We start from the raw sequence: 71714 nt of genomic DNA on the forward strand, positions 1-71714 counted from the left end.
ACTTGGGAATCAATCCGCATTGTTGGTGATGAAACTTGTTGTGGATATATTTTTAAAAACTGCTGTCCTGATGTTTTGTCAATCCACATAAGGTCTTTTAATTTCAGTTTTTTTAAGCTATCAAATACCATCACTCCTTCGACCCATGCTTGTGACCTCTATCCGCCATTTTGAGACTCCTTATCTAATGAAATAGTTTTGGAGTTCAAGCAGGAGGCTTCAGTTTTGTTCATATTTGATAATATGTTAAGCTCATTATTTCATTTTTCCAGCTTTTGCAGGGGTATGCACCAATAATATAGGGAACAGTCTTGACTGATGGCGACATGCTATGAGCTTCTCTCTCCCTTGTATTGGTTTTTGCATTAATTGTTAGCTTTCTCAGCCCTGTGATGGACTGGTGGCCTGTCCAGGGTGTCTCCCCGCCTGCCGCCCAGTGACTGCTGGGATAGGCTCCAGCATCCCCGCGACCCTGAGCAGGATAAGCGGTGTGGATAATGGATGTTAGCTTTCTTGCACATACTACATCTACAACGATCATTTATGACCGTCAGACCTTACTGGACTTAAGACAAAATGTTCTAGACGTTTGTCTTTCATATGCAAATAGGCACGACCATTAATTAGAGTTACGATGGCCATGTGTACTATTCACAGAGGATTGGGGAATAGTTGACATCAAACTATTGTAAGATGGCGACAGATGTACTCCTAGGCCTCCCCTCAGTTCAGGAATAGTCGTTCCCTCTTCACATAGATGGTCTCACTTTGAAATCCCCCACCACAATCACTACAGCCTCGAATCGGTGCTACCGAAATACTTACAGCATATCAGCTATCCAACCAGGGGCGACAAGCTCTTGGATCACTGCTACTCCACTATCAAGGGAGCACACAGGTCTATTCCATGGTCTCATTTTGGGAAACTGGACCATTCATCCATGCTCTTGCTACCTGCCAACAAGCAGAAAGTTAAGAGCGAGAAACCCCCCCTTATGGACAGTACAGTGCTGGTCGGTGGAAAATGAGCTCAAACATTGGAGCTGTTTTGATTCATCAGACTGTTCAGTTTTTAGGAACCCTCTGAACACCAATACAGTTACAGACTATGTTAAATTCTGTGTGGACATCTGTATTCCCACTCATACCATCCACTCTTATCCAAATCAGAAACTTGGACTAATAGCGACATTCGGCTGAGACAATAAAAAAGGACTGCCGCTTTTAAAGTCGGGGATAAGGACAACTACAAGGAAGCCAAGTACATGCTGAGGAAAGCCATCAAGTCAGCCAGAAAAACAATACCAGGATAAACTAGAGTAACATTACAGCGGCGGGGCCTTCGGGTGCATGTGGCCGGGACTGCAAGGATAGGATAACGGACTACAAAACCAAGTCAAGCGGTTTTACCAACACCACTGCTTCACTCCTGGATGACCTGAACATCTTCTATGCCCGGTCTGAGTGTAACTCAGAACCACCAGACAACGCACAGAACCTTGTTGGGCACTCACTCAATGAGGTAACACATCAAGTGACAGAGGCTGACGAGAGTAAGGTTTTTAAATCTGTCAAAGCACGCAAAGCTGCCGGCCCAGACGGTATCCCATCTCGTGTCCTTAAGATCTGCTCTAGTCAGCTATCGAATGTTTTTACAAACATTTTTAACCAGTCATTGTTGCTATGTGTGGTTCCTACATGCTTTAAGAAAACCTTTATTGTGCCTGTACCTAAAAAATCAATCAAGTTGCATTTTATATAATGTCAGTCTGGCAGGATGTGGAAGCGGGGCAGGCTAAGCTAACTACTAGCCCATGCAGACTGGCTGTTCTGACAGTCATCCTGGGGTTTGTTCTCTTGGACAGTTAAATTTTTTTGGATATGTTGGATATATGTGTTTTCGTAGTTTTATTTTTGTAGCTTGGATATATGCGATCTTGTAGTTTGGATATGTTTTTTTTTTGTCTTTGTGTTGCACTGCTGTGGGCTGGGGGAAACGATATTTCATTTCATGTGTGCAGGTGCATGGAATGAAATGACAAATAAATGTTCCTGATTCCTGATAGTGACTACAGATCTGTTGCTTTGACCTCAGTAATAATGAAATGCTTTGAAAAATTCATGAAGACATTGATCAATCTTGAGAGTCCTGCCAACCTTGATCCGCTACAGTTTGCTAATCGGTCAAATCTGTGGAAGATGCTGTGTCATTGGCTCTGCATACTGTGTTAAAACACCTTGAAGGAACGAACGCCTATGTCCGAAAGTTGTTTATTGACTATAGCGCTGCATTTAATACCATTGTACCATCTAAACTGGTGTTGAAGCTTGGGGACCTTCGTCTTGTAATCGTATCTGTATTTGGTTATACTATGACTTTCTGACCTCAGACAGTGAGAGCAGGTACCAGCTACTCATCTGCCATAGTTCCCAACACAGGCGCAATGCAGGGTTGTTCCCTTAGTCCCTTACTCTACAGTCTGTTCACACATGATTTCGTTGCCAAATATCACAACAGCATAATGAAATTCGCAGATTAGACCACGGTAATTGGACTGATAAATGACAACAATGAAGATGCCTTTTGGAAGGAGGTGAGGGATCTATCCATATGGTGTTACAATAACAACCTCTCCCTAAATGTTGAGAAAACAAAGGAGATAATTGCTGATTTTATGAAGTCCAAAATGGTTCAGACACCACTTTACATCAATCGTGTCCTTATTGAAATTGTAAACTACTTCAGATTTTTAGGCATTCAGATCTCAGACTCCCCCTCCTGGTCTCTTAACACCAGCTGTGTCATTAAGAAGGCAATCAGAGACTATACTTTCTGAGAAGTCTTAAAAATGTTAGGATGTCTCCAAAAACCTGGGTCAACTTCTATCAGACTACCATAAAGAGCATCCTTACTGGAAGCACACTGGTGTGGTTTGGCAACCTGACTGAACAGGACCATAAACAACTGAAAGGATGGTAAAAACGGCATCAAAAATCATAGGAGCAGCACTGCCACAGCTTCAGGACATGTACACCACCCGTTGCAGAAGGAAGGCCCTAAGTATGATGGAGGACACCATCCACCCAGCACATGGTCTGTTTTCCTCCTTCCCTCGGGACAATGCTTACAGAGCATCAGAGCTCCAACCAGCCGCCTCAAAGACTGTTTTTACCCCCAGGCGGTCAGAATAATGAACAGTAGGTGCCTTACATAACTTCAGTGATTTATCATTTTGCAGCATTTCTGATTTCTTATTTATTGTTTTTGGTATTATTTATTATTTACTTACTTATATATCGTTTTAAGGGCTGAGAAGGTACATGGAAGGTACATGATAGTTTTTATATGTATATGACCATAAAGTAAAACTTGAAATTGGGCTGAAAAACCTCCCTGTGCAACTGGGTCCCTAACTTTCTGACTGGCAGACCCCGGGTGTTTAGGGCGGGTAGCTACACCTTCGCCTCTCTAACCCTCAACACAGGAGCCACTCCAGATTGTTCTGATGCTGCATTTTAACTGAACACAAAGCTAAAATTTCGCCTCGCCTTCGTCGTGCAGGTTTGATCGCTTGCCTGAAAAATAAACTTTCATGCCACGTCACAGCAAGCATTTTAGATTACACCAACGCTGCTAGCAAGTTTGCCAGACACAACAGAAGACGGCTAACGCTTATTGTTTTTCTCTTAACAAAACATTTACCAGGCTCTCCAACTGTCTCGCTGAGCTTCCGCCATGTCTCCTCCTTTTTCAGTTTGTGCCAGTAGGCTGTTACTGTGCTATCATAGAATTTGGGCAAAGAGCACACCGCCACGATCAGCTTGTCCTCCATCTTGACCGAGGAGAGTACTGTAAAGGGGGCGTGGCCTGAAATGTTCACTTGAGTTGAACATATTTTAACTCAAGTGAATACTCAATTTGCCTATTTAGCGTCGCTCGCAGTTTTACCATGATTAATTCTGTCCATTCTTCTCCTGCGGTGACTTAACTTGCATTCATGTCGCTCATATATTTTGCTTTGTGTTAATTTAAAACGCACCTTGAGTCTCCTGCTGTACTTTCTGTATACACATGACTGTGTGGACACGAACAGCTCCAACGCCACTGCATTGTTAAGTTTGCTGATGACACAGTAGTGGTGGGCCTGATCTCCAGCAATGATGAGACAGCCTACCTGGGAGAGGTGGAGGATCTGTCACTGTGGTGCCAGGCCAACAGCCTCTCCCTGAATGTCAGTAAAGCCAAGGCACTTGTTGTAGACTTTAGAAAGACACAGCGAAAGACCTACACCACTCTCTATCAATAGGTTCCCAGTAGAGAGGGCGAGCAGCTTCATGTACCTCGGTGTTCACATCACTTGAGGACCAACCATCGACACTGCAAATGGACAATTTAGGGAAAAAAGGTGAGGCAGCATCTTCATCACCTCAGCAACTGAAGAAGTTCAGTGTCTCCCCACAGATCCAGAAAACCTTTTACTCCGGTGCCGTTGAGAGCATCCTGGCAGGATGCATCACCACCTGGTATGGGAACTGTACTTCTCAACACCAAAGAGCCCTGGAGAGAGTGGTAAGGTCGGCTGAGAGTACTAAGAGGTGAGCTTCATGCAACAATTAAGTGTCATTAGCAGGTCCGACTTAAGCTGGGAACACACTGGACGATTTAAAGGCTGAATGTAACGCCGATTTGGTTGTTACGACTGATATTCAAGATCATGGAGAGTCTGCACCTATCTGTGCAAAATAACGAATGTCACCATGGACAGTTGGCACACATTATCTCATGCTGTATTGCGGATTAAGATTCAAAGCGCTCGCCTCTTGATCGAGCCTTCAACCAGTCGGAGCTGTCACGATGAAATCAGAGACAAATCTAAACATTTTCATGTAATGTGAGCTGTTCAATGACAAACAATACTAAACGTATGGACTTATAAGATTGGAAAGACTACCAGTCTGCACATTTCAACATTCAAGTGGTCGGTGCCTTATCTTTCCACAGTCTGATACAATTGTAAAAGTCTGTGTGGGCTTCTAAGTTAGCTTTAACTTTAAAACTTAGTCTCGTTCACTTTCATCCACTTAGTGGGTGTAAAGATTCCCCTCTCTTGTGGCGTGTTAGGCTGTAAACATAGAAGTAGAAATGAGGTTTTCAGTCATTAGCCAGGGCCCAAGATGCTGCATTGAGGACCGTGTGGAGACTTTGGGGGGAGGTCTCATCTGGGATGTAATTAATCTCCATTAAAATCACACCCATCTCTGTCCCCACCTGACCTACATGTTGCACAGAAGTTTGCCCTCCAGAGCAAAGACCAGTCAAAGCACCTTCTGAAGTGACAGCGGGGAGCAGCTGGAGGGAGGGTAGCGGGGAAGACGGAGTGATGGGCAGAAAGGAGGAAAAGAAAAATGGCCAGTGCAGGAGAAGGAGAAGGAGCCGAAGGAGGTTTACAGGTGGGGATAAAACTTGGAGCGGTCATACACGGCCGAATCAGACCGAGCGTCACTTTTGATGTGTACATAAGCATTTTAGAGGGGAAACAGTGGCTTAACCTTTCAATTTGACTGCAACAGTCTCTCTCTCTCTCTCTCTCTCTTCATATTCATTGTTTAGCATGTATTGCTGAATTGTTTTATCAATTAGAAGTACATTGAAGAGATTCTCAAGATTCAATTCTTTCTCTCTGCTTCTCTCTGCCGATAATATCCATCCCCCTCTTTGCTTTTTATACAACACAGTCACTCACCTTCTACAGTCTCTCTCTCTCTCCCTCTCCCTCTCTCCTGGACAGTCAAAGCCAGGCCTAAGCCTCTGTCTTCTGTGTCTGCCTCCCTCGCTCCTCGTCTCAGCCGACCTCTGTTCTCTTTGTGGGGTAGGAGAAATCCTCAGCATCCCTGGAAAGACCGTTTGGCTCGGCTGTGTTGACAGACAACAGATTTACAGAAGAAAACAAGTATATTTCAGGTGGGCATTGTAAAAAAGAAAAAAAAATGGAATGCATGAATTTGTCGATGGGAAAACAAAACAAAATACCCAGGCATCTTCTTTGTACTTTGACATTTTTCCTTGCACAAAATGCTATTGGGGGGGGGGGGGTTCCAACAAGTGTTTGTCACTGTGAGATATCTGATGCTAAAATACTACACATATCTGAAATGAAATCTCACCGCCCGGAACGATTTTCCTTAGATCTGAATTCCCTCTTCCTTCTCAGACATTGAGCCACCAACCATCCATCTGACATCATGTCCATGCAAATCTGTTAAATCTGCTGAGACAAAAATAGCAGCCGAGATTCAAGTCACACGTTGTGCGGATTATGCACAATATAAACCAATCAAATCACTGCCAATCCAATTATTATTTTCTTAATGTGGCACTTTCTATGACGGAAGCGACCTGCAGCTTTAAGGCGATAACACAAATCTGGAGGTTATTTAATCAGCCAGAATATGCACCATCAATTCCAATTGGATTAAAGGTGCACCCTATGAGACAAATTCATTTGTTTTCCCTCTTCACTGCCAGACGATAAAGGCGGCATGGGATCGATTTTTAACAGCAAGCGAATCAACTCATGACGTGACTAGCAAAGCAGGATTTCTCTATCTCTCTGTTGTTGTTTTTTTTTCATTTTTACCTTTGCCCCCTCCCTCCCCCAACCATTTATTCTTGAAATGGGTTCAGATCACTTCGGTCTCTCCCTCCCTCTCTCTTCCGCTCTCTCTCTCCCTGTCTGTGTCTGTCGCTCTCCTCCTCTGTGCGTCGCTCTCTCTGTGACTGTCTCCCTGTCTCTCTGTGTCTCTCTGTCTGTCTCTCTCGCTGCGTCCGTCTGTCTCTCTGTCCGTCTGTCTGTCTGTCTGTCTGTCTCTCTCGCTGCGTCCGTCTGTCTCTCTGTCCGTCTATCTGTCTGTCTCTCTCTGTGTGTCTGTGTGCCCCTCTCTGTGTCTCTTGGTCTCTCTCTCTCTCTCTGTCGCTCTCTCTCTCTCTCTCTCTGTGTCGCTCTCTCTCTCTCTCTCTCTCTCTCTCTCTCTCTCTCTCTCTCTCTCTCTCTCTGTCTCTCTCTGTCTCTCTCTCTCTGTGTCTCTGTGTGTGTCTCTCTCTTCTCTCTCTCTCTCTCTCTCTCTCTCTCTGCAGACTGATCACTCTGTCCCAAAAGCGGTCCTTCTATCTGTCACAGATAAATGCCGGCATACACCCAAAGTGACTGACAAAGTGAAGCTGGCGCGACGCCACGTTCATTTTTATGGAAAACAATAAGTGAATAAATGAAAATTCGCCCTCAAACGCCTGGGACATTAATAGCTGTCGTCATACCTGCTTGACTCGCGTGCGTGTGTGTTTGTTTGAGAGAGAGGAAGGAGAAGGCCAAAGATGTGAAAGGAAGAAAATGGATGGTATTTTGCACCGGTGGAGGTTTTTTGGCTGTAATCAAACACCACCAGGGTGTTTTTCTGAAACTGAGACAGGTGTAACATATTGTCAGCGGCAAGCGGTGGTGTCTTTACTTAAGAGAAGTGCAATAAAAGTCCACTTTCAAGGCCCCGACTGGATAGGTTGCCATAAAAATACAAGGTCAAACTTTATAGCTACTTCGGAGACTTGGACCCGAGTCCTAACGCTGCCAATTTACTTAATACGGGAGGGCTGCCCTTCCCCTGTGCTCAGGGAGATAATCGAAAATGAACTTAAGTGGCAGCCGGCCTGCATCATTGGGGGGGGGGGGGGATATGGCAGCTTATGGCTGATGGGAGATAATCGGTGGGCACAATAACTGCTGCCAAGAGTACAGATTGTGGGTTTTTTGCAGGTGTTATGACACTTTTGTTTGCACTGCAAGGTAAGACCCATAACCACACACACTTGTACATGTCTCATATATATATATAGAAATATATCTAGCTATCTATCTATCTATATATATATACTATATATATATATATAGAAATATATCTAGCTATCTATCTATATAAATACTATATATATATCACGTGAATGCATGCACACAAACTCATGAACCTTCACTTGTGCATGCAGCACCCACCCACCCCCACACACACACACCACCACTACCACCAATCTGTGCTCGGAGTGATATTGACTTCAACAAACCCTCTTGGAAAGAATCAACACTTACCCGGGTATGACAAATCAAATCACCCCAGCCGTCCCCTCTCCCACCTCGGGGGAGAGGGTGGGGGATGGGGGATGGGGGATGGGGGAGGATGTTGTTTCCATGGTGTCAGCTCAGATGAGGCTGCAGACCGCTCACGGACATTGGGAGTCATTCAGAAAAGAGTGAACGCTTCCACTTGGTTGTTGTTAGACTGCTTTATTTCCTTCCACTCTTCTTAAGACTTTTCAGACGCAGGGACTCTGCACAAACTTTCTTCGGCGGTGTGCTCAGTCTTGCTTCTTTGCACTGCTTCAGCGGGCTTGTGCATCACACCCGCAGGAGGCGACTTCAGAATGGCTGCTGATGCAAAAACAAACATTCATACAAATTAATCTCACAATTTGAGGAGCACTGGATATAAGTGGCTTCTATTCAGTTTGCACACAGTCTTTCAATCTGTTTGCAGCACGCACACACGCGTATGTGTGTGTGCGTGTGTGTTGTTTTGGTTAAGCTTGGTTGTCTGAGTATTAATGCAAAACAGGATGATATGCTTTTGTTGGTTCCTGGATTTGAGTCTTTGCTCTTGTTAGCGTTATGCTGGCTGACTAAACACAGGCAGAGACCACCGTCTGTCAGCCGTAACTGCTGATGCAAATAAGCACAGCACAGTAATTATATCCTGTCAACAGCAGAAACACACACACACACACACACACACACACACACACACACACACACACACACACACACACACACACACACACGTGTAGCCACTATGTGGTCCATCCTTGCAAAGTAAATTGGCGCTGCTGCTGCTGTTGTTGAAATGATCATTGTAATATAGAATAAATGGCTTACACAAGCTGCCTTGTCCCATAATCATAGAGTAATTAGACATCAACAAATGAAACTAAACTTGATACAGCTGCTTCGCCGTTAGACAAACACACCAATCGTTCGCCCAAGTATGTCTGAACTCATCCTGGGCAAACTTTATCAACATTAGAAGCCCTTTCAAGTACTAAACCTGCAAGTATTAAGAGAGAAAATAGAGCCCCGTGTACGTTTTTCTTCCTGATACAGGTACTCTGCTTAAAAACTTAATTGACCACATATCTTTAACCAAGAAAGTTGTAAATTAAGGGTTAGGGGGTTCAAAGTAATACTTCAGTTGCGACGTATTCAAGAGTAATCCAGACACATTGAGGGTGTAGCGATTAATCATTTAACACACTTCCACAACCACAAGTTAAGCAGTGACACTCACTAGGCAAGGTAAATTTATTTGTGTAGCACATCTCATATACAATGAAAATTCAAAGTGCTTTGCATAATTCAAAGTGCCTCACGGAGACATAAAAGATCAATTTAAAACGATAAAGAGATCAGCAGACAAGGATGGATTCAGGGTTAAAGGAGGATAAAATCGTAGTGGAGTGCATCACATGAGAAACCAAAAAAAAGGCAGAGGGAAAGAGGGTTTTTAATCTAGATTTAAAAGTGGCTGAGGTTGGGCTGCATTTGGGGATCATCTGGAAGTTGCGTGATGTTATCCATAAAGCGAAGCCCTAACATGAGCAACAACAATCAGCCATGGGGGATACAACCCAGAAGAAAAAAACGAGGTTACACAGGGAAAGGAAAGGGACAGATGCAAAAGCAAGGCCGGACACATTAGGTGTGTGTGTGTGTGGGGGGGGGGCTGATGGGGACATAAGATATGCCGTACAGAGTTTAAGCAATACAAAAAAAAAGACAATTATGAATTAAAACCGCTAAACCCTTCGCTGGTTCGAATCCCCGTGTTACCTCCGGCTTGGCCGGGCGTCCCTGCAGACACAATTGGCCGTGTCTGCAGGTGGGAAGCCGGGTATGTGTCCTGGTCGCTGCACTAGCGCCTCCTCTGGTGGGTTGGGGCGCCTACTCAGGAGGGAGGGGGAACTGGGGGGAATAGCGTGATCCTCCCACGCGCTACGTCCCCCTGGTGAAACTCCTCACTGTCAGGTGAAAAGAAGCGGCTGGTGACTCCACATGTATCGGAGGAGGCATGTGGTAGTCTGCAGCCCTCCCCGGATCGCCGGGGGGTGGGGTGGGGGGGGTGAAGCAGCGACCAGGATGGCTCGGGGGGGGGGGGGACCTCTAAACCCTGCACACATCAAAACTGGTCCTCGGTTGGCTAGTCGCTGCATGAAGACCGTCTTCCTGGAAGTTTTGTCATTAGAGCCATGCCGGCAAGAAACGGCGCACACACCGCTGCACTTTTAATCCAGCCCTTTCACGGCCAGCCGAGCGGGTGCAATGGTTGCACCGTAAGAGTCCCGACCAGTGGCGGATCTAAAGATTTTTTCCTGGGGTGGCAAGACTGTGTCCCAGAGGTGGCAGCTGCCACCCCTTTGCCACCCTGTAGATCCGGAGGGGGATTCGAAATCGGCGACTTCTGTTTGAGATGAGTTTGGTGCGGGTCTCATTGACCTTCACCATGCATGTACATAAAATATACTTTAAAAACACATTATCTGATTTATAAATGGGGTGGCAACAGGGGCGGATCTACAGGGTGGCAACAGAGTGTTCACCAGGCATGTACATAAAATATACTTTAAAAACACATTATCTGATTTATAAATGGGGTGGCAACAGGGGTGGCGAGACTGTGTCCCAGAGATGGCAGCTGCCACCCCTTGCCACCCTGTAGATCCGCCCCTGTTCACCATGCATGTACATAAAATATACTTTAAAAACATATTATCTGATTTATAAATGGGTTGGCAAGGGGTGGCAAGACTGTGTCCCAGAGGTGGCAGCTGCCACCCCTGTTGCCACCCTGTAGATCCGCCCCTGGACTCCCGACACCGCTGCGGGGACAACGTAGTCATAGAAAACGGTTGTGCAGGAAAGGCCGGCATAAACTCAGCTTGCATGTAGTTCAAGTGGGTAACACCGCTCTGTCAATCATAGCCTCATTTGCCGAAAAGCTATTCGCTAATCCCAATAATGGGTGTGCTCAAACAGCGCGTCTGATTTAGGATTTGCTCCACAACGGCGGGATGTGGAGAGGGCACATTAAAGTTATTGCGGGGTTGTGTTTTTCCCCGAGCTGTGAAACGCCTCACGGTCACGGGAAGGTCACCGGGTAAAAGGTAAAGCCGCAAAGGGACCGGCTGTCATGGAGACCATGTCTTTTGTTTTTTTTCCCCCTTTCCAATTTTCTCCCCAATTTGTATCCGGCCAATTACCCAGCTCCTCTTGAGCCATCCCGTTCGCTGCTCCACCTCCTCTCCGCCGATTCGGGGGCGCCCCGACCGACCAGAGGAGGCACTAGTGCAGCGACCAGGACACATACCCACATCCAACTTCCCACCCGCAGACACGGCCAACTGTGTCTGTAGGGACGCCCGACCGAGCCGGAGGCAACACGGGGATTCGAACCGGCGATCCCGCGTTGGTAGGCAACGGACTAGACCGCTACGCTACCCGGGCGCCTCATGGAGACCGTGTCAGCGAGCCCCACCGGGGGGCCACGTTACAAACCTCGTGTGAAAGCGGAGCCTCCGTATTTGTTATTTTATAGTTTCACACAGTATAGGCCAGTGTTTCTCAACCGGGGGTCCGCGGACCCCAAGTGGCCCGTGGTGTAATTGCAAGGGGTCCGTGAAAATAAAATATCTTAAAAGAAAAAGATCCTATGACATTTATAGAAATAGGATTATTTTACTCAAATGTGACTGAGACCTTTATCTACCTAAACTATAAAGGGTAACGGGACTTTTTTTCTCTAATTACATCTGTTTCACAAGTGTAATTTATTGTATTTTAATAAGAGATCTCGCTCCCGTTTGCGTTGTTAAAAGTTACTGCATAAAAATTCTGTTGTTACATATATCTGAAAGTTACTGAATACATATTCTGTTTTGTTACATGTATCTGAAAGTTACTGAATACATATTCTGTTTTGTTACATATATCTGAAAGTTACTGAATACATATTCTGTTTTGTTACATATATCTGAAAGTTATTGAATACATATTCTGTGTTGTTAACTATATCTAAGTTACAACTGAAAGCTCTTATTTTTGCCCCAAAGAGTGAATAAATGCTATAATGCAATTTAAAATGCAGTTTCTACTGTTTCCATCAAATTGCAACCCCCCTCCCCCAAGATCAGGTGGAGGGGTCCTCAGGGTAGATCCAAAATACGCAGGGGGTCCAGCAGCCCAAAAAAGGTTGAGAACCACTGGTGTAGGTGACATCTACAAACCCTCGGTTACAGTGGTGGCAGCGGTGGGATCCGGAAGTGTGCAGATCTCTCGCTTCCGGGAGAGGGTGACGACTGTAAACTACTAATAAAACCCGTTAGCTATGAGCCTTTAGCCGAGTGGTTAGTGACGTCGCCTTGTGGCGCGGCACACCCCGTATCGAATCCCGCACCAGGCAAGAAAATAACCGGTTACATTGTATTATTACTCCTGCGGAATCTTTTGTGGGCAGAAAAAAAAAGGTTTTTCGACAGAAGTTCGGCTCGCGGAGGTGAAAGGTGGCGCGACGAGCTCATTGGTTTCCCCTTGTGTTTCGGGGTCCGTAAATTAGCCTTAGCGTTCATTCGCAACCGCAACACAAAATAATGCCGCGTTCACCGCTACGAAGGCCGCACTTACAGAACCGGACACAGGACGGCCGTCTCCGTTCTGGGCCACGGGTTTTCCAAACTCACCGGGTCGTCCATCTTCCCCTCGCACGAAAAACCCCAAACCAATCAGTAACCAGCGGGGCCAGCCTCTCCCCCTCCCCCCGCTCCACCAACCACAGGCCCGCATACTGACCGACACACAACATGCCTCCCCCTGATTGGCAGAGACCCGGGAGACGAGAGAGTGGCTCCGCTAATCAGAAATCCCAACGGTGCAGGGTCGCTGCCATAAAAGCCACCGGTCGTTTTACTTTGCAAGATATTCTGCCGTGCTGCGTGTGGACAACTCGGGGCTTGCGGTCACAACCAAGGTCAGTTTCTTTTCTTTCTATAGAGGCGAACGGCAATGATGCCCAGGGACCCATTTGATGAAGCGTGATGCCGAATGAAGTCCAATAACCCCCAGAAACCCATTGCGTCAGACACAGGCGTGCAGGAAAGTCAACCATGACCCCGGGCCGGCTGCATTTTTACCCACGGTAGGATATTGCCTCGCGGATAAGTGTCTCCCAGGATTGGGTTCACTTTTAAGACAAGAGGGTTGACGGATGACGGCTCAGCGGGGGGGCATCAGATTCCTGCTTTATTTTATTGGAAAACAGCTGCTGAGAGAGAACATCTTCCAAAGCAGTGGTTCTCAACCTTTTTGGGGTCCTGGACCCCTTGCGTATTTTCGATCTACCCTGAGGACCCCTCCACCTGATTTTGGGGGAGGGGGGTTGCGATTTGATAGAAACAGTAGAAACTGCATTTTAAATGGCATCATAGCATTTATTCACTCTTTGGGGCAAAAATAAGAGCTTTCAGTTGTAACTTAGATATAGTTAACAAAACAGAATTCTTACGCAGTAACTTTCAGATATATGTAACAACACAGAATATGTATTCAGTAACTTTCAGATGTATGTAACAACAGAATATGTATTCAGTAACTTTCAGATATATGTGACAGCACAGAATATGTATTCAGTAACTTTCAGATATATGTAACAACACAGAATATGTATTCAGTAACTTTCAGCTATATGGAACAACAGAATTTTTATGCAGTAACTTTCAGATATATGTAACAAAACAGAATATGTATTCAGTAACTTTCAGATATATGTAACGAAACAGAATATGTGTTCAGTAACTTTCAGATATATGTAACAAAACAGAATATGTATTCAGTAACTTTCAGATATATGTAACAACAGAATTCTTATGCAGTAACTTTTAACAATGCAAACGGGAGCGAGATCTCTTATTAAAATACAATAAATTACATTTGTGAAACAGATGTAATTAGAGAAAAAAGTCCTGTTACCCTTTATAGTTTAGGTAGATAAAGGTCTCAGTCACATTTGAGTAAAATAATCCTATTTCTACAAATGTCATAGGATCTTTTTTTAAAGATATTTTATTTTCACGGACCCCTTGCAATTACACCACGGACCACTAGGGGTCCGCGGACCCCCGGTTGAGAAACACTGTTCCAAAGCACCAAGTCTGTACTCGGATACAAACCGTGGTTGGTAAACCAGGCCCGCACACCTGTGTCTTCTGAAATGTGTAGGTGACTAGAAGAACCCCGCTACAATGTAGCGGTTTGGTTCTCCACCCGTCTAAATCTCCCTCCTCTTCATCCTGCCAGCTAACCGCCTTCCCTCTGCCCCTAAACCCCCCCACTCCAACTCCCTCCCCCTAAATGCTCAGAATCATCTGAAATGCCGAGAAAAGTGGTTTTTAGCCATTTTTAGAAAATGCATATTTTGCATAATTATGCATAATTATTTTAATGTTCCGCTATTTTTCTGGTCCTCTCTGGAACAATACCTACCACCTCCAAAAAAAATGAGGATCATAAGTGCATTTTTGCAAAAATGCATATATTTTGCATAATGCCAAAACATTTCTAAGTCCCAGAAAATAAAATTTATATAGGTGGAAAAATCAAAGATGCTCAGAATCATCTGAAATGCCGAGAAAAGTGGTTTTTAGCCATTTTTTTTTAAAAATGCATATTTTTGCATAATTATGCATACTTATTTTAATTTTTTGAGATTTTTCCCATACTCTCTGGAACAATACCTACCACCTCCAAAAGGAATTAGGATCATAAGTGCTTTAGTTTTCGGTCCCGCTATCTACACTAACTAACTAAATTAACACACACACACACTAACACACACACATTACGAAAATATAAGAGAGATTACTGAGAACTTCATTTTAGGGAGAATTTTCATATCATGTAAGCTCTCATTTAGTTCATGATGGTATGGATACACCCTGGCCAAGACGGAGCAACAGCTGTCCTCCGTCTTATCGCGTTTCCTGAAAGGTCCTCCTCTCATCCGTGATTTACGTGAATCAGGAATGTGACATCGTCCCACAGGATGGTCCTGTGTGCGCAGTGCATCTCATTTATTTAGGCCTTCAGAGCAAATGAAAGAAACGCTTGTGAACATGACAGTAAAGTGTTCAGCGCCGCAGTCCTGGATTCAGTCCCAGCCTCGTTTTGTTTGGTACTGGCGTTGTTTTCATCTGGGTTCTCCGTTCATTTCCCCACACAGTCCAAAGTCATGCACGGTCGCTGAATTGGAGACGCCAAATTGCCCAAAAGGTGTGGATGGTCTGTGAGAGATAGTGTGTGGATCCTGTGATGGCTCACTTCTGCCAAATGTGTGCTGGGAAAAGCTCCAGGCCTTCCCAGTGACACGGAATTTAATTAAAGAGTGAACAAATGAATCAACGAATGCAGTGTAACGATGAGGACAAGCGCACAGTAAACCGGCAGTCACCACCCAGATGGCTCCAACCATGCCGCCGTCAACCAGAAACCACATCTTTACAACTTAAACAGTCTAATATGCAGAAATAGCCATACACAATGCTACCGTAACATAGCAGCTTTGCAACCACTCACCTGTGCTGTTGAGGACCACGTCCTGATTGTCTCAGTTAGTGGTAGCCACCCAGGCGCGGATCTACGGGGTGGCAAAGGGTGGCAGCTGCCACCTCTGGGACACAGTCTTGCCACCCCGTTTATAAATCAGATAATGTGTTTTTAAAGTGTATTTTATGTACATGCATGGTGAAGGCCAATGAGACCCGCACCAAACTCATCTCAAACAGAAGTCGCCGATTTCAAATCCCCCTCCCCCTCACAGGCGCGGCTCTACGGGGTGGGAGCTGCCACCTCTGGGACACAGTCTTGCCACCCCTGTTGCCACCCCAGGAAAAAATCTCTAGATCCACCACTGTAGCCGCCGCTGTGGCTGTCAGTCTGATGTAGCAAAGCACCGGTTTATAAAGGTCGAATCAATTCAAATTTGCATATGATCTGATTGATTTCTCTCTTTTTTTTTCAAATTCGTATGCACAGCAACACGATACAAGCAGCAGTGACCAGCCATGAAGTATTGCCACGTGCTTAAAAAAAAAAAGTACTAAAAAGAGCAGCTCATCACAAAAAAGAGAAATATAGAGTAAATAAAATAATATATAAAAATTAAAAAAATCTATAGAGAATGTTATAATATTAATGATAATATTAAATATTATATATATATTTATATATATTTATATATATATAAATATCTGTGATGGCCTGGCGGCCTGTCCAGGGTGTCTCTCGGATAGGCTCCAGCATCCCCGCGACCCTGAGTGCAGGATAAGCGGTTTGGATAATGGATGGATATGTAAAAAAAAAATATATATATATAAAGGCAGAAAGTAATAAAAACATTTCTGGTTACCTTGATTTTTTTGTTTTTTATATTTGGGATTTTTTTGGTTTTATTTTATTGATCCACGTAGGGAGACTGCTCTGCATTTCACCCATCCTATTGTGTAGGAGCAGTGGGCAGCTGCAGCACCTGGGGACCAACCCCTGTTCTTCTTTCCATTGCCTTGCTCGGGGGCACAGGCAGGAGTATTAACCCTAACATTCATGTCTTTTTGATAGTGGGAGGGAACCGGAGCGAACCCACGCAGACATGGGGAGAACATGCAGACTCCGCACAGAAAGGACCTGGGATGACCCCCCAAGGTTGGACAACGCCAGGGTTCGAACCCAGGACCTTCTCGCTGAGAGGCGACAGCGCTAACCACTGCGCCACCGTGCCGCCCTGACTAAATGTCTACTACATGTCCACCTTTACCTGTCTGATTACAAACGTGGAGCACATGTCATAGGTATGTATATGATATTTACCTGTGGTGCGGGGAACTGCAGCTTGTTTGTATGCAGTCGGTCCGTAATACATTTCTAGTACAAGGTTATGAGCGCATGCAGTAACGACTTTATATTTTATGAATAGGGAGGGGAAAAATGACAGATTGAATATCAAATTGAAACTGGGGTTGTAATTTAGTTAATGGGACCCTTGTGCTCTGTGCGTTTACATTTTACCACATCACATACTGGCTGCTTATTCAATACACACACACACAAACGCACACAATCCTGAGGACGGATTATTGCTTGGAGCTTGTCTTCTTTTTTCCCCCCTGTGTAAATCACCTCTCTGATCATTGAGATTCTGCTTGTGGTGGTGTAATAATCAGGATAACGAAGGCCCTGACGATAACCGTTATCATCGGTAATTCTGAAACGGCCTCTAAATATACTACGCCGCTGTTCATTTTCATGAACGTCTCCGGCTAAAGTTGCATTTTCAAGAATCAGTTGGTGTTGGCGGGAACCGTTATTTCTCCACGTGTGAATTCAGCTCAGATCACATGTGCACACCACCACTTTCTCGCGAGCCGATCAACCAAAAGCCCTTAAATGGGGGCAAAATACGGTTGATTTACAGGGAAATTGTGTCCCTGTTTAAGAGATGCAGGATGTTCTTTTGTGTGGTATATGTGGTTGACTGTCCTTACCTCATCTCATCTCTTCCCTTCTCTGGTCTCACTTTCCAACAGCTAACATTAAAATTCCCATTCAAGCCTCATCTAACCCCCTCCAGTTAACTGTGGACAGGATGAAATAGAAGGCTCTGTCCGTCTTATTTACTGCTCCTCTGTGGAAAGCCATTTGCCGGCCGTCTTCTCTCTGGACTATAATGCTCCTTGACTGTCAGCACTTTAAATCCTTTAGGGACCCACTGTCCAGCTCAGGACAGAGGCACAACAAACACACCACGCGTATGGGAAATTAATCATTGAAATGTGCGGCCGTATAAAAATGAGAGCTACCGGCGTTGTAATCCAAGAAAATTCACTCGTAGCAAACGCATTCAAGTGCAAAATGCGCTTTCCTCGTCGTGGTTTAATAAGTACTTCATCACTACGGCCTTATTTTTTTTTTTTTTCTTGAGCTGCATGTGTTGGTGGTGGATATAGCTGGTAAAAGGGTACAAAAAGGTGGCTTTCTCCTATGTCGTGTTATCAGGATCATGAAAAACACACCAAAAGCCTTGCACAGGTGAGCATATCTTTCACGACCCCTCTCTCATCCAGTGGCCGACATCATTCAAGTCTCCGGCGCCAGTTTTCATCAATCAATATCGCATTGGCACTACAAGGCACAAAGTCAAACAGTGTCCTCTTGCTGATTGAATCAGCAGAGAAGGCAAGGAGATTAGATCGCCTTCCTGGAATGCTAATTTGCCAGTAGTCTGGGTCCTGGGATGTTGTGATTAAAGACTCAATTTCCCAGAGGTCAGTGTGGTGTTATGGGGCTGCACGGTGGTCCAGTGGTTAGCATTGTTGCCTCACAGCAAGAAGGTCCTGGGTTGGAACCCCAGGTCCTTTCTGTGTGGAGTTTGCATATTCTCCCTGTGTCTGCGTGGGTTTCGTCCGGGTGCTCCGATTTCCTTCCACAACCAAAAGACATGCATGGTAGAGTTAATACTCCTGTCTGTGCCCCTGAGCAAGGCGATGACAGAACTGGAGTTGGTCCCCGGGTGCTCACGGTGGCTGCCCACTGCTCCTAGTGTGTGTATAGAGTTAAATGCAGAGGGGGCGTCCAGGTAGCGTAGCGGTCTATTCCGTTGCCTAACAACAGGGGGCTCGCTGGTTCGATTCCTCGTGTTGCCTCCGGCTCGGTCGGGCGTTCCTGCAGACACAATTGGCCGTGTCGGCGGATGGGAAGCCGGATGTGGGTATGTGTCCTGGTCACTGCACTAGCGCCTCCTCTGGTCGGTCGGGGCGCCTGTTCATGGAGGAGTGGGAACTGGGGGGAATAGCGTGATCCTCCCACGCGCTACGCCCCCCTGGTGAAACTCCTCACTGTCAGGTGAAAAGGAGCGGCTGGCGACTCCACATGTATCGGAGGAGGCACGTGGTAGTCTGCAGCCCTCCCCGGATCGGCAGAGGGGGCGGGCCGGGTGCAATTGGGGGGAGAAAAAGGGGGGGAGAGAGTTAAATGCAGGGGATGAATTTCAGAGCATTTATGCACAGTGACACTATAACGTCTTCATCATCTTCGTCATCCGCGCTGACATCTGACATCCGCACTCCTTTCGGCACGGCTGTCACAAATGGTGACATCAGCAGCCGTTACACAGAATGGCAAATCGGGCCGCTGTCTCAGATTAAACATTCTTGTCAGAGTCTTTCCATTCAGCAGGGAGGGGAGGGGTGGGGTGGGGGTCTTAAAGAGCTGTGTTCTGCTATCAAACTGCTTATTCATGGGTTAGTTTATGCGAGGATAAAGCGGAGGGAGAGGCCTACAGCGTCTCTGATATAAACGGCTAAGCCCTGAAATGCTGACACGCGGCATTATCTTCACATAACAGGAGATCTTTCCGCGCATTATCGTCTCCGTGGTAGACGTCGGCGCGCGGGGGGGGCTTTAATGCTATTGTGTCCCGCCTCGCCGGGGGTGGAAGGAGACAGTCACAAACAAGGTGTTCAGTCTGCTCTCACCATCGGGTTTATTAAAGCACACTGATGTTAAAGCATGTCAATGATCCAACTTAAGTAAAAGTAATAACGAGGAGAGAAAAAAAAAAACGTCATAGAAAGTCAATAGAAGATACACAACACAGAACTAGGATGGAGGACGTGTTTCTGGATGTCATATAAACTGACCGACATGACTTACAGACACTACGTCAGTATTACGGCACTAATATTCGATGCAGGCTTTGCTTATTTACCCTATTCAAATTATGCCTGAAACCATGGTAACGGCGGAACGACCACGGGTGTGCAGACTCGTCCGCTGTTAGGCCACGAATTGTGTGTTCGACGACCCTGAAATGTATCCAAAAAAGCGAACGGCGTCCAGTCCTCAAGTCGACGTCGACACTAGGGTAAATACAGACGTCGTTTTCGATTCGAGACATTGGATTTCAAAATGGTAGAAAGACGGCGTGCAACCACCGCGGGCAAAAAAGGGCGACAAAATAAATATATTCAGCAAGTGAACAAATGTGTTGCCGTGTGGCGAGATAAAATGGCGTCTCGCTTCCCGGTTCTCGCCTATAAAAGCAAAAGCAAATGGTGGACGTTACCGTCATGAGAGCCAGAATTACAGCGCATACCCAAGGGGGGGGGGGGGGGAGATGAAATATTGCAACGCTCATCTGGCTGACTTCCAGTGGCGGCGATAACACCGTGCTCCCCCCCCTCGCTCCTGTCTCGAGGCCACGAAGCCCCCTTTTGCTAATTAGTGGCCGCTCCCCCTCAGCAGTTAGCTGATGGGCGCTCCTGTGGTGACCAGTTTGTAATAGGCTCCCTTGAGGGCCATGAGCTCGTCGTGCGTCCCCTTCTCGATCACACAGCCTCTGGACATGACGGCGATGATGTTGGAGTTCTGAATGGTCGACAGCCGGTGGGCGATAACGATGCACGTTCGGCCTTCCCGGGCTTTGTCGAGGGCCTCTTGCACAGTCTGCAACAGGATAATAAATGCACACACAAAAAAAAAAAATACACTAAAAAAAAACTCATATTCAGTATAGCAATGTAAATGTAAACATGCAGAAACTTGCAAAGGTGCACATGCACAAAGAGGTGCACGTGTACCTGCACGGGAACACAGACACGGACACCAGGGAGGCTTAAAATGACAGTAATTTCACAATCATGCCGTGATTACTGTCATTACGTGTGCCAATGGGGAGCTGCACGCTGCGGAGGCCTCTTTTCTCCACGGTGTGCCACAGACATTTAGGTTGGAAAAGCCACAGCACCGGCTTATAGGCCATTTGGAGCCGAGCGGTCTCTGCAGCACGGTGGGTTTGCCACTGGTGTTGTTGGTGGTAATGACAGAGGAGACGAGCAACAGCGATGTTAATGATAGTAATGATTCACCGCCTGCACTCCATGACCCCCCCCCCCCATGCCTGCACAATACAGACAATACAAAGCATCTGTAAAGTGCCGCGTGTGTCCCTGGATGGTAGTGATGGTAACGTAATTGGGGATGGATGGTACCTTCTCGCTCTCCGTGTCCAGGGCGGAGGTCGCCTCGTCCAGGAGCAGGATTTTGGGGTCGCGTATGATGGCCCTGGCAATGGCAATGCGCTGTTTCTGACCACGGGACAGCTGAGAGCCCTGGGCGCCGACGTTGGTGTCGTATTTCTAGAGCAGCAGTACGAGATGTGAACTAAGGCTGGGCAACATGGAGAATTTTAAAGTGACAATCAGGGATTTTGACACAATACCAATATATGTTACGATATCTGCCCACATGTGAACTTGAGGTCTCTGGAGATTTACGTACACAAAATGGATTCTCACAGCATAGATGTTGAAACGCGGTGAAGTACCGCACTAGTCTTTCACTGGTGGGTGTCTAACTGGCCCATAACCTTCTCGTACCTCCGGAAGGGCCATGACGAAGTCGTGAAGCTGGGCTTTCTTGGCGGCGGAGATGACGTCGCTCATGCTGATTTCCCGCGTGTTGTCGCCGTATTTGATGTTGTCGGCAATGCTGCAGTCGAACAGGATGGGCTCCTGGGACACGATGCCGATCTTGGAGCGCAAGAAGGGGACGTTGACACGGGTGGAGTTGTGGCCGTCAATCAGCTGCAGGGAAACCATATTTACCGTTAGTCCAACTAATAGTCGCGCCCCCTGCTTCTTCTGTGGTCCTCACATTTATAAAGGTGATATCTGAGCACCGATTCCTAAGTATATACGGGTGAGACTCCTGCGTATACACAAGACATATCTAGATGTATAGAGGTGATATCCTTTTCATCTCACAGGGCATGACGTCAGGACTGTGCGAATCCAAGCAGCCTAAAACTCAGCTGGCAGTGACCCCTACACCGCCACATAGACGACCTACAACTTGGGTGAGATTCAGTGTAGTTTACAACAACGCTCAGATTTGGCACGATGCTGCCTGTGTGTTAAGAGAGTAGGAGACGGTTCGACTGCCAAGTGCAGTAAATGGACAGGACCTGTTAACACTGGTTCATATTTACACTGACATCTATCTATCTATCTATCTATCTGTCTATCTATCTATCTATCTGTCTGTCTCTCTATCTGTCTATATCTCCCTGTCTGTCTGTCTGTCTGTCTGTCTGTCTATATCTCCCTATCTATCTATCTGTCTGTCTCTCTGTCTGTCTGTCTGTATCTCTCTATCTATCTATCTATCTATCTGTCTATCTATCTGTCTATCTGTCTGTCTGTCTTAGGTATCTATCTATCTATCTATCTATCTGTCTATCTGTCTGTCTGTCTGTCTGTCTGTCTGTCTGTCTGTCTGTCTGTCCGTCTCTCTATCGATCAGTCTGTGTATCTGTCTGTCTCTGTCTGTCATAGGTATCTATCTATCTAGTATCTATCTGTCTGCCTGTCTGTCTGTCTGTCTATCTGTCTGTCTTGGGTATCTATCTATCTGTCTGCCTGTCTGTCTCTCAATCAATCTATCTATCTGTCTGTCCGTCTCTGTCTATCTCTCTGTCTATCTTATCTACCTGTCTGTCTGTCTGTCTGTCATAGATAGATATTATCAGTATCAATCCAGATGGTAATAACCCCGTTTTAAAAGGAAATCAGACTTCTCCTTGTATGAACATCTCTACAGGCATGATCTAATAAAGTAGTTTGGGACCCTGCAAGACCTTTTAAAGGTTCCTGTTATGTTTTTATTTTCTTCATATTGAGGAGTCATTAGCAGGTATCGCCTGAAGATGGTGTGTTTCATGCTTTTGCAGGCGGTTCATGTGTCTTTGTTTATGTCATGGTAGTGGTAGCGGTGGCTGTCTGGTTTTATCATCTCCGGTGTTTTCCACGCGCTTATCTACACGCCAGTAACCCGCACACGCAACCCGTAAAGTTTCACGAGAAGCAATTTTCTTTCATTTTACATCACCTCATGTCGTGTGTAGCAAGTGTGCATGCATGCATGCATGTATGTGTGTGTGTGTTGGGAAAGTAGTTCTCAATCAGGTCCTCAGGCACCACCAATACTGCTGGCTTGCTGACCGGGTGGTTCATTGTATTTGCCTGTTGTTCCAGGTGTAAAACCCGACTGATTGGATGGAGGCCGGAATAACTGGAACAACAGGTGAATGTAATGAACTACTTGGCAGAATAGAAAACCATTAGTATGGATAGCACCCAGGGACCTGACGGAAAAGCACTGTTAGAGTGTGTGTGTGTCTCTCTCTCTTTATTTTATTTTTATTTTTCTCCCCCCAATTGTATCCGGCCAATTACACCATCCCGGTCGCTGATCCGGGGAGGGCTGCAGACTACCACATGCCTCCTCCGATACATGTGGAATCGCCAGCCGCTTCTTTTCACCTGACGGTGAGGAATTTCCCCAGGGGGATGTAGCGCGTGGGAGGATCACGCTATTCTCCCCAGTCCCCCCACCCCCGAACAGGCCCCCCGACCGACCAGAGGAGGCGCTAGTGCAGCAACCAGGACACACAACCCACCCACATCCGGCTTCCCACCTGCAGACACAGCCAATTGTGTCTGTAGGGATGCCCGACCAAGCCGGAGGTAACACGGGGATTCGAACCGGCGAGCCCCATGTTGGTAGGAAACGGTATAGACCGCCACCTCACCTGGACGCCCCCCCGTGTGTGTGTGTGTGTGTGTGTGTGTGTTTCTTACCACTTTGCCACGGTCGGGATCATAGAACCTCTCCAGCAGCTGGACACTGGTACTTTTCCCACAGCCGCTGCTGCCCACGAAGGCCAGCGTCTGACCGGGCTTCACCGACACATTCAGTCCATTCAGGACCTGGATGTCCGGCCTGGTGGGGTAGGTGAACTTACAGTCGATGAACTCAATGTCCCCCCGGAAGCCAGCCTAAGGTCCAGATTTAGTAAAAGGAGATAAAGAGGGGAAGGGGTGATCCATAACAAGAGCACCGAGACTGGTGTTTTTCTGTGTGTAATGTGTATAATGGCTCCATCTGCTGTATGTAAAATGCTGGGCAATACTGTAACTCTAGTGCAGATATAATGAAGGGTTCTGTGGTTAAAAAAAAAAAACCACTACGCAAAACTAGTGATTCTATTCTATTCAAATAAGAGATTAATTCCGTTTATTTTTCAGATATGATAACTATTTTGGAGTTAGACATTAAAATGTGAACAGAACAGTATCTACCCTGAACACGTTGCCTGCCATTTAAAACACATTTCCACCAGTTGTGACCTCTCGTGTCATCGACAGATACACAAACCACTGTATTATCTATCTCCATCTCTCTGAGAGACTACACCAACAACAGAAAGACCACCTCCATACACCCGAGTACCTCAAGGGCAAAGCCCTTCTTTAAACCATTTCCGTCCACATCCACCCTTTAAGCCACCCAAGTCGGTTGTACAGGTGAAAGCAGAGGATGGTAGTTTTCTGCTGCAGTCACCTGTCTGATTCATAAAGGTCGTCAGCCCTCGTACTTCCCTTTTCCCATCATGCACATGGTGACACGGGGTCATACACGGCCAGCCTCGTACCCATTTGTCTCCCTCGTCGCTGTAGACTCTGATCTTTGGCACGCGGTCAAGGAGCTGGAAGAGACGGGCGGCGGAAATCTTTGCCTTGGCGTAGTCGGGGGTGTAGGAGGAGGCTCTGCCGAGGGCCGTTCCACTAGTCACAATGGCTGAGATGACCCTGTCCCATTCAGAGTATTAGAGCTATGAAATGTGAATCTTAAACACCCCACCACGCCCCACTCTACATTTCTAGTGATAAAAGACAAGATGTGTTGTAGGAGTTTAGTTCTAGTAATATGGTGATGTCACTTAAATGTTGTTATTTCCTGGTCTTAAAGGCTGCATTACAGGAAAGTGGTGCAACAGAGAGATAGACAGCACTGCTGACAGACAGAAAATGACAGAGACCGGGAGACTGTTTAAGGTATCGGTCCACATTTCTCCTCTCACCTGAACACCAGACTGAAGTGGAGCCCCTCCTGTCGTACCAGGTAACCTCCAAACCTGTAGGAGGCAGAATTGGCCAAGAAGACCACACACTGGGCGAAGCCGTAGCATACTCCGTACACGTTAGCCTTCTGCAAGGCTGCACGGTATGGAGCCTCCAGCTGGGCCTCGTACATCTCCACAAAACTCTGTTCTTTCCCCAACCCAGCGATGGTCCTGATGTTGTTCAAGGCCTCCCCTGATATCTGCGTGAGAAATACCGAAGTCATGCCGGGAGGGTTGTTGTGACATTTAGGTCCATCATGCTAAAATAATTTTTTCACTTTCCAGCCAAACTTGTGTCCAATGGTGGCCAAAACTAGTTCTTGGTGTTTGTTGAGACCTTGAATGAGCAAAATAGGATGCATTTAAGAAATCAAGATGTTTAAATTGAGGTCAGGTTTTTAGAAAAGTGGTACATACTGAATTGATTTTCCTTAACTTTCCTGTTAATGCCTAAGTCTCTAGCTCTTGTTGCATTGTACTCTTGAGCGTTATCGCCTGTTTATCGCCAAGAAAACCAAAAAAAAAACTTAAATAGTATTTGCAAATACTCTTTGTGATCTGAATCCAGCATTGAGCCTTTTTTGAAGAACTGCTCAAGAGTAGAGCTGAAACGTAAGAAATAAGGAAAAAAGCCCAATAGTTCCTATCTGGTATTAACACAACCTGGTCTTATTTTGATCTTGAAAAGTTTGCAGTGATGTTGTGAGAGGGCTTTGACCTCTCAGTCAGTGCCTGGATATTCCAGAGCTGGTGTTTACAAACCAAACTGGAAACTGATGATAAGTCGTCAAATACTGATAAAGAACATAGACAAACCATTCAAATGTACATACGTATTGCACTGTGTGCCTGTGTGCATGCATGGATGCTTTTGTATGTTGGGCACATGTAGGTGCCATCACCAGAGTAAAAGTAGTATTGCCAAACTTTCTCGCTAAGCACAATATGGTGTATGCATTAGATAAACGACTCATTAAGCAGCCAACTAATTTTCAACAGTGTGGTTATTGTATGTTTACATCCAAAATATTTGAACGATGTAACTATAGGTCATATCACTGAAATAAAACAGTTCCCCACAGATTTTTTTTTTTAGTATGGTTGGTGAACCCAAAACCCTATAGGGTGGTCAAGAAGCATGAAACCCGATTAAGAAATTATCACAATTACAATATCTAAAAGAGGGTGAATATAGGTAAAGTGGGACACTTTGTGATAATTTACATTTTGCATCATTTTAAATTATGACCCAATTCCAAATGTATTAAATGTCAGAGCTACGGACACTTACAATAAACTTAGAGATGAATTTTAGTAATGGAAGTATATACACATAAAGATAGATGATGGCTTAAGTGTCCTGCTTTACCAGTTGTCCCACTTTACCTGTATTTTGATAAATAATCATAAACTTTATTTATATAGCACTTTTCTTAACAATGTTACAAAATGCTTTACAAGAAATAAAACCAGACAAGTCAAATAAAATGAGAATAAGACCAAAGGACATAAGCACAGAGGAGGTATAGACAATAAATAAGATCAAATAAATAAGAATAAAAATATATATCAAACATTTCCAAAAGCTAAAAGAAGAGATTTAAAAGAAGCTAGAGACATAGTGTGTCTGAGTTAAGTAGGCAGAGAATTCCATGGTGTAGTGGCTCTAACAGCAGAAGCCCCATCACCATTTGTGACAAACTGTGACCTGGGCATAACCAGCAGGGCTCCATCTGCAGATCTTAATGGTTGAGAGGGTGCATGCCAGGTCAATAAATTAGAGATGCATTTAATAATAATAATAATTTAAACTTATATAGCGCTTTTCTAACACTCAAAGTTGCTTTACAATAAACGGGGTGAAACAAGACAACAGATAAACAACACAGACATACAGGGGTGGATGGGAAGGGGGGCTACGAGAGGGAGAAGCAGCAGCCATACACGACGCCAGCAGTACGCTCCAACTTAGACAGATACAAAAGGGGAAGAAAAACAAACATCATAAATCACATAAATCACAGATGAAAGCAAGTCTGAAGAGGTGATTTAGGAGCAAGACAATTTAAGGCCTTAAAAGTGAGCATACATTTTTAAAATCAATTCGAAATCTAACCAAGAACCAGTATAGGGAGGCAAGCACAGGGGTGATGTGATCATGGCTTTTTGTCCCGGTCATAAGTTGAGCAGCAGCGTTTTGTACCAGCTGCAGACGGTGGAGGGAGCAGATACCCAAGTAAAGTGCATTGCAATAATCAAGCCGAGAGTAGATAAAAGCATGTACAACTTTTTGTAGATCGGCTATTGATTAAAATGACCAAATTTTAGAGATTATCTTGAGCTGGAGAAAACATGACTGAACAACATTTTAACTTTATTATAAAAACAGAGGTTAGCATTGAATATTACCCCTAGATTTATAGCAGCCTGCTTAAGACTGCGTGACAGACCACCAAGGTTAGCACCTAAAGGGCTGATGGATTTGAGGGACTAAACAGAATGGCCTCAGACTTATCATCATTAAATTTAAGGAAGCTTTAGGATATCCAGAATTTAATATCAGAGAGGAAAGTTGTGAGATTTACTAGGCTGCTAGGATCTGTGGGTTTTAACAACATGTATAAATTGAGAGTCGTCACCATAGAAATGATAAAACACATCATGATTTTGAATAACCTAGCCAAGAGGCAGCATATATATAGAAAAGAGAAGGGGGCCAAAAACTGAGCCTTGAGGGACACCACAACTTAACTGAGCCATCGAGGAAGTAGAGTTACACAGTACAACAGAAAAAGTTCTGTTGGAGAGGTATGAGCGTAATAAATTAAGAGCCGAGTCCTTGATTCCTACCCAAGTCTCTAAGCAATGTAAGAGGATACTATGATCGACTGTGTCAAAGGCAGCACGTAAAGAACTAAAATCAAGCAGTCACGTCTGTCTGCAGTCAGCAGTAGGTCATTATTAGTAACCTTAACAAGAGCTGTTTCAGTACTATGAAGTGCCCTAAAACCAGACTGGAAACTGTTAAAAACACTATTATTATCCATAAAAGGTATCAGTTGAGATGCAATTATTTTCTCCAGAACCTTTGGTAAAAAAAGACAAACTGGAGATTGGACTGTAGTTACTGAAGGACAGGGGGTCAAAATTACGTTTTTTCAGCAATGGGTGAACAAACAAGGGCATGCTTAAAACTGTGTGGAAAAGAACCAGAGACCAATTTTGTTATTCTGCAAAATTGTTAAAATTTTGCAGAATAACAGCTAACAGTGGAAATGCCTCCTTGAGCAGCTCAATGGGGACGATGTCTAAGATGCAGGAGGAGGACGTCATGTGGGAGACTATACTCTCTAACTCTGAAATTGTAATGGGCTGAAACTGGGTAAAAGAGGCAGAATTAACACGGGGAATGGAAAGAATGCGAGGGTCAGGCCGGATTTGCGACCTGCTATTCTCTTACGAAATGAATGAGAAATTTTTTGGACAGCTCAACATCAGGTTCAGAAAAAGAATTGGATGGACCGTTAATGATGGAATCAATTACCCCTAAATAGAACTTTAGGATTGTGGTTATTTCTAGATATGAGTTCAGAGAAGTAAGCCAATCTCGCATCCTTAACTGCTTTCTGATAACTTAACGTTTGGTTTTTAAGAGTGTTATGTGCTATTTCAGACCTGGTGACCTTCCATTGTCATTCAGATTTTCTACAGTCTTTTAAGGGCTCGAGTGTGATCATTCAGCCGGGGAAGTTATTTGATTTTTGTTTCCTAGTTTTAAACGGTGCAGTTTGGTCGAGGATGAATGGGCACTGATCGTTGAATGAATTTAACATTGCATCTGGACTGACAGGGGATATAGAGGAATTAAAGGATGATGAATTAGAAGCATTACAGAATTTAACTGCATAACCAGTGTTGAGAATGTGAGCCTGTGTTGTAGGGTAGAGGCCAGGGGTAGAGAGATGTGATGGAATAAAAACAACAGCTTTGCGTTCAGTTACAAGCATATCCACCAGATTAAGACACTTGAGAGAGAAACCAGATGTAAGGCCCCTTTAACAGATTGAATAAGGTCAAAAGAGTCCTACAAGATCTAAAAAAAAAAAAAGAGAGATGAGGGAATGGGAGGACAAATTACATGAATACGTCACCAATAATAAACACCCTGTTCAAAGAAAATAAAATTGCCTAAAGTAACAGGATGGCACTTAAGCCCCAGCTTATAAAAAACAGCTAGACCACCCCCTCTTCCAGAGGGCCTGGGAATATGAAAATGTGCAAAATAAGGGGGCCTAGCCTCAATCAGGGGAACAGCGTCGCCATACTGTTTACATTATGAATTAAGTCTCAGCAGCAGCTGACAGCTACACAGCTGAGTCAAGTACTTGTCTGGACCACTTCATGATAGAAGCTGACCAGCGACCAACTGATGATGATGCCAATTTGCTGGTTTTTATGTACAATCTCAGCTGTGATTTGAAGTCTAGCTAGATGATTGATCCCCCCCCCATTTTTCTCCCCAATTGTACTTGGCCAATTACCCTATTTTCAGAGCCCTCCCAGTCACTGCTCCACCCTCTCTGCCGAGCCAGGGAGGGCTGCGGACTTCTGCATGCCTCCTCCGATACATGTGGAGTCTCCAGCCACTTCTTTTCACCTGACGGCGAGGAGTTTCGCCAGGGGGACGTAGCGCGTGGGAGGATCACGCTATTCCCCTTAGTTCCCCCTCCCTCCTGAACAGGCGCCCCGGCCGACCAGAGGAGGCGCTAGTGCAGCGACCAGGAGACACACCCACATCCGGCTTCCCGCCCGTAACCAATTGTGTCTGTAGGGACGCCTGACGAAGCCGGAGGTAGCATGGTGAATCGAACCAGCGGTCCCCATGTTGGAAGGCGATGGAGTAGACCGCTACGCTACCCGGACGCCCGGTTGCTATTTGACACGACTGGTTGAAATGTCTCTCCCGCTGAGCTGTTTCCCACTGTCTCTGATCCCGGCGGTCTTCCGGTGGCAAAGAGGAACGTTCTGTCTGCTACGACACAGTGCACGCACACCGCCGTGGTAGTCGTGCACAGGCACTCAAATGGTGTATCTAGCTCGCTGATACAGTCGAATGTTTTCACATGTGGCAGCAGATTGCAGAATCAGATTCTTCACTTCATAAAATTAGGTTTTCATCACAGGTTACTCGAGTCTTCCAAATCAAATGAACACCATATGGTCTGGCAACACTTGTTTGAGAAGTAGTAGTGCCATCTCAATACTGGCTCTGGGTTTGTGTGTGTGTGTGTGTGTGTGTGTGTGTGTGTGTGGGCTCAATTATGTATGTATCTATGTTTCTGCGTATGTATTATGTACGTACATATTTATATATGTATGTAGGCTATGTGGGTACATCCACATTTTTTCTGGTGTGTGTGTGTGTGTGTGTGTGTTGATGCCTATGAGCATGGATGTGTGTGCATTAATCTTTGAAGATGGACCTCTTCATGCCTTCCATGAACTAAACTTAGCACAGAAAGTAAGGAAATGTGTGTTTGGTAGATTATGTCTTTGTTGTAACAATGCTTCTTGGCAATAAATCTTATATCAGGCAGCTGATTGGCAGCACCTGGGGTACCAGAAGCTCAAAACAAGAGTCAATAGCAACAGCAAAATACGCTGTTTGGCATTGGCAGAGAAGATTTGGCAAATTTCTCATAGGCGCAACCCACATACTCAGCTCTGCTGCTCACCCCACAAATGCATGTTCCTTACAAATGTGGCCCCATTTAAAAGGGAAATAAACAGGCTTTCCAACGGAATAAGATCTATTGCCAAGAAGCATTGTTACAACAAAGAAATACTCTACCAAACACACATTTCCTTACTGTTTGTGCTAAGTATATATATGCTTTACATTAAGTGCAGTGTAACCAGTTCCTACCTGTCCTGCAGCCTCCATGGCCTGCTTGTCCTGCTTGGCGAAGCCTGTGAGCATCTTCGCCTGGAGGCCCCCTGACAGAGCTATGAAGGGCAGGAAACACATGATGACCAGCGTGAGCTTCCAGCTGAAGTAGAAGGAGATGATTACCGCCACGCCAATGTTGGTCAGGGAGTTGACGATCATGCCGATCTGGGAGCCCGTGGCCTGGGTGGAGGTCGACAGGGAGACGAAGAGGACGGTTTGATTCGGTTACGTCTGTGGCAAAGTAAGCTTTGATGAACTGCAATTGTAATGCATTGAAATTCTATTGGCGGGCTCGAAAAGATGTTCTCGCTTCCAAAAACCATCCTGTAATTCTTTGCACCCCCCCCAACTGTATCCGGCCAATCACCCCACTCTTCTGAGCTGTCCCGGTCACTGCTCCACCCCCTCCACCTATCCGGGGAGGGCTGCAGACTACCACATGCCTCCTCCAACACATGGAGTTGCCAGCCACTTCATTTCACCAGGGGGTGAGTTTCATTTCACCAAGGGGGACGTAGCATGTGGGAGGATCACGCTATTCCCCCCAGTCCCCCCACCCCAAACAGGCGCTCCGACCGAACAGAGGAGTGGCTAGTCCAGCGACCAGGACACATACCCACATCCAGATCCCCACCCGCAGACACGGACGCCCAACTATGCCGGAGGTAACGGGGATTCGAACCGGCAATCCCCGTGTTGGTAGGCAATGGAATCGACCACCATGCCATCCAGACGCCCCCTTTGCACCTTTGTTGTGTGCACCATCAACAAACAGCAAAGCGGAAAAAGCGGTAAGCAAATAAAATGTGTTCTTTGCCAATTTTATGCTAAAATGTGTTTGCAGCATAGCGCATGACACCATTAGTGATATGCGAAAACAGTTCCTCTAATCTGAAAGCGTTAAAGGTCTTCCTCTTGGGTTTAGAGGGTTGCACAGATGGGCGTCCTCCAAGTGTAACGAATGTAGTACGTGGCGCATACTACATAAAGTCTATGTACTGGATCGTACGCTGCAGTACATACTATGTGTGTAGTATATACTAACAATTTGGATTCCACTTATGTGAATTGTCTTGATGCAGTCAACTCCACCTCACTGGACTGGTGACATGGTGACAGAAACAGACGTTAACTCTCGTTTGTGCGAATGTCATTTGTCTTGGGTTCCGGCTAGTCGCGCGACTGAGTGACCCTGCAGGGTGCGAGGTTGCAACTCACCCCCTGGACCTGTGAGGCGTCTGTGGCCAGGCGCGTGGTGAGCGCTCCGGGGCTGTTCCTGTGATCGTCGAACCAGCCGATCTCCTGGCCCAGCATGGCGTGGAATCCCAGCCTCCGCAACCGGCGAGTCAGCAGCTCTCCCGACTTGGAAAAGGCATAGCCCTACGAAAGGCACACACACACACACACAAAGTAGTTATTTACGGTCGTTAACACAGGTCATCATCACAGTGTTCATCATTATATCCTACTAATGAGAGGTTTTATTGATCTCTATGGAGGAAATTTAAGCAGGTTAGATTGCCAGGTCAGCTACAAAGTTAGTAAGCTAAGCTTTACCTAAAAAGCCATTTTGAGAAGTTCAGAAGTGTTTTGCAAATGCAGCAGGGTGAAATACAAAGAGCCAGCAAAAATACTTGACAGTTCATCAAAAAGCAAGTATGCAAGAGAAAGTCAGTACATCAATGAAAGAGCAGTGTTCCTCAAGCTTGTGGGGATTCAACCTCGGGCTCAAGGGCACTTGGGCAGGATGGGTGTTTACTGACTGACACGGGGCACGAAGCTGAATCGAGGATGCTTGCTCACTACCCCGCCCTAGCGCCCTTTCAGCCTTGTGATGATGATGAAGACATTGTCTTCATCGTCTTCATTCTCATAATCATTGTCATCATCACCTCCTTATTTTAATTATCGTTATCTTCAAAATTATCATTGCAACCACGTTTCATTATCATCAGCCTCTTCATCATTTTGTCTCATCATCTCTGCCGATCTTTTTCATCAAAAGTTTGGCATCAATGTCCCCAAAACAAGGGAGAGCGCTTGACTTTTTCCCTCCTTCTTGGATGTGAAGAAGATGAGCATGCAGCCAGCAGTGTAGAGCTGCGGCAATCGGTCTTGGTAAACTAGACAGATACACTACCTGCAGCATCTGAGTGAAGAAAGAGGTCAGGCCAACGATGACAAAGAACAGACAGATGCCATCAATCTCCTTCCTCTGGGCCACAGGATCTGAAATGGTGAAAGTCTACCCACACACACACACACACACACACACACACACACACAGGGAGGATAAAGCAAATAGTGGTGGTGCTCCTTTCAGTTATCAGTTGTCTCAAATTAATGTCCAATAATCAAACATGTTCATTCTCCTCCAGAATTATGTGTGCCAAATTTAATTACAACCAGTCTCCAAACAAGCTGACTTTGTTACTCTACGATGGTGTATTAGTGCCATTGGGGGGGGGGGGGGGGGAAATTACGCAGCTGAGGAAGGAGGGTAATATTCTGAGAAAAAACTTGCAAATTTATGAGGAAAAAAACTTGCAAATTTATGAGGAAAAAAACTTGCAAATTTACAAGAAAAGAACTCACAAATTCACAAGAAAAACCTCACAAATTCACAAGAAAAAACTCTCAAATTCACAAGAAAAAACTTGTCTCTCGTATATTTGCGAGTCACTCGAAGAAATGCTTTGAGAATTTCCAACAATGGCCCTGATACGCTGTCGTAGTTATTCAGCGCAGCTTTATCCAGAGAGAACTAAACTCATCCATGCAATCAGCCGGTGTTGTGTCTCATGTAGAGGGAAAATGTGCATGCATATTATCGGCGCTCAGTGGTTTGTAATTGCGGACCACCGCTTTACTCATCCCAGAAATCCAGCAGTGTTCTCTGCTGTAAACCATCTAAGTTTGCACTGAAAATACAGGGCAGGCATTATTTGTCAAGCCTATGAGTCACATAATGAAGTGATTTATCACAAGGTCCTGGTCAGAGAGCCTTGAATTAGATGTCTTTTCTCTGTGAGGGTTAATAAAACGCCGACCCCCCAGTGTCACCTGCTGGAAATGGCTGGATTGATGATTATAATGACCAACAGCAAATAGAAAGTAAAGTAAATTGTGTGAATGGGGCAATTTTTTTCAGCTTCAACAAGGGGAATGAATGATAATTAAATTATCAAATGATTTGTTCCTTAAAGTGTAGTTAACTTGGAAGGGGTAATTATTTGAAAAGTGACCCCATCCTGATCCAATTCAGTATCTATGCAGTACCATAATAAAACTCTCAGACAAAGTCCATCTCTTTTTAAACGAGAGGTTTACTCAAATGAATGGGGGTATTAGACTGACTGTTCAAGGCACTTTAAAACAGCTGTCCGGACTGGTTTTAAAACTTCCAGTACTGGTTTGTGCGTTTAAGAAAACGTGTTTGAGCAATTACAATTACATTCAGCCACGTGGATCATGGCTGAATGTAATTGTAAATGCAGATAAATTTAATTGTTACTAAGTATCATGATAGAGTATCACACAGTAGCCATATCATAGTAGCGTTATATGAAGTAGTAGTGGTGGTACATTTGTTCCATAGTAATCCTATCACAGTAATATTATGTGAAGTAGTAGAGGTGGTACACTTGTTCCATAGTAATCATATCATAGTAGTAAGATGTGAAGTAGTAGATATGGTACATTTGCTGCATAGTACTCATATCACAGTAGTACTACATGAAGTAGTAGTGGTGTGTTTGCTCCATAGTAATCATATCACAGTAGTACAATATGAAGTAGTAGTGGTGGTACATTTGTTCCATAGTAATCGTATTACAGCACTACTATGTGAAGTAGTAGTGGTACATTTGCTCCATACTAATCATATCTTAGTACTATTATATGAAGTAGTAGTGGTACGTTTGCTCCCTAGTAATCCTATCACAGTAGTACTATATGAAGTAGTAGTGGTGCATTTGGGCCATAGTGATCATGTCATAGTAGTACTATATGAAGTAGTAATGGTGCACTTGCGCCATAGTAATCATATCATAGTAGTACTATATGAAGTAGTAGTGGTGCGTTTGCTCCATGGTAATAATATCACAGTAGTACTACATGAAGTAGTTGTACTGCATTTGTGCCATAGTAATCATATCACAGTAGCACTATATGAAGTAGTAGTGGTGCATTTGCTGTCATATAACAGTAGTACTACATGAAGTAGTAGTCCTGCATTTGCTTCATTGTAATCACATCACAATAGCACTATATGAAGTAGTAGTGGTGCATTTGCTCCATGGTAATAATATCACAGTAGTACTACATGAAGTTGTACTGGCACATTTGCTGCATAATAATCATCTCATAGTCGTACAAAATGAAGCTGTAGTAGTGGTAAATGTGCTACCCAGTAATCATATCATAGCAGTGCTATATGAAGTAGTAGTGCGTTTGCTACCTAGTAATCAAAGAGTGCATGTCTTCTCGAGTGCATGTCGAGATCATCAAGAGGCATTGAACCGGAGAATCCAAGTCCAGTAGATGTGCACGCAGAAGTCAGAAAAAAGGGACAGTTATTGGAGCTCCATTGGTGTTTTAACCTTACCGCCAGTATCTGACTGAATAGCAGAGAATAGACAGGATTAACCCCTCCATTAATTGCCGCTCCAATGGAGCCAAACAGCATGTAGGGCCACTCCGGCAGATTGTACTTGAGGATCCTGGCAACAGGAGCGGGCTCGACGGGCTCCTCCTCTTCCTCCGGAATGGCATCCTGGGAGTACATGCACGCATATATATGTGAATACAGATGTGGCAGTAAAAACAGCTGAGTCAAGGTACACACAGACACACTAGGGCTGCAACTATTACTTATTTTCATGATCAATTATTCTATTGATTATTTTCTTGATGAATCATTAAGTCTATAACGCGTCAAAAATACTGACAATTTCCCATCTTTTTTTTTTTTTTTTTGGCTTTTTCCCCCATTTTTCTTTGAATTGTACTTGGCCAATTACCCCCACTCTTCCGAGCCATCCCGGTCGCTGCCCCACCCCCTCTGCCGATCCGGGGAGGGCTGCAGACTACCACATGCCTCCTCCGATGCATGTGGAGTCGCCAGCCGCTTCTTTTCACCTGACAATGAGGAGTTTCACCAGGGGGACGTAACATGTGGGAGGATCACGCTATTCCCCCCCCTGAACAGGCGCCCCAACCGACCAGAGGAGGCGCTAGTGCAGCGATCAGGACACATACCCACATCCGGCTTCCCACCCGTAGACACGGCCAATTATGTCTGTAGGGACACCCGACCAAGCCGGAGGCAACACGGGGATTTGAACCGGCGATCCCCGTGTTAGTAGGCAATGGAATAGACCGCTGCGCCACCTGGACGCACCATGACAATTTCCCAGTGCCCAAAGCGATGTCTTAAAAGTGTTCACATCGCCTAAAACCTGAATCGGAGAAAGGCAAACAAGTCAGCATTTTTGATGCCGCAGCAATTCAAAGTTTGGCATTTTGATTGACAAATGACTTCTATGACGTAATTGTTTGGCGAAACTTTGATTGATTCATTCTCTGTCAGTTTATTGAGAAATTGTTTCGGCCGTAGCGCACACATGTGCATACATCCACACAAAGAGCAGGCACGGAGGCCGGTAGAGGCAGGATGGAGTTATGTAAATCTACGCAGCATGTTAATCCCTCACACTCATACATCCATGTGTCAAAAAGCAAACATGCGAGCATTACTCGGAAAAGGTTAAACACAACTCGACTCGCGCGCTTTACAAGCGATGCCCTTTCCACGAACCGTTGGGTTGTCGACCCGGTTGAACACACACAAGTCCCCACATACACAAACAGATGCACACAAACATGCACACGCAGACCTTGGTTTTGTCTCCTTGCGAAACAGAGTAGGCCCGAGGGCCGAGTTCTCCGGCAATGGGGACAGAGGACTCGGGGATCAGGTTCGACAGTTGGGAGCGGGACCGCTGGCGGATGGAGGCCCTGCAGCAGGAAATAGGAAGCCTTTACTCTGATGTCATCTGGACGGGACCCAGTAGACCTAGATACACCCCTGAGACCAGCACCCAAGAATTGACGTGAAACTGCTATTTTTTTAACGTAGGTCTTCCTTTTAAGATTTAAGTTTCCTTTATTGATCCTCTTGGGGAAATTCAGTTCCTGCAAATTAACCCATCCTCGCTGTGACCTGTGTAGCTAGGAGCAGTGGGCTGCTGCCGTCATGCTGCACCCGGGAATCAGCTCCAGCTCTTTTCCCATTGCCATGGTCAGGGGCACAGACAGGAGGATTAACCTTAACATGCATGTTTCTTTTGATGGTGGGGGAAACCGGAGCACCCGGCGAAAACCCACCGCATACACGGGGAGAACATGCAAACTCCACACAGAGGACAGCCTGGGATGACCCCCAAGGTTGGACAACCCCGGGGTTTGAACCCAGGTCCTTCTTGATGTGAGGTAATGGTGCTAGCCACCGTGCCGCCCTATTGTATTGTATTGGACACTGTACTTTCATATTATTAGGAGTCAAACCAAGCAATGGCTGGCAGAATCATCTAAACTGATTCCGTATTTCTCCCCAATTGCCCCACCCTTCCGAGCTGTCCCGGTCGCTGCCCCCCCCCCTGCCGATCCGGGGAGGGCTGCAGACTACCACATGCCTCCTCCGGTACATGTGGAGTCACCAGCCACTTCTTTTCACCTGACAGTGAGGAGTTTCACCAGGGGAATGTAGCACATAGGAGGATCCCACTATCCCTCCCAGCCCCCCCCCCCGAACAGGTGCCCCGACCGACCAGAGGAGGCACTAGTGCAGCGACCAGGACACACACCCACATCCGGCTTCCCACCCACAGACACGGCCAGTTATGTCTGTAGGGACACCTGACCAAGCCAGAGGTAACACGGGGATTCGAACCAGCGATCCCCGTGTTGGTAGGCAACGGAATAGACCGCCACACCACCCGGACGTCCAACTGATTCAGTATTAAGCAAACTAGCATCAGGCGACTGCCGCACCAAGCTGCGATGTAATCCTTCATCAAATTTTTCTGCACAAAGCAGGCTCAGGATGAGAGGAGTCTAAAGAACCTCCACCATTATAACAGTCATGGATTTACACAGATATCAATCCACTTCTAACGCAGAGCAGATATCTCGCTCCGTAATCCCACGAGGAGTGAGGTGTTGCAGGAAGATAACAGCGGAAGTGTCAATAAGTTTGAGGGAAGGGCAAAAAACGAAAAGAAATTTAAATAAAATCTTAAAAAAGAAAACAAGAAGAGGGACTGTCTTTTCAGAATGGAAGGTGTTTTCGGACACTTCGCATGACACCCTGAGTCTGTTACAATACGATATACTTGACACCTGTTAGTGCCAAAAACAGAGCTCTTAGCTGGTGTAATTTGGTGAAGGATTACGTTTGGTGACTATAGCTGGTTCAGTACAGCAACCAATTACTCAGTTTGACTTCCGCCTGACGAAAGAAGAGCTGGGCTTTGGTTAAAAAAACACAGGAGTTTTTCTTTAATACTGACAAATGTACCCAGGGGTATATCCAAGTTACTGCACTGCTCCTAATTACTCCTGCACTTTTTGTAAATTGACTAATGAGGGTGTCTGCTACTCGGTAATGGCCGACGCCGGTGTTTTAAATGTGGGGTCATGTAAGGAGCCAATTTCTCCAGTGACATGTCATAATTTCAGCCAACAAACTGACTAACCGTACCATGTCTGCAATTCATTCACGCCGGGGGTGATGGTGTAATTGAATTTTCATTGCATTTTAGATGCAAAGCGGCACCTGTGGCCGTGTGATGTGATGTTATACGAGCGTGCGGGCGGGACGGTGTCCCTGTCCGATGTAGACGGGGAATACCTGAAGCTGGCACGGTAGCTTCCCGCTCTGGACACACTTAACTTCTCTGGGGGCTCCTCTTGGTCAGCCACTGATACGAGAGAGGAAGACTCTTAACTTCCATATCTGATCATTACAGGTCATATCTTTACACGAAGAGGGTGAAACGGTGGAAAGATCTTAAGTGTACATTGAGTAATGGCTGTTGTGCCTTTACCACGTCTCAATCGCAGTATGGATTGAAATATCGATATATGATCAGTATATATGGATATTACTGTGACATTATTAGATTTGTATTTGTTACCATGCACCATGCCGCTGTAGTTACTGTACTCCTGTATAGTGTGTATTGTCCAGTGTTGATCCATGTGCGGCAAACTTGAGAAAAATTCCTCGTATGTGAAAGCAAAACTTGGCTGATTCTGATTCAGTGAGTGGAAAACAAAGTCGAACCTGAAGTTGAACCTACTTTTCTGAGCCATCTCGTTGAGGGCCTTGTCTCCCTGGCTCTGCAGGGTGACCAGGGTGAAGTATACCCCCTTCCTCTCCAGCAGCTCATCGTGTTTGCCCCTCTCGACGGCCCGGCCCCGCTCGAAGCCCACGATCACATCGGCGTTCTTTATGGTGGACAGCCGGTGGGCGATGGAGATGGTGGTGCGGCCCAGACGTACCTATGAGCCGACGGAGGTGCATCAGTATACCATACCCATACGCGCCTAGAACTGGGACAAGACCGGCTGACTTTGAAACACTGACTTTGTCCAGGGCCTCCTGAACCACGGCCTCGCTTTCGTTGTCCAGGGCGGAGGTGGCCATGTCCAGCAGGAGGATACGGGGGTTCCTGACCAGCGCCCGTGCGATGGCGATGCGCTGTTTCTGCCCGCCACTCATCTGACCTCCGCCCTCCCCGACCAGGGTGTCAAATTTCTGCATCAGGAATTCAGAAGTAAGGAAACTTGGCGACGGGGTTGGTATTGACGCCAGCTTAACCTTCATGTTCTGCTCACTAAATAGGACGTATTATAATACATCCGTGTCACATTGACCCAGACCCCCTTCGGGTTATATTGCAATACGATTGTAAAATGTATTTGCTGTTACCCAACATGTCTTGTTTTGTTTTTTTTTATTGTCCCTCCCTTTTTCTCCCCAATTGTGCTTGGCCAATCACCCCACTCTTCCGAGCCGTCCCGGTCACTCCTCCACCCCCTCTGCTGATCCGGGGAGGGCTGCAGACTACCACATGCCTCCTCCCATACATGTGGAGTCGCCAGCCACTTCTTTTCACCTGACAGTGAGGAGTTTCGCCAGGGGGACGTAGCGCGTGGGAGGATCACGCTATTCCCCCCCTGAACAGGCACCCCAACCGACTAGAGGAGGCGCTAGTGCAGCAAACAGGACACACACCCACATCCTGCTTCACTTATTAATAATATTAATATTTACGGTTAGCGGTCATTTGAAATGGATAATAATTTTGAACACAAGGGGTAAAAGTATGAGTCGACCAAAATAATAGTCACTATCATATGGTCATCTTTTATAAGTAATGATACTGATAATCTTATATACCACCTTTCGTCTATGCGGTGCAGCTCAAAGTGCTTTACATAAGAAAGAACCAGACAGATTAAAACAACCATAAGCAATCCATCATAACCAGACAATACCGCCTCTTCAGTATTACCCTGTTCTCAGTGATGAACGACGACGACACTCTACCTCGTTTTTCCGTTATTCAGTAAAATGCGTACGTGTCAGATCTGTGTGCTGCGCTCAGAGCGGCCCTCGGGCCTTCCTCACCTGTGGCAGGTCCATGATGAAGCTGTAGGCGTTGGCTTGCTTGGCGGCCGCGATGACGTCGTCCATGGTGACGCCGGGGCGACCGTAGCGGATGTTCTCGGCGATGGTGGTGGCGAAGAGCACGGGCTCCTGCTCCACGACGCCGATGAGCGAGCGCAGCCATTTGATGTTGAGGCCCCTGACGTCGTGACCGTCCAGCGTCACCTGAGACGGAGGGCACAGTCACCGGTGGGCTCCCAATTACACTGATGGATGGAGCTATTCAAAGACACTGCCGCTTTGGTATGATTCCAACGACAGTGTTGGTTTTAGGCGGACCTGTGAATAAGCCTGTACCGCAGGGCCAGAGGAGCCCATTCGCTCCAATATGAAGTGAAATGAAAAAGGTAGCGAGCGCTGGAAAGCTAGTAATTTCAGTGAAAGAGAGGAACGGGGCTATTAAGGTCCATTGGCTGAATAATGGAACAGCTTATCATGTACTTCAGTAACCCTGTGGGCACGGTTATTTTTGTCAAGCACAGAATAACGCTCATGAGGAAGGGAGGTATCGGCTACCGTGGGTCAAGGAAGTAGTCTAACTCCGCAGGTGACGAGCATTTCTGGAGGGCTTAACAGTTGCGAGCGCTGGTACAGTAATTTTCTGGCGCTTTGAAGTTGCTGCCGAGTCCATTTTAGGCCGTTTTGTGAAATTACGGTGCAGGTGTGTGGAGCGCGTATCTGAAACCCACCATGCCCTCTTTAGGGTCGTAGAATCGCTGGATGAGCTGAACGGCGGTGCTTTTTCCGGCTCCGCTCGGTCCCACGATGGCCGTCGTCTCCCCGGGCCTCACCACCATGCTGAGCTGGTCCAAAATCTGACATGACACCGCGCCGCACCACAAACGAGGTTACAAGCGATTCATTCCTTTATTTTTGCTTTTTTTCCCCCAACTGTACTTGGCCGATTACCCCACTCTTCCGAGCCGTCCCACTCACTCCTCCACCCCCTCTGCAGACTACCACATGCCTCCTCCGATACATGGGGAGTCGTCAGCCGCTTCTCTCCACCTGACGGTGAGGAGTTTCACCAGGGGGACGTAGCACGTGGGAAGTTCAAGCTATTCCCCCCTCCCCCTGAACAGGCGCCCAGAGGAGGCGCTGGTGCAGCGACCAGGACACATACCCACACTCGGCTTCCCACCCGCAGATACGGCCAATTTTGTCTGTAGGGACACCTGACCAAGCCGGAGGTAACACGGGGATTCGAACCAGCGATCCGCGTGTTGGTAGGCAACGGACTAGACCGCCGCGCCACCCAGATGCCCCATGCAAGCTATTTATTTTTGTACCTGACCCAATGTGATGCGATCTGAATTTCACCCCGATGAAAGATGAGGAACTGTGGTGTTAAATCACATCCCAGCACTAACAACTCTTAGATCCCGCGGTTTAGTTTTAATTTGTCTCTGGAAATAAGTTATGCTGACTGTTATATGAGGTCGTTTATCAGGTAAAATTGTAAAAATGCACAACCGGTACCTTTACTTCGGGCCTGGCGGGGTAATAAAAGGTCACGTTGTGGAACTCGATGTCCCCTTTCACCTTGTCAAGTTTATATCCCGCCTCTGAGAAACAGTCGATCTCTGGCTCCTGTCAGTAGCACATTTCCAAATTGGATGCATGTCAGTAGGTTACTTGCAGAGCGATAATGGATATTTTTTGACTTTCAGAGACAACTCACTGACTGCCTGTGAAAACAAAAAAAAGGCCTCGTCTCTATAATCCACATGTGCGTCTGGACTTTGCTGAAAACCTTCTCACCCTCTCTATGGTCTCAAAGATGGTGGTGGCGGCGCCCCTGCCTGAAGCAAACGCCTCCAGACACGGAGAGGCCTGGCCCAAATTCATTGCTGCGATCAAAACGCCAAAGAACACCTGCAACGACAAAACACAGGAGATCGTACTTGTTACCCCACCTCCTTTTTTTTTCTCCCCAATTATATCCGGCCAATTGGCCCACTCTTCTGAGCTGCCAATCCGGGGAGGGCTGCAGACTACCACATGCCTCCTCCGATACATGTGGAGTCCCCAGCCGCTTCTTTTCACCTGACAGTGAGGAGCTTCACCAGGGGGAGGTAGCGTGTGGGAGGATCACGCTATTCCCCCAAGTCCCCCCCGAACAGGCTTTCCGACTGACCAGTGGAGGCGCCAGTGCAGCAATCAGGACACACACCCACATCCGGCTTCCCACCCGCAGACACGGCCAATTGTGTCTGTAGGGATGCCTGACCAAGCCGGAGGTAACACGGGGATTCGAACCGGCGATCCCCATGTTGGTAGGCAACAGAGTAGACCGCTACGCTACCCGGATGCCCCTCTGGGATCATATTTATATACAGGTCATCAAGGAGACCTGTTTGGTGTGATGGGAGATGTGGCATATATAATCAAGATAGGGCTCCATGTCTTGTGGAAGGCCTCACTTTAATTCCTTAAACAGTTTGTTATTTTCTCTGATGGCCTATTGCAGATCATTTCAGATAATTGGCAGCATCAGACTTCCATTTTGGAGCAGTGCATTTCCTGGCCGTTGCTAACGGCGTCTTTATGAGCTTTGTAGCATGCATGCGCTAAGATTTAAAGTAGGGAAGTTGGCCAGGGAACAAATCTTGCTAGGTTGAAGCTTCAGTAAAACAGTTTTATGACTCTATCATAGCCTGTCTAAAAGCACAGTAATAGGCACTATACATTCAAATAGGCAAGTCATCTTTCATTGTGGAAAATGTGCAACTTTTAATGGAGAATATGAATTACGCTCGCAGTAGACACTCTTAACGGCCAGGTTTTGCCCGTGTGAGCGAGGCAAAGCCAGCGTAAGGGGTTTTGTGGCAACATCTCGGGCCCCAAAGGTAAGAAAAAAACTCAAAATGCCTACTAGTTCGGGAGGAGTAACCGACTTTATGGTGAGGAAACTGAGGATGGAGTGCAGAGATGAGCAGTGAAAATAAGGGCAGGCGAACTGAATGACTAAAGCTTTGCCCTCCCTTAACAGCTCCCATTCATTTATTTCAACAAGGCACTTAACCTCCAGCTGTTCCAGTGCAGCTGATCAGCCACTAACATTGGAAGACAATTGTGAGAAATTGGAAAAGACAGTCAGCAGGTTTTCATGTGAGGGCTGTTACTGTGTAGAACAGTGTTTCTCAACCCAGTCCTCAAGGACCCCCTATCCTGCATATTTTCTTTGCAACCCTGAATAGGTACCTGTTTGTAGTTATTCAACCAATCAGCAATGAATTTTGTCAGATGTTGCACACCTTGCATAATTAAGTGCTGTGAGATGATCGGTCGAGTAAGTACAAGCAGGGCCACCTATGCAGGGTTACAATGAAAATCTGCAGGATAGGGGGGTTCCTTGAGGACTGGGTTGAGAAACACTGGTGTAGAAAGTGGAGCATGGCATCATTTAGCAAAAGAGCGTGACGGGCACAACTTATTCGGGTGAATGAATGTTTAAAAAAAAAAGTCTTCATGACCATTGTGTTCTAGTTTATATAGACAAGGGACGTCCCCATGGTAAACAGGCAAAATTGCATTTTATCCCACAGAGGAAAAGAAAAGAAGACAAGGTGCTCGTATGTGTGTGTGTGTGTGTGTGTGTGTGTGGTCAGTTGTCGGTACGATGCAGGTGTTGTTTAATTCATGTTGTGATTCATTCTTCATGTTGATTGAGCCTGGTGTGCATCTTGCCTGCAGCAGAGTTCCCGGCGTGTACTCCTTGGTGTCTACCACCAGACCGGAGCCGTACCAGAAAGCGAGTGCGTAGCAGAGGAAGATGATGAACCACATGTATCCGGTGAAGAAACCCATAATTAGACCTTTCCTGATGCCCCAGCTCTGTGCTGAGATCAAGTTCTTATCATACCTGAAGAGGAGAGGAACATGGATGAGGAGGAGGCATCATCACGGGATGCTTCCAGTAGACTACTGGTCTATGGTCAGGTTTGGACAACTGAAATAACATGAACTGAGGCTCATGAAAACTAACTGAGGTATGTTGGAGTTTGTTTTTTGTTTTGTTTTTTACCTATCTACTTCTTTCTTCTCTCCACCAAAGGCAGCCACAGTCCTGATGGAAGAGAGGACCTCATCAGCCACGGCTCCGGCCTTAGCATACGCCTGTAGCTCCATTCCTGTTAGCTTCGCCACAAACTAAGAGACACAAGAAGAGCCAGAGAGATGCAAAGTCAGTGGCTTTGCCCCAATGAAGCTGGGACAAAGAGAAGAAAAGAGATCAGATTAGATTAGATTAGATTAGATTTGAGTAGAGTAGATTAAATAAGAGTAGATGAGAATAGATTGGATGTAAGTACATGAAAGTAGTTTAGATGAAAAGAGATTAGAAGATTAGATTAGAGGAGATTACAGAAAAAAGAATCAGAATAGAGGACATTAGATTAGAGTAGATTATATTAGATAACTATACTAGATCAGATTAGATTAGAAAAAAGTAGATTAGATTCAATTAGAGTAGATTAGATTAGATAAAAATAGATTAGAGTAGATGAGAGTAGATGAGAGTAGGTGTGGGTAGATTAGATCAAATAAAAATATATTAGAATAGATCAAATTAGAGTTGATCAGAGTTTGTCAGTCTCACCAGAGCCATCAGACCGGCTCCAACACCGATCAGCGGACTAGCTGCGATGATTATGAGGGTGAGCTTCCATCCTTTCACAAAGCCCATGCAAAAACCGCACACAAAGGTGGTGAAGCGCTGGATGAAGATGCTAACTTGGTCTGCGATGGCATCATTGACCTTGTTGATATCACTGCAACGACAGCAGCGTAATGTCATAAACGTCAAAATGTCAAATGCTCATAGACATTAAATCACATATTTTTAGTCTGCAAGTAATTTTCACTGAGAGCACTTTTTTCCAGTGTGACCACATAGAATATACTTTCAAGACTTTTTCCATTTTTCTATTATTTTCAATTTTATAATTTTACCTCTAACATGATTTTTTTCTAACCCACTTTGGGGTTTTTTGAAACTTCACCACCATTTTCAATGTGATTGTAGAGCACATCTGCACAGGCGTTTCATAAATTAGCTTGAAACGTGAAAGCTCAAATTTAAAAACTCGTTTCATCCGTAATCCCCTGTGTCTCTTCCGCCACTCACTCTGACATGCGGGTGTTGAGCTCCCCGACCGAGTTGCAGTCGAACCATCCGATCTCCATCCTCATCACCTTGCTGAAGTACAGTTTCCTGATGAGCTGGATCTGTCTGGCCGCCGATGTCACCCACAGAGAGATCTGTCAAAGAGAGAGAGACACTCTGCTTAGATCTGTAAGTTTTCCTTCCTTCCTCCTTCCTCATCTTGTCTGCTTCTTCTTCGTTGGTTGCAACACCGAAGATGTGAAATGCGTTGCTGTGTGAACTATCTCGCCCAACGTATTCAGGGATTAACGCTACCTACATTTGTTTGCATGTAAATCTCCCAGGACTGTAGCTTTTTTTTGGGGGGGTGGGGGGAGGATCCCCCCCCCCCCAGTTGTATACGGCCAATTACCCCACTCTTCCAAGCCATTCCGGTCACTGCTCCGCCCCCTCTGCCGATCCGGGGAGGGCTGCAGACTTCCACATTCCTCCTCCGATACATGCGGAGTCACCAGCCACTTCTCTTCACCTGACAGTGAGGAGTTTCACCAGGGGGACATAGCACGTGGGAGGATCACACTATTCCCCCCCAGTTCCCCCCTCCCCCCCGAATAGGCGCCCTGACCGACCGCTAACCACCGGGCCACCGTGGTTAGCGCTTTTCTAGTCTACCGACCACAACGGTCCCGTTAGGTTGGTGGATGGTAAACGTACAGACTAACCTGGAAGTATCCCAACACGAACACCGACAGCCCAATGCCGACATAGTAGTAGGCGAAGTTGGTCATCTCATACTCGATATCCAGAAGCCTGGGAACGAGCACACATACAGTACAGCTGTTTGTAAAGACCACCATACCCAGTATATCTACGGTAATACTATGCGGACACTTTAAGAACACTCGTTTATCCAGGTTGCGTCCCACTGAGATCATCTCTTTTGCAAGGCGGACCCGTGAGTTCTTTAAACAGGTGTGGGACTCGCACCTAAGTATGATGTGGAGAAGCTAAGCTTTCATGTGACATCATAGAGTACACATGACGTCCCGAAGGCAAACTCACAACGCGCAGTAACTCACCCGCATGGCCTGCCCTCCAAGGGTTTGAGCATCTCCCATCGCGAGTCGTTCACAAAGTCCCACCCCGACTGGTTGCCCGGTGTTAGCTGGTCAAACGGCGCGGTGTAGTTCCTCTTCCACTGGATGGTGTTGTTCACGCACTCCTTTCTGTCGTCCCTGAGCTCGTTTAGCTCGATGTCGTAGTCGATGAAGGTGTCGGTGAGGAGGCCGAACACCAGCAGCATGAGAGGCTGGGCCGAACCGTGCAGCGCCGCGCACACACTGCCCATGATCATCATCAGGACGTCCTTACAGCTGGCAAAGCGGAACTGAGCGAGTGGGAAGGTGAACACACACACCAACACACACACACACACACCAATACGCACACAGTATCACACAATCACACACGAACAAATTGTCAAAAACATTGTTGTGATGGCTAATTTTCATAATGGTTGAGTGGTTTGAATGACGACTAATGGTTTGAGTGGTTTGAATAATGAATGGTGGTTATAATGGTTTGAGTGGTTTGAATAATGAATAATGGTTTGAGTGCTAGTTTGAAACATTGCAGTCAGACAAAGTAAGCAATTCAAAGACCCATAGATGAAGTGACGTACCAGCTGAAAGAAGCCAACCCTGATTGCCGGCTGATCCTTCTTGCCCTTCGCTCTGTTTAAAAAGAAAAGTTTGATCAGTGTTATGGTGGTGAGCAGTATGTGATATATTCTTTCTTTCTATCTATCTATCTATCTATCTGTCTGTCTGTCTGTCTGTCTGTCTGTCTGTCTGTCTGTCTGTCTGTCTGTCTGTCTGTCTGTCTGTCTGTCTGTCTGTCTGTCTGTCTGTCATTCTAGCTATCTGTCCTTCCATCCATCTATCTATCTGACCATCCATCCATCCGTTCATTCTATCTATCTATCTATCTATCTATCTATCTATCTATCTATCTATCTATCTATCTATCTATCTATCTATCTATCTATCTATCTATCTATCTATCTATCTATCTATCTATCTCTGTCCTTCCATCCATCTATCTATCTGACCATCCATCCATCCGTTCGTTCTATCTATCTATCTATCTATCTATCTATCTATCTATCTATCTATCTATCTATCTATCTATCTATCTATCTATCTATCTATCTATCTATCTATCTATCTATCTATCTATCTATCTATCTGTCCTTCCATCCATCTATCTGACCATCCATCCATCCATCCATCCATCCGTTCATTCTATCTATCTATCTATCTATCTATCTATCTATCTATCTATCTATCTATCTATCTATCTATCTATCTATCTATCTATCTATCTATCTATCATTCTAGCTATCTGTCCTTCCATCCATCTATCTATCTGACATCCATCCATCCGTTCATTCTATCTATCTATCTATCTATCTATCTATCTATCTATCTATCTATCTATCTATCTATCTATCTATCTATCTATCTATCTATCTATCTATCTATCTATCCTTTCACTCACTTCTCATCCTGTTTAGAGACGGCCACTGTCCTGCAATTAAAACAAAAGGAAAAAAAAAATTAGCAGAGGACAGAGACAAAACTGAAAAGGACAAACTGTTTTCCCCTGCAGGGATGCTGTCAGTGGACACACGGTGTGAAGACGGGGTACTTACATATAGGAACCGGTCTGGTCTGTAACACAGAAGTAGAGTGGGCTTTACATTTTTACAGGTCCAAAGTTAACTTCACCTTCAGTATGTAACTTTATTCTAGGCTCACACCGCCCTACTTACTTCCCACAGCAGTGATCAGTGATCAGCTGATCAATACATATAAGCTTATACACAGTCAGGTAAGCAGTGAAATGGCCTGTGCAACAGTGACATGACTCCTCCGAACATAAGATGGCGTTTAATTAACTGATTAACAGCAAGGAGACGAAGCAACAAAACAAAACAGGGACAGGAAAGAGAATGTGTGTGTGTGTGTGTGTGTTAAAATGAGCATGCGCCACATGTGAGGCGTGTCAAGTGTCTGCAAAACTGAAAAGTCACAGAACAGAAAAGTACCTTCATCCGACGTGTCGTAGCCAGGGTTTTCTTGGCCCAGCTTTTTGATGCTGTTTAGTCTGACCGATCCTGTCGGCATCCTGAGTCACCTGGACTACACCCAAAAACCAGAAGTCACGTTCAATACCCCAGTCAATACTGCATGTGTGCACAGTTACACCGCTTTCAAAGTAAAATCACTTCAGACTCTCATCGGTATTTAAGCAAGATAGATAGATGACAGAGATATATTAGATACATAGATAGATAGAGATAATTGACATAGATAGATAGATAGATAGATAGATAGATAGATAGATAGATAGATAGATAGATAGATAGATAGATATCACCTGTCGTCATGACTCTGCCCAAATAGCAAACACTCACCTGCTCGTTTCTGTTCAGACGTAGTGTATCTCTGTCCACCTGTCCCGCAGGCCTCCTTGAATCCAACTCTATGGGCGACTGTATGGGCTGAAACCTTCACCTGCGCAGTAAACCGGTGGGAAGGCAGACGCTCAGATCCGCAGCTCATATGGGAACCGCTCTATGCTGGCCTTCGGGCTGTTCTGTCCATCGGCCCCCCCCGCAGTTACGGCAGCCAGTCACTTCAGCGTAGGAAGGTAGGTAGGGTGGTTTAAGGCTGGCTCGGCCCCTCCTTTACTCCGCTGGCACGTGTTATTATTGAACAGGTAAGGGCTTGGTTCGAACTTGTGGTCAGAGTGTTTTTTGTTGGTCTGGAGGTAAGTGCCCCATCGGTTTCTGCTGCCAAAGAGGCCAATGACCCCGCTGGGCAAATACATCCACTCCAGAGGCCCCCACGCTGCGTTTATATCCAAACCCAGACCAGGATGAACATAACTGATGTGTCCAGGCAAAATTTTAAAAAGCTGTATACATTTTTTTTTAATAAAAAATATAATCATGTAATCCCACACACAAAGGGGAGGTTTCACTTTCACGCCTCCTTGTTTTTTTGGTGAGATTCTTACAATACTAAATGGATGGCTGACGTCATTAGCAAATGCTGTCTAATGATTTCAAAATCTTCTGCTTTTTGAAACAAAAAGATCCAAAAATTTTGTCATTGCACGAGTATTATACATGCTGTGTCCACATACAATTTCGTCTCTGCAAATGAAAAGGGCTGTCAGCTGCTGATCCAGGACAGGAGCAGTTTTGCACACATTAGAAATGAGCAACGGTAAGGTGGCTCGTTACTAACGCAGGAAATTAAGTGTATTTTGCACACTGTGTAAAAATGTATGGTAAATGTACATTTGTTAAAATTTTAACATGGAAGTCTACGATGGTAGAGGTTTGCATATGACAAATAGAAAATGCACAATAAACCACAGAACACATGTGTTGCAGATGTTTGTGTGATTACACATCATAGCACACAGTCTGGTGGAACCATAATGGACTTTCTTAATTTCACGGGAAGTGTTTTACAATAACTTCTGAAGGAGACCTCTCTCGTCCTCAAAAGAAGACGGATATATGGATTTTTCAGCCTTGGCCGCAGGCTCGCGCACACACGTGAGCGAGACGTCCTGCAAAAGTGAAGGAGCAAAGCAACACTTTTACACTGAGAAGTAATAATTAGCTCAGCTGTTTCCAATTCTGCATCAGCCTCAGATTGATTCCCCGCAGCTATTGTTTTATTTAGTTAATGTTAAGAGTATGTTGGCAAGTTTGATTTCTCATCTGGCTTTACGAGCAAGTGTTATTCTGGAACTGAGGGGGGACAGATTTGATCTAATTTTGGCTTGTTTGCGGTTCTTATGTTCACTTAGTTGTTTGATTTTGCCTTTTGCACACACAGATTAAAACATCTCGTTGCGTATTGATGGAGGGGTGTGCATAAGACTGACATAACATTGTCATAACCACGACGTGACACCTGTCATGAACATTGTGTAGGCATGTTTGTTTTGCAAGCTACAGATGCATGAAATAGATCAAATCGAGTGGTCCCATTTAGGTTGCTGCAACAAAGACATCTCATACAGTGGTCAACATTGCATTGAAAATGACATAGAAACGAATCTTAATGACAACAGTCATAAACATTCATAAAGACTCCTTCATGTTCATGACAGGTGTCATGTGAGGATTATGTAGGTGTCATCTCAGTCTTGTGCACACCCCTTCTAATAAGGTGTGACTGACCTTTGTGCCGAGCCAGAGTCAGTAAAGTGACATTACTGCCATCTAGTGTTAGATTTTGGAATGGCATTTTGAAACCACCTGGCCCTTCAATCTGGTCTGTTACGTAGCATGTTTTTAAAAGGAAATCAAAAATCATCTGTTTTATAGGTATACCGAAACCCACCAGGCACCCTATCTATCTGTTGCATTGTGTTTCCATGAAATCATTGAAAAATTACTGATTTTTTTCATTGTAGTTGTCCTAAAAAAAAAATCAGCGCGACGTCACACTGGTATCCAACATACTTACAATGCATCCAGGCCACATATAATGAGATCAGATGAGATGTGGTGATACTTTATTGTGTATTCACGTTACATTTCTTTTGCATCATGTGGTCCAGTAAGAGTTAAACATAAATATAGTACATTATAGAGACTTGGCAGTATATAACAAGGTCACATAATGGTTCCTGGTATAGCAGTTGCCTATAGGTGGCAGTAATTGGGCGCACGTCGCATACCCTAATCACCCCCCCCCCCACAGCTAAGCTTTGGTCCTACAACAGCTAATCCCCAAAACTGTTATGGAATTGTTGCTCCAGCGCCTCTTGTCATACAACAGTCATTTTGATTGGCCTGACGTCATCGGAAGGGGGTGTGGTCTGTTTTTACAGGAAGTCTGCTCAGTGGAAGCATGCAGTAAGTTCAATGACAGTTTGCATTTCAAACGTCTCCGTAGAATTTAGATAACGTTACGACCCGTACTTAAAGATCACAATGAAAATGGCTGACAGGCACAGTAATTGTTTGTGTAAAAAAGGCTCTTGACATTTATAGGTGCCTGCCCCTTTAAGACTCTCCGGTTGTGAGGGACGCAGCCCCATGTTCCCCTTTAGTTTGAAGCGAGAGGCCTCGCCTAGTGCACGTTGGGCCCGTGTTCGTGTTATAAGTGCACGCTACGCGTAGTTTTCCCCTGCAGCACTCGTGTCTGGGTGTATAGGGAAGTTATCCTCGTTCGTCCTTTGTCGCGGTCCAGTTTGTTCTGAGTCACTGACGAAAAACGTGGCCGTAATTTATGCTGGATTTCAACACGGTTCAGACGAACGAGGTTCACGTCTCCTCTTCGTTCCTGTGTTCTGACCGACACGCCATCCTGTTTACTCTCTGCCTCAGACAAACTAGCCAATTATATAGTCCGCGGTGGCGTAGCGGTCTAAGCGTCGGCTTGGTGTCGATGCAGTTGCCCACTGGGGACTGGGGTTCGCGCCCCGGTCTCGTCAGATCCGACTATGGCCGGACTCGATGAAGCGGCAATCATTGGCAACGCTGTCTTCGGGAGGGGGGCGGAGTCGGCTTGTGTTCGTCACGTGAATGCGTCTGTGTGTGTGTCGGAAAAACAGAGGGTGGGTGTTTGAATTAAAATAGGGATCAATTGGCCACTAAATTGGGAGAAAAAAGGGAAAAATCAGAAATAAATTTAAGTAAAAAACTAGCCAATTATCACACTAACAGTTTGCAAAATACACTTAAAGTAAGTGTATTTTGGCGAGATTGCCTGAAAAGTACCGTAAAGGCCGGTACTTTTCAGGCAAAGTAGGACATTTTATGCTGTATTTATGCTGTAGATCTACAACCTTTATCATTTACATGTTACTGTCGTATTGTCAGGCGCACAATCATACATTCTTGTGGCTGGAGAGTGTGTGGTGGTTAGCATTGAACAAACTTCAAATCACTTTCTTGAATACATCTTGCGATGCACCTGGACCCATCCTCAGCGATGTAACCTGGGGTCCTAGGGTCTTTCGACAATTAGATAACCTCACCCAGGCGGCCAAGCCGGAGATGATCGATTTCCGGCTTGTGTCCAGGTAACACTACCTAACCCTCCTTTCAAAGCCGTCGACTGTGGTACCTCGTAGACCGAGAGGGGCCAGGGAATGCGTGGGAGGATGCCATGTTGGGATACCCAGGCTCTGAACTTGCCAGGAAGACCTGACTTGTCCACAGCAGCCAACCAGGCTTCTAGCCCTTCGTTGGTCGCTTGGATGGATGCTGCGTCCCTCAGGCTGCCGTCAAAACACCTTTCCCAGGCTCTTCACAGGCTTCTTGGCGACGGGTGGTATCCGTGTGCCGCCGAGGGCGAAGCAGAACTTCTCAACGGTCGTCCCTTTCTGCAGCCCCAGGGATCTGGACTGAAGCTCATCTAAGCCCAGCTGATCAGCTCCTCCAGACCCTTCAGGATCCGCCTGCTCCCTGGGACAAATGTTGTTGTCACAGTGAGGTCATCCAAGGAGGCCCTGATCGGTGGCTGATGGACACCAGACTTGGTGATGAATCCTCTGCACTTGACCTCAGCACACTGGACTAGCACGTTCATGGCAAGTAGGGCTATGCAAAACCAAAAAACCCAAAAAACCAGAACATCTGGATAAAACCCACCGCAGACATGGGGAGAACATGCAACCCCCCCCCCCAAGGGTTGTACAAACCTGGGGTTCGAACCCGGGACTTTCTTGCTGTGAGGCGACAGCGCCAACCACCGGGCCACCGTGCACCTTTTTTGGGGGGCACTGCTTTTTTTTCCTGTCAAAAATGTGTCAACATTACTTGCATCTGTTGTTGTTGTCGAGTTATTGCGTGCGCGCGCACGCACGCACGCGCGGGAAAAAAACTTGCAATATATTTGCTAAGTGGAAATTTATCGTCTAGTACAAGGATTGACTGCTTATAGGGCGTTATAGATGCCTATAGGGCGTTACAGATGCAAGCTTCACAGAAAATGTTTTCTTTGCATATATTTTTATATTCATCTGTGTCGCGTATTTTATATTGTATTTTAAGCTCGTGCAGCACTTTGTTCAACTGTGGTTGTTTTAAATGTGCGATATAAATAAACTTGCGCACCTACTTGTACATATTATCAGGTTGATAATGAACGCAAAGCAATTACCTGTCTTATTCCACAACACCGCATTCTGTGCACATATACCTCAGCTATAGTTACAAAATGAAATGGATTTTGGGGGGGGGACGCAAAAACAGCCCTATCCCCCCCCCCAACACACACACACACACACACACACACACACACACACACACATGTCCCTATAACATAGCTCCGCAGCCGTAAGAGGGTGCATTTCACGACACGGGTGCATATTATGGCGCGACACGGCGGGGCTCGGGAATTAATGAGCGCGGGAGGGGGGCGGGGCTAATGCTGCCCTTGGCAGGGTTCAGCGGCGCAGGGGGGCCGGACTTTGTTCTTCCTGAAGTCGCGCTGGTCCCGCTGTGCTTCGCCGCGGCTCTTCGGTCAGGACGGTCGCGCTCCCCGACAGGTAGGCTTGGACTCTTGTCGTGAAGAATCTTTGGCGATGAGCCAAACTAAATTGATAATGACGTTTCGTGTAAAAGAATGAAAGGAGGTTTTTCGGCTCAGGCGGTTGATTATTTGCTGCGGTAGTTTCCTACCGGTAAAATCTTGTCAATTTACGACACGCTGACCCCATGCTGACCCCATGCTGTGGATAAGTATTGCCAGTGGACTGTCCCATAGGCACGTATCCTACAGGGACAGGGGCCTGGCGGTAGACTTGATAAATGTATTCTGGACTGGACAACATCTGGTCTACAGCGGACTTGAGGTCACTTTTGAAATTCAGATCAATCGAGTCCCGTTTGCGTTTTCGTTATACTATCATCAGCATTTGGCCTGTCACTCTGTCCACGAGTTAGCGGTTAAGTAGATGGGTGGAATGAGGTCAGGGGCGTCACCAGAGTTTAAGCCCCGGGGTGGGTGGGGACTCAGGCCCTGCTTTGGGGGGGGGGCATTGTCCACTTTGAGCGTGGACTACAGATCTTCTACTCATGTTTTCGTAATGTGTGTGTGTGTGTGTGGTGTTTGTGTGTGTGTGTGTGTGTGTGTGTGTGTTAGTGTAGATAGTGGGACCGAAAACCAAAGAATTTATGATCCTAATTCTTTTTGGAGGTGGTAGGTATTGTCTCAGAGAGTAAAGGAAAAATCCCAGAAAACTAAAATTATGCATCATTATGCAAAATATGCATTTTTCTAAAAATGGCTAAAAAAACACTTTTCTCAGCATTTCAGATGATTCTGAGCATCTTTGATTTTCTCACCTGTATAAAAAAAAATTTCTGGGACTTGGAAATGTTTTGGCATTTTGCAAAATATGCATTTTTGCAAAAATGCACTAATGATCCAATTTTTTTTTGGAGGTGGTAAGTATTGTTCCAGAGAGGACCCGAAAAATAGCAGAAAATTAAAATGATTATGCATAATTATGCAAAATATGCATTTATCTAAAAATGGCTAAAAACAACCACTTTTCCCAGCATTTCAGAATATTCTGAGCATCTTTGATTTTTTTCACCTATATAAAAAAAATGTTCTGGGACTTAAAAATGTTTTGGCATTATACAAAATAAATGCATTTTTGCAAAAATGCACTTATGAGCCTTTTTTTTTTGGAGGTGGTAGGTATTGTTCCAGAGAGGACCAGAAAAATAGCAGAAAATTAAAAGGATTATGCATAATTATGCAAAATATGCATTTTCTAAAAATGGCTGAAAACCACTTTTCTCAGCATTTCAGAGGATTCTGAGCATCTTTGATTTTTTTTCACCTATATAAAAAAAATGTTCTGGGACTTAGAAATGTTTTGGCATTATACAAAATAAATGCATTTTCGCAAAAATGCACTTATGATCCTAATTTTTTTTTTGGAGGTGGTAGGTATTGTTCCAGAGAGGACCAGAAAAATAGCAGAAAATTAAAATGATTATGCATAATTATGCAAAATATGCATTTTCTAAAAATGGCTAAAAAACCACTTTTCTCGGCATTTCAGGTGATTCTGAGCATTTAGGGGGAGGGAGTTGGAGTTGGAGTGGGGGGGGTTAGGGGCAGGGGGAGGGGAAGGCGGTTAGCTGGCAGGATGGAGAGGAGGGAGATTTAGACGGGTGGAGAACCAAACCGCTACATTGTAGCGGGGTTCTTCTAGTGTGATTTATATTTTTCATTGGCACCGCTGGCATGACACTATTCTATAATTACCGTGTGGTGCTCCGTGATGCCAGTCGTTAACGTTTGAGTGCGTCTGCCGATTGCTGACTTTCTTGTGCGTCACTTTAGCTGATGCTAAATAAATAAGTGTGAACGTAGGTGTAAAAAAAACAAGGGATTTTAAACCAATTTACTAGATCATCTTGAGCAGACATTAGAATACTGCTCGATCAATACCCAGTATGCGAGTCTAACAGACACATGGGATTGATTGCATCGCTTCACTGTTGAACTTTTGGGGACCCAGAACACTGGTTTTGCACGTTTGCTCAGTGTCTTTGTGCATAAACAAGACCTATCTATGTTTTAAAGCTGTTAGTAAAGCAAATGTTCCACACGATAGGTCCTAACTACTCCCCATACATTTGGGTTTTTTTTTAACACAAATGGCAATTAATTATATTTAGTGTCAGGTGTTCCAGACAACTTGGGGCCATTTTAGACCTGAATGAATTAGAATGTAATTAACTACCTGGCACAATGTAAAACCAGCAGTAGTTTGGGGTCCCCAAGGACTGAATCGAAAACCCCGTGCTCTAATGTATACTGAGTAAAATTGGCTAAATGGTCATCTAGAGAATAAACTAGTCATTTCTCCCTCTGCTATATAGCCATGTACCTGTACTTTTTGGGCTTGGTGGCGCTCTACTACTTGTACCGCTGGGTCAAGGAGATGCCCAGGGTCTCTGACAAGGCCAACAAATATGTCTACATCACTGGCTGTGACTCCGGTTTTGGCAACCTCCTGGCCAGACACTTGGACAAGCAGGGCTTTAGTGTGATCGCCGCCTGTTTCACGGAGAAAGGGGAGGAGGACCTGAAGAAGTCCTGCTCCGGCAAGCTGACCACAACTCACCTGGATGTCAGGAAAAATGACAGCATCACCAAAGTGGCGGACATGATCAACGACAAAGTGGGAGAACGCGGTGAGTTGGTTGCTTTTGTTTTGCTAGTTGTCTTCTTTTTTTTTTTTTTTTACATGTGTGTGCTGTATGGGAAGAGACATAAATGTAATAATCAAGGCTAACCACTGACTGGTTTAGTGCATTGGAGCAGGACATGGGTTTACATGTCGGCTTGTTGTCTGAACTGGGCTTCTGTGTGAATCAGGGTTCCCATGTATTTCTGGAAACCTGGAAATGTATAGTCTAGTTTTTCAGTCGTGGAAAACACCTGGGAAAAAAATGATCAAATTGATCAAATATCCTGGAAATATTATTAAGGTCGTGGAAAACTATAAACACAAGTTATAAAATGGTATCCTACCCGCTGAGATAGCATATTTTTTATTTTATTTTTGTACATAACCTTTTTATTAGATAGTGCAGTGAAAAAATAGAGAGGTAATGGGGAGAGCGAGAGGGGGTAAGACTTACCTCTGGATTCGAACCAGCAACGTTGCGGCCGTGTGATACGTACTCTAACCAATTTGGCTAGAGACAACACATTTTCTAATGACTTTCAGCCGAGTTCACACATTTACAGCCACAATTTTAGCTGGTGAGATTGCAAATGAATGTTTGACGTTTGGGTGGTATATTCATTAACCATTTAAAAGTTACAGTCTATTTAGGGCGATCACATTAGGTACGCTTGCTTCGTACCATGCCTGATTACAATTGCCCCCCCACCCCAGCAGTCAGTTTCACATTAGTAATGTTGTTCCGCAGATTTCAGAGGAGACGGGCAGCGTTTAGAGATGCCCTTGTAGCATAGCAGTCCACCTCCCATGTTTTGGTCCGGTTGTTTTCACGCCTGAGGCAAATCGTACCCGAGTACACATGAACGCGAGACCATTTTTTCAAGTGGACACCGGAACCATACCCGGGTACGGTCCACAGTGTTCACGCTGCTCAAACAAACTGGACTTTTGGGGTCGGTTAACTCTGTCTAGGACACGTTGGCATGCAACGTCACCTATGTTGCATGCCAAGCCTGGGGGCAGCACAGGTTGAAAAAACAAAAAGTAGATCACTTTTCAACTTCAGTTGACAAGCGAACACTGAGTAATATGTCTTTGCGTTAGCAACAGCTGTAATGTATATCCTAGCAGAAGTCCTGGAAAATGATTTCTTAAAAAGAGTGGGAACCCTGGTGAATGTTTGCTCTGGATTACTGTATAGGGACTGTTACATCATATCCTGAGTATCTGCAAATGCATTTACACTATGGAAATACTACGTTGAATATAATCTGGGATAACTGTTTGGATGACCTCTGTCTGACCGTGCAGGCCTGTGGGCAGTCGTAAACAACGCCGGCGTTTCCGTTCCTTCCGCTCCCTGCGACTGGCTGACCATCGACGACTACAAGTCCATGCTGGATGTGAACCTGAACGGGGTCATCGCCGTGACCCTGAGCGTCCTGCCGCTGATAAAGAAGGCGAGGGGAAGGGTGGTCAACGTCGCCAGTGTGTTTGGAAGAATCAGCGCCACGGGGGGCCCGTATGTCGTCTCCAAGTATGGCGTGGAGGGCTTCAACGACAGCCTCAGGCGAGCAGAGTGTTTTATGCAGATTTGAATAGTTAGATTAAGTCAATCAGTGGATTGTTTTCAATTACTTTTTTTTTTTTTCTTGTAAATACCCCAGTTTGTACATGAACTTACAATGTTGTTTTGTCTTGTTTTTTTTCTTTAGAAGAGACATGATTCCTTTTTGCGTTAAGGTCCTTTGCATTGAACCAGGCTTTTTCAAGACGTCCGTGACTGATGCTGCCATCCTGGGCAAGAATATCAAAATGTTGTGGGACAAAATGTCCCAAGAAGTCAGAGACGACTATGGATCAGATTATCTCGCCAAAGGTAAGTTTGGGTTGTTTCATACGAAGTAGCGTTACTCCAGAAAGTGGATACAGCACACCTGAGACGTCAGCTTGTAAATGGAAAAAATGTGATGAAACATAAAAATGTCATGGTAAAAGAGTTGCTGGGAGATAGGTTGAAAACCAGCCAGAAATAAGGGTGAGAGTAATGGTTCTACCATGAATTGAGACAAATTTGAAAAATCGCATATCTCTCTGATTAAAAGTCGGATTGCTGGGGCATCCGGGTAGCATAGTGGTCTATTCTGTTGCCAATATTAAATGAACATGGAATGTATTAAATGAGATTATTAAAAAAGGAAGTGAGAATGCAGGATACCCTAACCATTTCCTGACTAAAAATAATTCAACTATGACATGGCCATGGTTACAAATGAGTTCAGTAAGTTTTTTTGTCAGTGTCGGTCCTGATTTGGCTGAGGAAATTGCAAAGACCGGTAGCGGGGATAATGTGGAAAGCAAGAAAATATCTGTTAAAGAATCCATATTTATAAGGGGAACAAATGAAAAAGAAATTATTAACACAGTTAAAATTTTCAAGAACAAGAAGTCCACTGACTGGAATGGAATAGACATGTTTATGGTTAAAAATATCATCGAATGCATTGCAAAACCTTTGTCTCACATCTGCAACCAATCCCTACAAACCGGTGTTTTTCCCAACAAAATAAAAACAGCCAAAGTCATACCAATCTATATGTCTGGTGATAAACGCATCCTTTCAAATTACAGACCTGTTTCCTTGCTTCCACAGTTCTCAAAAATACTAGAAAAAATATACTTTTCAAGAATACATGATTTCACCACAAAACATAATGTACTGTATGATCAGCAATATGGTTTCAGAGCAAACAGAACAACTGCATTTGCACTTATACAATTTATAGATGAAATAACAGTGGCAATAGAAAACAAAAAAATATGCAATAAGGATATTTCTGGATCTAAAAAAATTGACACCGTAGACCATGAATTATTACAGAAAAAAAACTACAGTCATGTGGAATTAGAGGAACAGCACTCTCCTGGTTAACCAGCTATCTAAAAGACAGATATCAATATGTTGAATTACAAAACTTCAAGTCTCACCTACTGCAAGTCACATGTGAGGTCCCCCAGGGCTCAGTGTTGGGACCATTACTGTTTATTCTTTATATAAACAATATTTGTGAAGTGTCTGAATCGCTGAAAGCCATTGTATTTGCTGATGACACTTTTATTTTGCTGGGGGGATAATCTGGATCAACTCCTGGATATAGTGGAAAAGGAACTGATGAAGTTAAAGACGTGGTTTGATGCAAACAAACTAATACTGAATCTAAGTTAAAAAAAAATTAGAATCTTTGGTAACCATAAAATTAACTCAAATAAGAAACTCATGATTAACAATGTAGAAATAGAAAGAGTGACTGAAATTAAATTTCTTTGGGTAATAGTGGACAAAAAATTATGTTGGAAACCACATATAAATTATACCAAGGCTAAAGTATCCAAATCAATCGCAATACTATTCAAAGTCAAAGATCTTCTAAAATCAAGCCCCACTTTACACCTTGTTCTGTTCCCTCACACTTCCATACATCACCTACCGTGTGGAAGTGTGGGGGAACGCATATGAAACCGACACCGATTCAATCTTCATTATTCAAAAAAAAGAGCCATAAGGATGGTAAACGAAGCCAATTACAGAGAACCAACAAACCAACTCTTTATCAAACTAAAAACACTAAAATTCAAAGATCTGGTGGACTTTAAAACTGCTGAAATCATGTACAAAGTATTAAATCATGAAGTACCCAACAGGATCCAGGGGATATGGGATGGAGCTTTGAGAGCTTGTTTGAGTTGTTCTTGAGTTGTTTAAATGTTGCTCTGCGCTTGCTTTGATTGCTTTGTTCTTGTTCTGTTGAATGAATTGTCTCTGTTTGATTTACTATACGTCATGGTCACTGGTGGTAGATGATTGGAGTTTTCATTTAAATCACACAGTTCAGTGTTGAAATATTAAAATAGAAAAAGGGGGTAGGACTAGAAAGGTTTTTAACTTCTGCCTATTCCTTTTCGAACTGCCGAGATTTGAAACGATGTTTTAACGTTCGAAATAAACCGAATAAACTAAACTAAACTACCAATACACGGAACCAACACGCCGGTTCGAATCCCCGTGTTACCTCTGGCTTGGTCAGGCGTCCCTGCAGACAAAATTGGCCGTATCTGCAGGTGGGAAGCCGAATGTGGGCGTGTGTCCTGGTCACTGCACCAGCGCCTCCTCTGGGCGCCTGTTCAGGGGGAGGGGGAACTGGGGGGGAATAGCGGGAACTTCCCACGCCCTACGTCCCCCCCTGGTGAAACTCCTCACTGTCAGGTGAAAAGAAGCGGCTGGCGACTCCGCATGTATCGGAGGAGGCATGTGGTGGTCTGCAGCCCTCCCTGGACCGGCAGAGGGGGGGTGGCGCAGTAACCAGGACGGCTCGGAAGAGCGGGGTGATTGGCCGGGTACAATTGGGGAGGGAAATGCAAAAAACAAGTTGGATTGCTCAACAAGCTTTGTGTGGTTCATTATTTTCCCTCTTAGTGGATGTGATGATGAAGACGAAGCTGGCCCAGTTGTCCGACGGGGATCTGATGAAGGTTGTCAGCTGTATGGAGCACGCTGTATCCGCAGTTCACCCCCGGACCCGCTACTCGCCGGGCTGGGACGCCAAGATCTTCTGGCTGCCGCTGTCTTATATGCCGACTTGTGTGGCCGATTACCTCCTGCGGAAAGAAGCCATTCCCCTGGCAAAGTCTGTCCAATAAGACTGCAAGTATTGTCACCGTGTGCCTTGTCGCTGCTGCAAGGGATGTACACATGTCCTCTTTAATCAATTTTTTTTACTCATATTTCATTCTCTTCCACATCCTGGGCCACAATACAGGCACACCGCTTGACCAAAGGTCCATTCATTCCTTTATTCACCATTTCAGCTGCTCTTGTAATGAAGCTGTACAATAATAAACTTGCATTCAGCGAAGGCCGGGATGAAATTTGGATGTTGTCATGTTGTGATATCCAGTTTTGTTATCTAAATTAATGTTAAGGGTCTATTACCTAAAAATTGGGTCTGAAACATTTGAGAGAAGTTGATTTGAAAACTAGTTGTGGTTTGATATTACTATATTTTACAATACCAAACCATTGAATATGATGGACCTCGGTTGGACTCTTAGACAGGGTATTTTTGCATATGTAAGCAGATATCATCACATATCAATACTGTATAACATCACCGATGAGGACTGTCCTGATAATATTTTCCATATTGCCCAGCACTACATCCAGTCTATCTTCCTCCCTTCTCAAAAGTAGAACCTAATCGGGGTTTGACATGAGTCAAGAACCGTGCAACTGGACATAGCTTTCTCATCAAGGGTAAAACAGAGAGGTAATTTCAAAGTCCCTCATATCTACAAGATAATGTTCACTCAAACCAATCTTCTTGACCTTGCCATGGAGATAGGGGTCTGTAAATGGTTAAGTATTAGTAATAAAGTGGTACCTCACTCACTCAGTGCATTTCAATGGCAGAAACAGCAGATCAAGGTTGGTTCTGTCCCGGAATTGCCATGTTAATTTCAAGACCACTTGATATAGTCAAAATTCAGTGTGAGAACAAGTGTACCACATTGTATTTAAAACCTAGTATACCAACCAGCATGCACATCTTAAATGCTTGTAATGGGACGGTTTGTTACTGCCTACCAACCTTTGTGCTCACATAAAAACTAACACGTACAATCTGTAAGCCACTGGTCATGAAATGACTTGAGGCTTACCCCAAAGCGTGACTTTTTGATCAGGGTTATTTTCCTCTGCCAGACTTTTTAATAATTGTGTCATTGACCGTTTGTCCAAACTTGCAATCAAGTCTGGAACTATTTGCTATGCAAGTTATGCAATTTGAGTTGTGAGGAAACGCTTTACTTAAAACAACTTTCCACAAAACTGATTAGTTTTACATGTTCTTTCAGGTAAGATGTGCCTTGACAATGAGCACTTCTGACAAGTGTTACGGTCTTGACATGCAAATCAGTTCTACATTTGTTAAATCTGTCACCCAAACAATAATAATAAAAAAACCGTGTTTTTAACAGCTGCTTTATTTGTCAACCAAGCTGCAGAACAGTACAGATAGCACAACATGGCTCTTGGATGCCCTCTTGTGGTCAGGGTGATTATGGACAGCCATCTCATGAAGTCACTCATTAGGAGCAAGCTATTGTTTTCACTACAACATATCGAAGCTTAGGAAATACAAAATTTGACACGTTGTAGTTTTATGTAAAGACAGATCTTTATTCCACTTTTCTGTCATTGGAAACATTAAATAGAACTTTCGGGATGACGACAGGTACATTTTTATGCATTTATGACGTTTTACAAACCAAGTGCCTCCTACCACAGGACCTCTTCCTTTCTCCCCCCCCCCCCCCCCCTCAACAGTTAAGATTGTTCTGATGTTTATGAATGCTCCTCTGCCAACTTCTCAGCCTTCTGGACGACCTCCTCGATGGGGCCCACCATGTAGAAGGCCTGCTCAGGAAGAGCATCATACTCACCTGTGAGAAAATGAAAGGTAAGAACTTAGGTGCACTTGGACAGGTGTATTTGGATACCCCTGTACCTTGGACTTGAGAGCATTAAGATTTAAAATCTCCTTGCTCAGATTACAGTATACGTACCACCAAGGATACTCTGGAAGCCCTTGATTGTTTCCTTGAGGGGCACCAGCTTGCCCATGTGTCCAGTGAAAACCTCAGCCACCTGGAAGGGCTGGGACAGGAAACGCTGGATCTTGCGGGCACGGGCCACAGTTAGCTTGTCCTCCTCAGACAACTCATCCATACCCAGGATGGCAATGATATCCTGCAGGGATTTGTAGTCCTGAAAGAGAGTGTAGACAACAAAAAAGGTTGGCTCATTTCAAGTCTGTATACTAGAGCGACTAACACCGATTGTCAAGACAACAAACCTGGAGGATTTTCTGCACGCCACGGGCGACGTCGTAGTGCTCAGCTCCAACGATGTTGGGGTCCATGATACGGGAGGTAGAGTCAAGGGGATCGACAGCAGGGTAGATACCCAGCTCAGCGATGGCACGGGACAACACAGTGGTGGCATCCAAGTGAGCAAAGGTGGTGGCAGGGGCAGGATCAGTCAAGTCATCAGCAGGCACATAGATGGCCTTGGTAAGAAAAGTTATAGCATGAGATTCTCAAATACCCTAACAATTTACATACACAGGTTTTCACTATTGGATATTATTGTTTCAAAATACATGCATGTTGGGGGGGGGGGGCTGCTTACCTGCACAGAGGTGATAGAACCCTTTTTAGTGGTGGTAATTCTCTCCTGCATGGTACCCATGTCTGTGGCCAGGGTGGGCTGGTAACCCACAGCAGAGGGGATACGACCCAGCAGAGCAGACACCTGGAAAAAAAAAGTCATGATATGACTGAGTATTAAATTTAACTTATGATGTTCAGTTCAGATTCACCGCCTTCTGGTATCTAGAGATAAATACCAAGTGTAAATGTTTGATTGCATGAAAACAACTTTCACAAATGTGATCAAGTTGTTGGTTCCAATATTGTAAATTGGGAAAATCCCATAGCTCATCTGGAAAATTAAGCACTCCAGTAAGTTATTCTGCTAAACCACAGTGGGACGGAAAGCTTTGACCTGTACAAACCTCAGAGCCAGCCTGTGTGAAGCGGAAGATGTTGTCAATGAAGAGCAGCACATCCTGACCTTCCTGGTCACGGAAGTATTCAGCAACGGTCAGTCCAGTCAGAGCCACTCTGGCACGGGCGCCTGGGGGCTCGTTCATCTGTCCGTACACCAGCGCCACCTAGCAGGGAGGAGTATGGGTGGAGGTCAGCAGGGGCATCAGTAACAGTCAAAAGGTGAGCCATTTTACATTCACTACCAACAGCTCTTTGCTAGTTGAGATTTCTTATGGAGGCCAGCTAAAATCCTCACCTTGGAGGTGGTGTCCTTCAGGTTGATGACACCAGACTCAATCATTTCATGGTACAAGTCATTTCCCTCACGGGTACGTTCTCCCACTCCGGCAAACACTGAGTAACCACCATGGGCCTTGGCCACGTTGTTGATCAGCTCCATGATCAATACGGTCTTGCCGACACCAGCACCACCGAACAGACCTGTTTCAATGGCAAACATGGTAGACTGGAATTACAGATTACTTTATATTAGGTAAATAACTGCAAACCAATAGCCTAAAAACAAGTATTTAGGTTAATGTCAATGCTTTGGAATGTTCTGCCAAATATCTACTTCACAAGTTTCTTTGTCATACAGACCGATCTTTCCTCCCTTGGCATAGGGGGCCAGCAGATCCACCACCTTGATGCCAGTCACCAGAATCTCCTGTTCCACACTCATGTCAGTGAATTCTGGGGCTTCGGCGTGGATGGGGGCGGTCCTGTGAAAAAAAAATTGCTTTTAGTCTACGGCTCTATCAACAGGTTGCCCGAGCAGAAGAATGAAGAGCCATTTGCAAGCAGAAATTGCACCGGTTATATTATTTTACTATTGCACATTTGTTTGGTCTTCGAGTCCGAATCCCTCGAGTACCCCGAAACACAAGCTACAGAAGAGCCATCAAAATGACTTTGCAGGTTTTTTGAACTCACTGCTTGGTGGAGATGGGACCCCTCTCATCAATGGGCTCGCCGATGACGTTCATAATTCTGCCCAAGGTCTCAGGACCCACTGGGATTCTGATGGGGGCGCCTGTGTCCAATACTTTCTGCCCACGGACCAGACCCTCTGTACCGTCCATAGCAATGGTACGCACGGTGTTCTCACCTGTTTATGGACGCATTACAATGTGTTAAGTTGCAGCTCGTCAATGGCAGTTGAGATTAGCAATTAAAAACACCAAACCCATGTAGCGGCACACGTCATCCAAAGCGCTCACCCAGATGCTGTGCCACCTCCAGGACCAGCCTAGACTCACGGCCGCTGACTTCCAGGGCGTTGAGGATGGGAGGGAGGCCCTCGTCGAACTGCACGTCGACCACGGCGCCGATGACAGCCACGATCCGACCGTTGGCGATGGCCGCGGCGGCAGCCGGCGCGACATAGTCTCTCCCTGCAACGGGTTCCCAAACAGCATGTGACTTTCAAAATACAGCCATGCCTTCACACCCCCCCCCCCCCGGAGCCGACCTCGCTGCGTCTACCGTAGCCAAGCTGCGGGCAGTGCACGCGGACAAACGCAGGAACGTCAATCAATGTCAAGCGGGTCAACCGTTTCCCGAAACGGCGTGGTAATCCCTGGACTGGACTAATATACGCAGCTCTGCCAAGGGACGCCGAGAAAGTAACCCCCCGCCCCCCGAAATGCATCCAGACGTTAGAGACAGCCTATGTCCGAGCCGGCCCGACATCCGAATGAATGAGCTGAATGGCCCGTCATTACGAGAAACACAACTTTAATGTGTAGTGGCCCACATGGCGTCGTCTGACGACTCGAGCTAACTTGGCAGACGTCAGTTAAACCAGAAGGACCCACCAGTCTATAGACGCAGCCCAGAGGCAACCCCGCCGCCTCGCACGTCGAGACAAATAAAGGTCATTGCTGTCCGCACCGAAATATCGGAACCTACGTATGACGAGATCGCCAATATCACCTTTTAGGTGCAGAAACACACACATGCCGACCACTTATACCCGAAAACGTTGCCGCAACTCAACCGTTTGACGTTGTGACATTGCGGCCTGCTCCACCGACACGGCGGCCGGCTATCACCGGCTAGCATGAGCCTTCCGACAGCAGGAGACGTGGCGCTCCTCGGAACATTTCTCCTCCAAAAAACACGTCCGACGCGCGGAAGACTTACGGGAAAGCACAGCTGGGGATCCAGCGAGGGCCTTCAGGGGCTGGAGCCCAGGCTTGAGAGCCTGAAGCGCCCCGGTGCAGCAGCGTCCCACGGCTCCTAACATTGCTTTCAAAATGGCTGAAGGTGGAAAGAGACGGCGGAACGGGCTCGTTTTATAGTCGACGATCGTGCGCCTGCGCACAGCGTTAGAGACTTCGGCGCATGCGTAAAGCGACGACGGACCCCCCCGCCCCCCAAGATGACATTCTGTCCTTTACCGACGTCTCCGAGCGATGGATGGGACGTAATCGTAGCGTAATGCCGAGCTCCGAGACAAATAACGCGTGCAGAAGTTCATATTTACCGAAAAATGTGTGCATTTTAATATTTTTAATTGCTCTCCCCCCATAGCGTTTGTCTGATGAGCTTTACTCAGGGGTGCAGCACAAAATTCTGGGCCCCCATACATGAGCCATGCTCAAGCCCACTTGGCTCTGCTGCCTCGGGACGCCTGCTTGCCCCGTCGCTCAGAGGCCCCCCCCCCCCCCCCCCCTGCTGCCGATCGACCCGGTCCCGGCTCGGTTCTGTCCTGGCCCCACAGTGGTGGAATGAACTCCCCGCCCGTCTTTCGCCTCTTTAAGCACTACTACTCTGTTACTTGTTCTTAGCACTTATTGTATTCACTCATTAAAAAAAAACCCAAAACCATTTGGTAACACTTCAGTATGGGGAACGTAGTCACCATTAATTAGGTGCTTATCAGCATGCAAATTAGCAACATATCGACTCTTACTTGCTCATTATTACGTACTCATTAATGCCTTATTCTGCATGGCCTTATTATGCAACCGGGAAGCCATTAACTATGAGTTTTCCCTCTATAACCTCAGAAGTATTGCTTATTAGTAGTACCATCTCAATATGCTTTGCTTAGTATGGCCTTTATAAGGTGGTAGTACCACAAGAAGAGTTATTCTCCCTTACTAACACTTAATGAATATGCTCTGTTCTTACATAACAACACACAAAACTACAAGTGTTCATAGTGTTACATTACTCTAAATTAAGTTTTTGTTACTTAGAATATGTTCCCCATACTAAAGTGACATCCCGATCATTACTAATTCACTAGTAATTAAGTTTTTGTTACTTAGAGTATGTTCCCCATACTAAAGTGTTACCCAATTCTTCATCGCACTTTAACTTTAGCACTGGTTTTGCTCTTAGATGCTCGTTTAGAGAGAAGAGGCACTTATGACCTCTGATGACTAGTGGTTCTCCTGATTTCCTATGTTAAATGCACTTATAGTAAGTCGCTTTGGATAAAAGCGTCGGCTAAACGACGGTAATGTAAGAAGCAGTCTCTGTGGGTCCCTTTCTCCTTTTTTCTCTCACGCATCACTTTTTGTTAGCTCTAGCATACTGTATATTATTTACAATTACTGTACATTAATCTACTTTAACTTCACCTTAACCTAACTTAACTATCTTGCAGTGATTGCATCTGCTAAACCGTTTTGCATCTTTTGCGAGGGCATGAGAGCGGCCTCAGAGAGCCTCCACTATCTTCTTTAAGTCTCTCAACTGATATATTGAGCCAATTTTAACTGAAGTTATGACACTAATTAGTTAGAAATAAACATTTGCAAACCAAAACAAACTTTTAATTCCAGGCTTCCTGAGGGCCCCCCTCCCTTCTGGGCCCTGGTAGGTCCTCCTCCCCCCCCTACTACAATGCCGCTGTCTTTACTTATTTAACTGTGCTTCACCTATCTGAACACAATTGTATGGCTGACAGTTTTTCATGCTTCATCATTTATCATTTGCCATGAATTCTCTAAAAACCTGCTCAACTTTTGGAATATGTCTTACATTCAATGGATTAAGTTTACAGTTCAATTTATTAGTTTTTTGTTTGTCTGTTTGTTTTTTACTAAACCAACTTAATGCTACAGCAAATATGAGGATCATAAATCAGATTTCTATACCGGATTGGTCGAGACTTGGGTTACCAACGACTGCCACTGGTGCTGTTGGCCAGCAGGGTGCCAGTGGAAACTATGCTACTGTTGAGTGAAGGAGAAGAAAGAGGGGGAAGGCATGTCCAGAGGCAGCAGCAGAGGAGGAAGGGTAAGAGTGTGGAGGTGAGTCTGAATTTTTTTAAATGTTGGCACTATGACTGATAAAGAGAGAGAGAGCTGGCTGATATGATGGAGAGAAGGAAAGTAGATACACTGCATGTGGAAGAGACCAGGTGGAAGGGGCAGTAAGGCCAGGGGCATTGGAGGTGGGTTCAAACTCTTCTACTGTGGTGCAGATGGGAGGAGAAATGGGGTATGGGTAATCCTGAAGGAAAAGTATCTCAAGAGTGCGTTGGAAGTAAAGAGAGTGTCGGACGGAGTGATGAGTATGAAGCGGGAAATCGAAGGTTTGATGATGAATGTTATTGGTGCATATGCCCCGCAAGTTGAGTGTGAGATGGATGAGAAAGAAGAATTCTGGAGTGAGTTGGATGAAGTGGTGGAGAGGGTACCCAAGGAGGAGAGACTTGTGATTGGAGTGGACTTCTATGGGCATGTTGGTGAAGGGAACAGAGGTGATGGGTAGGTATGGTGTCAAGGAGAGGGATGCGGAAGGACAGATAGTGGTGGATTTTGCAAAAAGGATGGAAATGGCTGTGGTGAATATGTACTTCAAGAAGAGGGAGGAACACAGGGTGGCGTATAAGAGTAGAGGAAGGTGCACACAGGTGGACTTTACCTTATCTAGAAGGTGCAATCTGAAAGGGATTGGAGACTGCAAGGTGGTGACAGGGGAGAAGGTAGCTAGACAGCATTGGATGGTGGTCTGTAGGATGACTTTGGAGACCAAGAAGAGGAAGTGAGTGAAGGCACAGCCAAGGATGAAATGGTGGAAGTTGAAGAAGGAAGACTGTTGTTTGGAGTTCAGGCAGGAGGTAAGACAGGCACTGGGTGGTAGTGAAGAGTTGCCGGATGGCTGGAAAACCACTGCAGAAATAGTGAGGGAGACAGCTAGGAAGGTACTTGGTGTGTCATCTGGACAGAGGAAGGAAGACAAGGAGACTTGGTGGTGGAATGAGGAAGTACAGCAAAATATACAGAGGGAGAGGTTGGCAAAGAAGAAGTGGGATAGTTAGAGGGATGAAGGAAGTAGACAGGGGTACAAAGAGATGCAGCGTAAAGCAAAGAGAGAGGTGGCGAAGGCAAAGGAAAAGGTGTATGGTGAGTTGTATGACAGATTAGACACTAAGGAAGGAGAAAAGGACTTGTACCGATTGGCTAGACAGAGGGACCAAGCTGCAAAGGATGTGCAGCAAGTTAGGGCGATCAAGGATAGAGATGGAAATGTGCTGACAAGCGAGGAGAGTGTGTTGAGACGGTGGAAGGGGGACTTTGAGGGGCTGATGAATGAAGAAAATGAGAGAGAGAGAGAAGGTTGGATGATGTGGGGATAGTGAATCAGGAAGTGTGGTGGATTAACAAGGAGGAAGTGAGGGCAGCTACAAAGAGGGTGGAGAGTGGAAAGGTGATTGGTCCAGATGACATACCTACGGAGGTGTTTAGGAGAGATGGCAGTGGGGTTTTTAACTAGACTGTTTAACACAATCTTGGAAAGTGAGAGGATGCCTGAGGAGTGGAGAAGAAGCATACTGGTACCGATTTTCAAGAATAAGGGTGATGTGCAGAACTGTAACAACTACAGAGTTCAGCCACAGCATGAAGGTATGGGAAAGAGTAATAGAAGCTAGGTTAAGAGGAGAGGTGATGATTAGCAAGCAGCAGTATGGTTTCATGCCATGAAAGAGCACCACAGATGTAATGTTTGTTTTGAGAATGTTGATTGAGAAGTATAGAGAAGGCCAGAAGGAGTTACATTGTGTCTTTGTGGATTTAGAGAAAGCATACGACAGGGTGCCGAGAGAGGAGGTGTGGTATTGTACGAGGGAGTAGCAGAGAAGTATGTAGGAGTGGTGCAGGATATGTATGAGGGAAGTGTGACAATGGTGAGGTGTGTGGTTGGAATGACAGATGGGTTCAAGGTGGAGGTGGGATTACATCAAGGATCGGCTCTGAGCCCTTTCTTGTTTGCAATGGTGATGGACAGGTTGACGGACGAGATCAGGCAGGAGTCTCCGTGGACTATGATGTTCGTGGATGACATTGTGATCTGTAGCAAGAGTAGGGTGTAGGTTGAGGAGAGCCTGGAGAGGTGGAGGTATGCATGGGAGAGGCGAGAAATGAAAGTCAGTAGGAGTAAGAAGGAATACATGAGCGTGAACAAGAGGGAGGACAGCGGAATGGTGAGGATGCAAGGAGCAGAGGTGATGAAGGAGGATGAGTTTAAATACTTGGGGTCAACTGTACAAAGTAACGGGGAGTGCAGAAGAGAGGCGAAGGTGAGCGGTGCAGGCAGGGTGGAGTGGGTGGAGAAGAGTGTCAGGAGTGATTTGCGACAGAAGGGTACCAGCAAGAGTTAAAGGGAAGGTTTACAAGATGTAGGCAGGGTTAGAATTACCGTAGGGCCCGGGAGTGCTGACCGGACAAGTCCGTCGCACCTCTACAGGAAGCAAAAATAAAATGTCGGGGGAGCCCTATTAATATTGATAATTGAACTTTTTTCATGCATCTACACCAGTTAAAACAACAACAACAAAAAAATTGCGAGCATGTTTTTTTTTTGTCTCTCGTGTCTATAGG

At 45.4% G+C, this 71714-nt stretch overlaps 3 protein-coding genes across 3 annotated transcripts; 1 reads left to right on the plus strand and 2 right to left on the minus strand.

The window, feature by feature from the left end:
* Positions 1–20361: 20361 nt before the first annotated feature.
* LOC130131283 (bile salt export pump-like) lies at positions 20362–49139 on the minus strand. Its single transcript, XM_056300909.1, has 28 exons — positions 49061–49139; positions 48665–48683; positions 48511–48540; positions 47633–47684; positions 47031–47338; positions 46674–46761; positions 45973–46106; positions 45445–45616; positions 44872–44996; positions 44535–44709; positions 42606–42719; positions 42324–42434; positions 41534–41659; positions 40806–41009; positions 39759–39929; positions 39472–39673; positions 39021–39090; positions 37006–37126; positions 35715–35882; positions 33249–33353; positions 32327–32488; positions 31085–31288; positions 25117–25358; positions 24688–24844; positions 23834–24031; positions 21572–21778; positions 21185–21331; positions 20362–20639 (listed from the first exon to the last, which is right to left on the minus strand). The coding sequence occupies exons 1-28, from the start codon at positions 49137–49139 to the stop codon at positions 20439–20441; spliced, it is 4092 nt and encodes a 1363-aa protein (XP_056156884.1). The 3' UTR covers positions 20362–20438.
* Positions 49140–54466: 5327 nt separating this feature from the next.
* On the plus strand, positions 54467–63110 carry LOC130131833 (retinol dehydrogenase 16-like). Its single transcript, XM_056301612.1, has 5 exons — positions 54467–54540; positions 56897–57211; positions 58519–58777; positions 58923–59086; positions 61682–63110. The coding sequence occupies exons 2-5, from the start codon at positions 56899–56901 to the stop codon at positions 61903–61905; spliced, it is 960 nt and encodes a 319-aa protein (XP_056157587.1). The 5' UTR covers positions 54467–54540; positions 56897–56898; the 3' UTR covers positions 61906–63110.
* A 118-nt stretch (positions 63111–63228) lies between these two features.
* LOC130131832 (ATP synthase subunit beta, mitochondrial) lies at positions 63229–67158 on the minus strand. Its single transcript, XM_056301611.1, has 10 exons — positions 67018–67158; positions 66093–66266; positions 65806–65980; positions 65473–65594; positions 65129–65313; positions 64839–64997; positions 64454–64576; positions 64119–64331; positions 63829–64030; positions 63229–63705 (listed from the first exon to the last, which is right to left on the minus strand). The coding sequence occupies exons 1-10, from the start codon at positions 67118–67120 to the stop codon at positions 63608–63610; spliced, it is 1554 nt and encodes a 517-aa protein (XP_056157586.1). The 5' UTR covers positions 67121–67158; the 3' UTR covers positions 63229–63607.
* Positions 67159–71714: the final 4556 nt, after the last annotated feature.

Source organism: Lampris incognitus, chromosome 21 (assembly GCF_029633865.1).
Source record: "Lampris incognitus isolate fLamInc1 chromosome 21, fLamInc1.hap2, whole genome shotgun sequence".
NCBI classification, from domain to species: domain Eukaryota; kingdom Metazoa; phylum Chordata; class Actinopteri; order Lampriformes; family Lampridae; genus Lampris; species Lampris incognitus.

Bases quoted from the DNA above. Each gene is read 5' to 3' on its own strand.
- LOC130131283 (XM_056300909.1), bottom strand. From the start codon at position 49,139: ATGCCGACAGGATCGGTCAGACTAAACAGCATCAAAAAGCTGGGCCAA. The intron at 39,091-39,471 runs GTAGGTTCAACT...CTCTCGTATCAG, and splicing joins CAACGAGATGGCTCAGAAAA to TGGCTGACCAAGAGGAGCCC. The intron at 32,489-33,248 runs GTAGTGTATCTG...TGCCTTTCGTAG, and splicing joins TCTTCACTCAGATGCTGCAG to GGCTATGCCTTTTCCAAGTC.
- LOC130131833 (XM_056301612.1), top strand. From the start codon at position 56,899: ATGTACCTGTACTTTTTGGGCTTGGTGGCGCTCTACTACTTGTACCGC. The intron at 58,778-58,922 runs GCGAGCAGAGTG...TTTTTTCTTTAG, and splicing joins GGCTTCAACGACAGCCTCAG to AAGAGACATGATTCCTTTTT. The intron at 59,087-61,681 runs GTAAGTTTGGGT...TTTCCCTCTTAG, and splicing joins ATCAGATTATCTCGCCAAAG to TGGATGTGATGATGAAGACG.
- LOC130131832 (XM_056301611.1), bottom strand. From the start codon at position 67,120: ATGTTAGGAGCCGTGGGACGCTGCTGCACCGGGGCGCTTCAGGCTCTC. The intron at 64,577-64,838 runs GTTTGTACAGGT...TTTTTTTTCCAG, and splicing joins TCACACAGGCTGGCTCTGAG to GTGTCTGCTCTGCTGGGTCG. The intron at 63,706-63,828 runs GTACGTATACTG...ATTTTCTCACAG, and splicing joins CTTCCAGAGTATCCTTGGTG to GTGAGTATGATGCTCTTCCT.